The sequence below is a fragment of the Diadema antillarum genome, unplaced genomic scaffold, assembly GCF_040938485.1.
Source record: "Diadema antillarum isolate AM-2024a unplaced genomic scaffold, OU_Dant_1.0 seq00001459_RagTag, whole genome shotgun sequence".
NCBI classification, from domain to species: Eukaryota; Metazoa; Echinodermata; class Echinoidea; order Diadematoida; family Diadematidae; genus Diadema; species Diadema antillarum.
In genome coordinates this window covers 817371-889459 of record NW_027272204.1, presented here as the reverse complement: position 1 = coordinate 889459, position 72089 = coordinate 817371, and the positions used below count along the sequence as shown (strand labels likewise).

Sequence of the window (72089 nt, the reverse complement as noted above, 5' to 3'; positions counted from 1 at the left end):
GTACACCTGAAAAAATTGTCAATTTTCGCTCCAAAATGTACACGTATGCCCAAGAAATGTGTGGAATAACGCTGTAATAACAAGATATTCGTTGGGTAACAACGCAAATGCGAAATATTAACCAAAAATCTTCGCATCTCAGAACTTTCCCGATCGGGGTCAGGCTAACTCGGACACAACTCGGCCTCACTTAGAATATGACGATCATGAACTGCGTATAAATTGTCTGAAATAGGGCCGAGTTGTCCATGAGAGCGAGTAAACCTGGATCCTTCTGGAATAAATACCGACTTTTACTTTTGATCTCAAAATACTCCGAAACAACGCATCATCCCGGCAAATCGCGCCAGCCAGGTAAGTTTCTTGGTAGACTCTTTCAATATATTGCAAGCAAATATGAAATGGTGCAAGACGGGTTCTCAAACCCTTACCAGAACTATGTTTTCACTTGAACTCTTTTTTGTATGTGCTTAGAATGCCAATTAGCAAAGAAAACCCCGGGGTCATCCCACGAGACCGACACCCACGAGTCATACAGCCTACGAGTTACTCAGTCCATGAGTTCGACACTAAAACAAAAACCCCATGAGTCTGACACTAGGCAAACAAAACCCACGAGTTCGACACTAAGCTAAAAATAGATAAAAAAAATAATAACAGATACATACATAAATAAATGAATAAATAAAAATTAAAAATTGAGTTCAACACAACATAATGGAAAAAGTGGATCACGAGTTCGACGTTCCATCACGGGGCTTAATGTATCGGTCTCGTGGCAGGGCCTTGCTCGTTTAGTGTCGAACTCATGGGCCTCCTTTGCTTAGTGTCGGACTCATGGACCATCTTTTTTCTAGTGTCGAACTCAATGGTTGCATGACTCCTGTGCTGTGTAACTAATTGTGGACTGTATGACTCGTGGGCTGTGTGACTCGGCTGTATGATTCGTGGGTGTCGAACTCGTGACGTGCACCTGAAACCCCCATAGCGTTGTACACACTTTGCATGGAATAATGTCTCTGAAACACAAAGGGTTGATTTCTTACTTGCCACTCCTTCGACTTGACCGTTATCCTCTGGTATCTGAAATGGAATATATGAATTTGTTGTGGTAACTACAGGTATATTTACTTCTCTTGATTTAGAAAAGAATGAGTAAAATATGCACTTCCTCTATAGTATCCGGGAGAATATATTTGATTGAACGGACTTTTTTATGCTATGCCTTCTTTTAGATAAAATCCCATGAATGGATCTATGTTAAGATTTGTAGGTGCTCACTGGTCTGGAAGGTGCAAAGCTGCACCCGAAAAGGTGCTACAGTTCCATGTGTCACGGGCAAAAGGTGCGAAGTTGAACCCATTTTTCTTACGAGTGTTAAATTGCATATGGGTTCAGTACGTGTAAAAGTCATCTCCTCGTACCTGATAGACGACGGTCTCCTGGAAGGTAACGCCGACATCCTGGCCACCACGATGTCCGTGGTGGCGGTGGTGGTGGGGATGGTGGTTGTCCTCGGAGTTACGAGGAGTGGTGATAAAGCCGCTCGAGCCGAAGACGAGCCCGACCAGCAGCAGTGTCCAGTTCAGCATGATCTGGAAATGCAAAGAGATCGAACAGCGAGAGCGATAACGTCACGGTTCGTACATCCAAGGTGTGTGTGGTAACTCCTTGGTACATCCCCGATAGAACATGACCTAAACACAGAACCACCCCCGTCCCACCAGAAAGGAAATACTAGTACATATCACAACAGCTATTCTTATGCTATTACATTGTTACCAACTGTGTGTTAATTATGACTATAACGATTATACTAATACCATTACTAGTATAATTATTATTGTTATTATCATTATTATTATTATTATCATTATTATTACTATTATCATTATTATTATTATCATCATTATTATTATTGTTACTACTACTGCTACTACTACTATTGCAGCTGATTAACAAATTGCCCTACATCGACGTAAATAAGCACTGAATTGATTAGCATTTTAGTAGTAGCCATGATAAAAAAAATCAAGGGCGTACACACTCGAGCAGGATTCGAAACTTCAACCTCTTGATCTCCGGACAGGCGTCGTCTCCACTGGACCACCGAGCTTCCGCCCGACAGCAAATGTTGGTTCTAATCCTTATACAGGTATGTTATAGCATGCAGCGGGTACTGCGTAATTATTCAAATTCATGACATTCTTTCGTCGAGATGTTTTCATTGCAACTGATTGACAAATAGCCCTACATCGACGTAAATAAGCACTGAATTGATCAGTGTTTTGGTAGTAGCCATGATTTAAAAAAAAAATCATGGGCGTACACACTCGAGCAGGATTCGAACGTATAGGTATAGACTATTGCAATTTTACCGTTCACAAACCTACCACAGCCATGTGTTGCATGTTTCACACACCGGTATCTTTCATCGACATTGAAATGTTTTTAAAAAAAAAAAGGTTCACGGGTGAAAATGTCAGTGTACGAAGAAATTTGTTGCAATGCAAAACAGTCGGAGGTCACGACATCAAAAATATTGTAACGTAGCAAACAGTCGGAAGTGTGGTGTAGGATAAAACCATCATAATGATTATTCCCTCTTCGCTATATCACTAACTATGCGTCAAATCTTAACTCTTTTATCCGTAAGTCTGATCGACTTTGAATATCTGTAGACGGGTCTAGGGCAACTACCCCCTGGGCAATAACCCCATACCCTTCCCCTGACCCTAACCTTAATCCTAAACCTAATCCTAACCCTAAACCTAATCCCAACCCTAATCTTTACTCTAACCTTATCACCAACAAGTGTTTAGCCGGGGGTAATTGCCCTGATACACTCTAAATAGACTGACGCTCTATGTATAATTTTTTAAAGGTTTTTTCCTTTTTTCACGGCCCTTTATCATAGATCTAATGCCGCCATAAATGGACATCAAGTGTCAACTACCAGTTCTTAAAAGCAGCCACCTCTCAACGAACTTGTATATACTGTTCTACACAATCCCATGCACGCTATGACTTCGAATGAAGGGGGAGGGCGGGGGGTGCTCACATTTAACCCTTCCTGTGCCAGGGACTTTGGACAGTGTGTACAATGCTATGGGGTTTTCTGTGCCAATCAGCACTCAGAGCACTCAAAGGGTTAAAAAGTTTGATCGCATGCAAAACGGGTTCAACGCCATTTTGAAAATTTTAAAGTAAGGCCACCATCAGACAGAACAAAATAACTACAGTATCCGATGATACCTCACTTGTTGCAGAACAAAAACATTCTTGAAATTATACATGTATATGAACAAAGATGTCACATATTCTCTTCTTATTTTTTTTTTTGTTCTTAGCAGTTTTAATCGCAAATATCTCAAATTGACAAGAATAGGGTTAACTCGCTTGTGACGAAACATTTCGTTTTTACATGTTCATTCTCACTGGTTCGAATATTGTCTACTCCCTGATAATAGGGGAGAATATCCGCAAAAAAAAAAGAATATAAAATCAGAAGGATCAAGACTATAAATCTGCAAAAGTTTCCTATGTCAAGAACCAGCAATTAGAAAGTAATTTTAAAAACAAAAGAAAAGAGAGAGAGAGTGTGTCTGCCATCAGGAAGTGGACGAAAGGAGGAATTGCCGAGGTATAAGAGCAAAGGCATACAACAGAATTTCTACGGTTCTATCATATGAGGACTATAATGGCAATACAGCAGCAGCAGCGGCCTGCGCGAGTCGTCTAAATTGGTGACAAATGGGAAAACTCGAATAAAAAAGAGGATTGGATCCCAGCTTTAAATTATTATTTTCCCTTTGAAATATATCGACAAACGGGGAATTTTCTCATGAAAGTATATTATGAACCCAGTTGAAGTAAGAACAGCTTATATACCGGAACATTGACTGCATCAAAGGATCAAGAATTGAGGAACTTACGGAAGTTGGGGAGTTCGAGAGTGGATGAGGTAAGATGTCGGGAAAAAGGCAACTATATCAGGTTTTGAATGTTCATTCTCCTGGCTGTGTAATGTTTATTTTTACCGATAAAAAAGAAAACTTCCCATTTGAAGAAAAAAATGATTTGAAAATAAGCAGTAAGATCAATATAAGCGATCGATTATTGAAACTTTGTCAAGTATCATAAGAATTTGAGTGCGTGCCAGTCTATATACCTCTATAAACTACAATGCTTTATAGATATGTCACGAATGAATCGAATCTCGCTTGCGTAAAATTCGTCGGGTAAAAACACCCAGTAGCACGAATACAGGAGGTGTTGTATGATTCATTATAAAATTGTGTTGGGTGATGTTTGCATCGGCGATAGCCTTGACACAGGTTTAGAGTAATTGATACAATAATTTTCGCAGAAAACGTGACTTAAGCACCACTATCATGGCGAAATAGATGAGACGTAAGCTACTCAAGACTTGTTATAACTCCAGCAGTGCGTTTTGTTCTGATCACAACATGAGCACTATACCGTTTACTTAAATCTTCCCATGGTATATAAGTCTGCGCAGTCTCCACATAGACTGATCTTTTGTTACGTCCTCTCTTACTGCGAGATGCGCTTAGCAAGTGTCAAAGAAAAGGAGTGATTAACTACGCAAGTACAGACTGAAATTGTAAGGTTAGGGTCAAAAGACAAGCTTTTGTTGACCTCACATAGACCACATTCTCCTTGAACTTAGAACAGGCACGGAGCAGGGAGGTGGGAAGAGACCCCCTCCCTGCACGGAGCTAGCCTTGAGGCTGTACTAATAGCTCCCTGTTAGAACCAGAGTTACAACTTCATGACAAGCATTACAAGTACATGTATATGTGTGTTGTGTAAGAGGAAGTCAGGGAAAAGAAGAGCACATAGCTATCCCAGGTCCCTGCTGGTCTAGTTCTGGTAGTCGGAATCATTATTAATTATGCAGTTTCAATGGTTGCAATACTGTGGAGCTACAAAACAACCCCAACATATAATTGACGATGTCCCACAAAACAATCAGACAGATAAAAACAACATTATCAACTCGAAGTCAAACAAATAAAACATCACAACATCACAGCATTCATAGCCATTGCAGATTGAAACTATCAAACATACATGTGTATATCCCTTTGCGATCTCTCAATAATGAACAAAAAGTGCAGCAACGTACAGCAGTAAAAAAAGTAATGATCGAGAGCCATAAAGTGATATATGCTAGCTTATTTACTCGTTATGGGAGCAGGCAAAATAGTACTATTGTTCGATGATCAGAATGTCGTCGAACGTTTGTTCATATAGGAACAATACCTTAGCATAAGCCGAAGTCAACTTCGGCAGAGTTCAAAGGAACTCGGTGCAATCAAATACGCTCACGTCTTTATGTTGCTTACTGTTAACTACGTTATATGATCGCATAACCTTGGCCTTTTCTCCCAGTTTACATTGAAGGATGGCAGAAAAAATTGTCCCTTTGAAGCGCTGATTTCTTATCGACATCCTCTTGAGCAGTTATCTGCGATTTACAGTTTAAAGATTGATAAACAATCACATATACCCGGGAAGCTGATTATTCGGTTGCCCTTTGTACCTCGTCATACAATCAAATCAGATGTTAGGACGAGATTTATTGATGTAATAAAGATTCTCCTTCACTGGGCATTTGGAGGTCAGTTGACATGCTTTTCGAACAAATATAAATTGCGCAACGTTTTGTCGAGTGACTATACCAACTTTGACCGACGTATTTTCTAGTCAATTAAAGAAGTGGGATACTTCATTAGCCCCGTAATAAAAGATAATTTGGCACACTATTACGAGAATATATAGCTTAGGATACTACCATGCGACATCATGATGATATAGGCATCATGCGTTGGCAAATGAAAGGCAGGGTTCGGGAAATCTAGACAACTAAAAAAGAACAAAAACATACAGAAAACGGCGGTGTAAGGCAGGAATATATCCCATCATTATGCAAAGATGTTGCACGTAGTATTAACATAGGTCTTTTGAGTATAGAACGTGTGAACAACTGACTATCCATACGAAGATAATAAGATCAAGTATGATCGCTTATCCAAGCCAACCGTTGGTGTTGTAGTATTGTTATATCAAAAATAATCGTAACACTGAGAAGGGAGATGTTCAAAAGGTATAAAGTAAGGAGAAAAACTTACCCGATTCATCTGGATTGATTTCAGAATTGGAGCTTTCTACAAACGCGCTCTGTACTTCACAGGTAAAAAGCTGAAACACTGTCAAAGCTCCACCGGTAGAGTGTGGACCAGCTGCGATACCGATGGTTGCAAATACAATGGGCCTAATTTGCACTTGGGACAGGAACTAAATGAGCATTGTATGTTAATCGGGCGTCTGTGTTATCGTTCATCGGTATTTGTACTTCAACTCTCGACACATAGCACGATTGAACGGATGCCAAACAGTGCTTCTCGCGATCACGACCCGGGGCAAAGCTTGTCTCGTATGACAAAGGCCGCGGGGGGTATTGTCCGGGGGTATTAGAACCAATGGGGGGGGGGGGGGGGGGGGAGGGGGGCGTGACTTTGGACTTGGCCTGTATTAACATTGCTGCATTTACGATCAACCTTCTAAGAAAACAGGCACCTCAGAGTAGCACTGACGGACTGTGCAAAATAATCGATCGCCAATGGATATGGGAGACACAAGGGATGTGGATCATGCAGTCCAATGGTTTGCTGATGATGAAGAATTATGTTACGAAAATTGATTAGGCTATAGGCACCTGTTACGTTGAAATATACAAAGGGAAAGTGACATGGGGGGGGGACGGTGAAGGAGGGTGAAAGTGCATTCATGGAAGGAATGTTGCAAATGAGAGAATCAAATAGTGAAAGTACATAATGAGGGAAGCAGGGGAAGGGACTTGGGGGAGTACGTTCCCTCTCCATCTCCCTGCGGTGAATTGCGGTGACTTAGTAGTATGTTTTTGTTTTGTTTTGTTTCTTTTGCTTATACCCTTAAGGACAAGAATTGTACACAATGTAATCTCAAGGTTATCTTCAAAGTAACATGCATAATCATGATGTCAATGAAAATGTACTGTCAGACTTACATTGAATTGATAACTTAATTTTCATCTCTAAAACGAAGCACAATCATCAAAATCGATCGGAAGTTTACAGCGATTGGGCAGAAACGCGAGGTGATATCTCTTGATATCGGCTATATCAATATGCGATAGGGAGAATGGAGCAATGACATGTCTGCTTATCTCATCATTGCCATCACCGAGTAATCCACAGAAACGATTGTGTCATGACTTTGTGACTGTTTGTCACGTGACTGGGGAGGTGAGATAAAGGTCTACCTAATATTTCTTTGAATTTTTTTTTTTTACTTTAAAGGTATAAAGCCCTTTTGCAAACATCATGACATTTTGCATGATTAAAGGAATAATGTCTCTGGACATCATGTATGTAATCCTGTGGTAATACACGATAGAGTTAAAAGCAGAAAGAAATGAAAATCTAACCTAATGTCACTCGAGATTATACCCTCCCTTTTTGTACTGAACATAACGATTGGATGTTTTCGGGTCCGAATAAATTTATCGGAAGTCTAAAGTATAGTACACTGTATTTATTCCCCCTATACCAGAAAGAAGTTTCCAATTTTATTGTTCTGAGGAAAGGTCTGAATTACTTCTCTCTATAATAAAGGTCCTATAGGCAGCTTATGAAACGAATCTCATTTTCAGGGTTACAAAAGGGACATACAAATTGGATTAGACAGCGTGAAATGTGTCAATGGTATACGTTAGCAGGTCTGCATGTTAGTATACTTCAATAAGCTCATGTAGGAGGAGTTACTTCCATCAAGAATATTAAATGCAGATGAAGCATATAACGTTTGCTGAATATGATACTGAGTGTTCAGACTGAGAAACTCCACGGATGATCCTAGACGCACACAGACGTCTAAATGTTGTTATGTCAAGATACCACCATTTTAAGACCTCAAGTTAGACTTCATTACACTGACAATCACATTTTAGTGATGCTTGGTAAATATTCTAACATGTCTAATGCGAGTTTCGCCTGAGCTGTCGGTTTGTCCTTACTGATTTCATACTACTTTTCTGTTGGGATGTTCCCTGTTTTTGACGATAAAGTATATAGGGCCTACATATTCTTAACCTGAAAAAATTAACATTTCAAAGCTGAAAGTCCTTCTCATTCGACCCCCCACACCGGCACACACACATGAAAAGGAAGTAAGACATTCCACTCCAATCCAAATTTCCGTAAGTCAATAAAGATTGACTGGTCTGTCATTTCTATCTTATTGGTTATACTTTACGGTGGGAATTCCCTTTCCACGGACAGACAGTATATGAGCATGTCAAACCGGAGAGGATAAACATCTTAACGATCAAACAAGTTTCACTTAGTTTCTCTTGGCATCGTGCTTGGGACGCCAAGCTCTTCGACAACACATCGTCTTCACTTTCCTGATACCTGGCACTTCATGCATTCCCATCACTTCACTGCCATTCTGTCTGACGGTTTGACCTTTACCGATTTCGCACGACTTTTCGTTTGGCATGTTTGGGGGATTCCCTTCTGTCTTCAGTAAACTTCAAACCTGAAAAACAAAACAAAAGAAAAAAAAAACAGACTGTCCCCTAAGCTGGATGTAGACTGGACTGTCTGGCTGTTTGCTGGCTCCCCCCCCCCCCTTTTCATTGTCTTCTTTATTTTTTCTTGTTGTTATTTTTTTTCCGGTCGTAGTAGCGCAACATGCAAGTACTGTAGGCAAGGATAGGTACAGTCGTCAAACCAGACAAGACTGCTATGTTGATAAGACGTGAACCCTTTTTGTTACTATACATGTCTTAAACCACCGACATAATGAGTTTACGTAACTCATAGGTGAGTACCAGTAATATTAGGAGAGCACATTAATCAGTTGTCAGTGAACGTTTGAGGAAAATCCGGGGTAGTCCACGAGCATTAGTTTTAACCTGGACATTTTTGGTAACAAGCTGATTTTTTCAGGATAGGTCCAGAAAAATGTCTGAAATAACATACTAAAAGTCCTCATAGATCTTCTTTGAGCGTTTTCCGCAACCCAAGATGGCGTCCAAAATGGCCGCCATATCCAAAAATTTTTATAATTTTTCAACCAGAGAACCAAAATACAAAATTTAAATGTCTAAATATATGTTTTTAAGCATGAAGAACTCATGCACGAAAGTACCGTAACCCAAGATGGCGTCCAAAATGGCCGCCATTTTCTGAAATTCTTATAACTTTTCAGCCAGGTAACCAAATACAAAATGTAAATGTCTAAATGTATGTTTTGAAGGATGAAGAACTCAATAAAATACATAGGCCTATTGAGAATTGTTGAAGCACGCAAGTACCGTAATCCAAGATGGCGTCCAAAATGGCCGCCATTTCCTGATTTTTTTTTCTCATAATTTTGCGAGTAGATTTCAACTGTACACACCTGTAATGTCGAAATATACGTTTTGAGTCACAGTGAACCAATTATAATACTTATTCGGAGATTTTGAAACACAAATAAAGCATTTAAGCACTTTCAAAAATCCAAAATGGTGTCCAAAATGGCTGCCATTTCCTGTTTTTCTCATAACCCTGCAACTACGTAACCGCGATGCGCACTTAAATGTATAAGGAACCCAACAAAATACTTATTCAGTTATCATGAAGCACGTAACTACAAATAAAACCACGTGAGTTCTTCGCGAAAACCAAATGTTGCGCAAAATGGCTGCCGTTTGTTTATCAAAAGACAAAGATATTCAACATAATGTTCGAGATTCAACAACTCAGATGGTCCAGTGGAATATTTCTCTTAAATGTGCACTACATGGGTATAGGTTCGCTTGGATGCACCCCCCCCCCCCCCTTGGGAAAAGGGGTGGCCTGTACAATCATTACTTTCCAAATATTCATCCTAAAGTATATGCACAAAAATGCAAAACGTCCCTCGCTCGATCCCTTTCCACAGACTTTGTACACATTTGAGATTAACAAATTTCCGAATATGTCATCAAAAAGTGTGCACTAGATCTTTCACTTTCCATGAAAACATAACTTTTTGTTCCTTTTTTATCAAAACAAAAATTTAATATTTCACCAATAGGGTGCGTCAGATGTCTGAATATCAAGTCTGAAAATGCAAAATCTCCCTCATGTTGAGGGGAGGGGATCCCCCTTCCACCCCCTACCATATATTGCCCATTTCCCTGAATACTACTTTTATATTTCGTACTCTTTGATGGAAACAATTCAATATCTTACCAAACGTTTGCTCTGGATGTTTCACTTTCGAGTGAAAAAAAAGACCCCTCGTGTGGGAGAGGAGTATTTCTCCTCTACGTACCAATGACTATGAGTGCCACATTCTCTGACTTCTATCTATAATGTAATTTTACCTAATCTACACGAAATGAATAAGATGATTTAGACACTTTGTTTTAAGGCGAAGCAATATACTGCAGCAAAGAGATTCACTGTCATGTGATGAATTACACATTATTTTGTCGCACATGGAGACACTAATTGTCAACATTTATGTAGCACAGACATGAGAAAGAATTGTTGTTACTTCTTGAGTGATAATTGACAGTTTCAAATGGAACTCTTCTCATGCACTGTCATGGTAGACACCAAATGCGTTGGTAATAAAAAAGGGCTAGTACTAAATTTTCATTTCAAGTGATTGAGGTGAAGAAAATAGACCATGTGGTAAAAAGATCTAGTATTCTCTCTGTTTAGCAACAAATCTGATGGTGAAATGTTTTTCTCGTAACAATGACCCACTCCTTGAGTTGAACATCCAAAATGTTTTATTTGTATACAGTCCTTTACTCATAAGAACTATTTTTGAATAAAAGGTTTCTTATAAACTACAGTATACTGACATTTATTTACATAATTTACATATTATCTTGATATGTATTTCATTGAGTTCTTTCTGTTTCGAAACATAGACACTTAAAGTTTGTATTGGGTTGCCTATTTGAAAAAGAAATGGTGGCCATTTTGGATGCCATCTTGGATTACGGTACTTGTGTCCGTCAACATCTCTTAATATGTATTTATTGAGTACTTCATCCTTCAAAACATACATTTAGAAATTTAGATTTTGTATTTGGGTTACTTGGCTGGAAAGTTATAAGAATTTCAAAATATGGCGGCCATTTTGGACGCCATCTTGGATTACCGTACTTGCGTGCGTTAAAATCTCTTGATATGCATTTAATTGAATTCTTCATACTTTAAAACGTAATGTTTAGACATTTAAATTTTGTACTTTGGTTCTGTGGTTGAAAAGTTATAAGAATTTCTGGAAATGGCGGCCATTTTGGACTCCATCTTGGATTGCGGAAAACGCTCAAAGAGGATTTATGAGGACTTTTAGTATGTTATTCTAGACATTTTTCTGAACCTATCCTGAGAAAATCAGCTTGTTACCAAAAATATCCAGGTTTAAGCCTTTTTTGACCTAATGCTCTTGGACTCGGGGAAAATCTGACAATCTGTACAAAAGTTATGAATCTTTAAAGTTTCGGTGCACGCATGGCTGAATAAGAAGACTACTACAGTTTGTGACGTCACGTATGAGGGACGGTTTGAATTTAGATAAATTCAGATGCATTTATTCCAGTAAGATCGCAAATACAGGGATGCATTGAGGCCTACATGGAACGTGACAGCTATGCAGTGATCTGATAAGGAGGACATGTCCCGAGAAGTTAACACAAACAGGAAATTTGTTACCATGGGATGCCCTGCTAACAGTGTGAATAAAATTGATACAAGAATTACTAACACACACACCCACACACACACAAAAGATGAATATTATTGAAAAAGAAGAAAAAATTAACAATAACAAGGTACTTGTTCGAAAACTTCCCCAAAAGATTAAACAAAAAAAGTGTGCATGTATGTTTGTTTATCTTTCCCGGATCAACAATTCTTGAAGATCTTACTTTTAACAGTACATTGATAACAGGTATTTCTTAAATCTACTTTTAAATACATTCATAGATGAGACACTGGTAACATGCAGTGGTAGTGAGTTCTACAGTTTTTTGGTCCAGTGAAACGAACATCATAATGGGGAGTGGTATGACATTGTTCTATGACTTGCAGAATGTAGACAAGCCGACGTTTGCAAATATCAAATTGCAGTAAAAGAAACAAGGGAGGATGAGTGTACAATACAACATTTGCAAGACATTATTTTCATACAAAATGTGCCGGATTCTAAAATTAATACCATGTAATGCTTTTTGATACCTTTTCTCAACTTCTCTCTCTTATGTAATACTTCCAACTTAAATTTGAGTCTACATAAATCCCAAGGAACTTAGTGTACTCAACTATAGGCATTCTTACACAATTCAAATTAATTTCAAGTTGCTACTTTAAAAATCGTGGAATCTACCTGCGATTAGTATCGTCTCCATAGAGAAAAAAAGAAAGCATATAGAGGATTTTATTCTCAATGTCGTTGTATAAAATGAAGCAAGGAGCCCCGAAGAGAACCACGGGATTAAACTTGAAACAGATAATTTTAATTTAGTACATGGAAAGCGATTTGAAAGATAACTAATGAACCATGGAATCAAAAGCAATTCCACGAATACAAAAGTGTCTAAATATTGATAAATAATACTGTGATTAGTATCAAAACCCTTATTTGATAAATATATGAAAATGAAATCATAAAGGAGTTCTCTTTAAATGTATCTGCAATCTTATTTCACAGAGGCCATCGAGGTTGAGTACTTATTATAAAATCCAAACTGATTCCTATCAAAAATACCATTCTTATCTAGAAATGAAGAGTTTGTTAGTAAAAACTGATAAGTTCATATTTGCCAAATGGAGATATAATTTGCGATTAAAGATCAAGGGAAGTAAAAAGAATAATAAGAAAATTTAACAAGAAAATGTTTGCTTCTTTTGACCATAACTTCAAAAATGTACCTCTATATGTAGTGACCAATATATCATTTAAAAGGTATTATTTTGTACTTCATGACAGAGAGCGTATACTTCAAAATCTTCAAAAATGGACTTTGCGAACAAACTCTTCAAATGTTATCACCTTTTTATGAATAGGCCGCGTAATCCTTTCAAGTATCTTATATAGACAAAAATGAAGGAACCGAAATGGGGCGGTAATTACTTTCTTCGCTTTCGTCACCCTTTTTAAAGATCGGGGTGACTCTGGCAATTTTTAGTTTCTCGGGAAAAAACACCATTATTCACGGACAAATTAAGAATTACAAAGTGGTTCACTGATTTCATCAATGATACAATTAATGACATTAGGGCTAAAGTCTTCTAAACCTGGTGCTTTATTACTATTGAATAGTTTTTACTATACGTTGCATATTTCTTGATATAAAGAAAATTTAACGAAAATTTAACAAAACTTTTTATGAAAAGTAGGGCCTACACATTCCCTCAACTTGTTACATATTACAGTGGCCTCCCGTTATAACGAAGTCCTTGGGACCGGTTGTTTTCATTCGTTATATCGAAATTTCGTTATAATCGAACGAATAAATAATAAAAAACAAAGAGCGGATAATGCTTCGGTCTGAATTTTAACTTCATTGTGACCGGAATTTCGTTATAACCGTGTTCGCTGTAACGGGAGTGCACTGTATGTTAAGCGTGATATCATTCCCCCAGATTCCTGAAAGAGGTATTGTCAAGCGCTCTTTCATTGTGCTATAGGGCTTTAAAATGAGAATGATTGCTCTCTGGCTTTATTGAATTTTCTTTATGGTCAGTCTTTGCATCGTTCTTCATACATGACGTCACAAGCTGCAGTAATCTTCTCATCCAGCTATGGCTGAACAAATGTAGAAATCCCCAATTTTTGAAAGGATTGTCCGATTAATTTAAACTTTCACTGATGCGGTCTACAATATTCCTGCATTCTCTCAATCCACACGTAGGCCTACATTTGGATTTCATACCCTAAAGCCTAAGGGTGGTATTCTGAAATCCTTCCTTTATAGGAAGAAATTTCTTCCCAAGTCAGGATTTTTTCCTTTGTATTCTGGAAATCTTCCTAATTTTCTTCCTAAGTCTGTTCCTTTAGAAGTTTTTTCCTAGACTTAGGAAGAAACTTAGGAAAGGGGCGGGGAGTATGCAAATGAGGGTGATAACTATGCAAATTTCTGACTTAGGAAGAATTTGGTACTCTAGAATGCATTTAGGAAAGAATTTTAGGAAAATATTTAGGAAAGCTTCGCCCATGTAAGTACTTAGGGCCCATAGGATTACACGCAGACTGGTCATGCAGGCAATGCATCACGGCCGCTCGTTCTTCTTGCACACCCTTTTGCAGGGAAAAGAAACATTCAATGATTGTGAGAGACTTAGAATAACTTCTCTATCACCTGAAGAGTTCAAGAAGAACTGTCGTCTTCACTATACATGCATTCACGGTCGTCAGTACAGAGGCTCTAGGTAACATCCTAAAAGATGACGAAGGAATAGTTCGGCATAATCAGGATGCCAGAACAATTCCTGTAGATCTGCAGAAGGGCATTTATAGGCCTACGCAGAGAAACTAATATTGTTTTCTACACTTGCGTGCATCTTTGTACCTCAGGTAAAACAATTAACTTTGCACATTGTCTATAGGAAAGGACAGTCTAGATCACTGCCGTCATTAATGGACATTACGATGGATGCCTTGGTGGACATGCGTGTGCGGAGAGAGCTGACTCGCGCTCGACTCTGGCAGGTGAAGTGTACGACCCTCATTGAGCCGAAGAGGTTTTGCACCCGGCCGGCCCGGCGCGGCGGCGGGGCGCTGCGAGGCGCGGCGGCGCGATCGAACCGCTGTAACATTAGTGCCGCCGACTGAAGGATGGCGAATCAAGCGATGTACACTGAAGGTGCCTATGATGAATTGGAAGCGATATTTCACGGAATTCAGCTTTTAACATCCCCATGTTCGACTTTTCCAGGTATGTTTCCGTCTAAGATACTGTGAAAAAAAATCCATCTTTCACGTACGGTCAGGAGAGGCTAGATATATACTGCCCGGTCTGTAAACACCACCGACAGTTGAACAGTCCCACGTATTCAAAATGATGGTTGTACTTCTATTCATTTTTAGATTATCTGACATATTAGTGCCTACAATTAGCCTTCTAAGGAAACTGATTGATAAACAGTCACAGTGTGATAATAAGGCAAGAAAAGAAAAATCAAAGATATAAATTACTGAACAAATGAGTCATCTGAATCAACGGCATGGCACAGACTGATGAAAATGGTCTAGACCAGTCCGGGAAACCCGCTCATGAGGACCGCCCCCGCGTACGAGGATGGTCCCTCCTCATGAGGACCTCCCCCCGCCTCATGAGGCCCCCCGGGGAACGCCTCATGAGGCCCCCCATTCACTTCTTATTCATCTCACATCTGACGTATAAATTGTCGCAACTTTGCACGGTGATTTTTTGTTACACACACATGTCCACTATCCATGATGAAAAGAAGAAAAAATCCTGTCTGTTTTTTTTTTCAAAAATCGAGTTTTAATCAACCGATGCAGAGCGCCCATCAAAACACGGGCGCCAGCGCGTTCGCACAATGCAAGACTGCCGCACCTAGCGGCCTCATCCGACTAAATATTTTCGATGCTTTTTTCTGCGGCTCTCACCTCTCCGCGCACGAATCAGCCTCGTGAAGCTGAAGTCTGACATCTTTTTACACAAATTCGTAACGAGAAAAATTAAATCAGTACTAACCTGATCTTGTCCATATATTCCAAATTACTATTCCACACTGATAGAGTAGGTGGGTAGATGACATACTCCAGTTTGTTAGCAAAATAATCACTTTGTAGGTATGACGAGTTCATTTTCTTCGTCAATTCCGCCCACGATTCCGCCGCCCGCTTACCGTTTGGGCGCTTTCTCTGGAATCATCCCGCGACGCGACGTACGTCGCATCACATCACGCATCCAGCACATACCAGACTGGTATGTGCTGGATGCGTGATGTGATGCGACGTACGTCGCATCGCGGGATGATTCCAGAAAAAGCGCCCACACGGCGGAATCGTGGGCGGAATTGACGAAGAAAGTGAACTCGCGGAGAGGTGAGAGCCGCAGAAAAAAGCATCGAAAATATTTAGTCGGATGAGGCCGCTAGGTGCGGCAGTCTTGCATTGTGCGAACGCGCTGGCGCCCGTGTTTTGATGGGCGCTCTGCATCGGTTGATTAAAACTCGATTTTTGAAAAAAAAAAACAGACAGATTTTTTCTTCTTTTCATCATGGATAGTGGACATGTGTGTGTAACAAAAAATCACCGTGCAAAGTTGCGACAATTTATACGTCAGATGTGAGATGAATAAGAAGTGAATGGGGGGCCTCATGAGGCGTTCCCCGGGGGGCCTCATGAGGCGGGGGGAGGTCCTCATGAGGAGGGACCATCCTCGTACGCGGGGGCGGTCCTCATGAGCGGGTTTCCCGGACTGAGACCACATGGGTGTAGATCTATGAAAGGGGGGGGGGGGGTGGTGGGGGGGGGGGGGGGTCGTGAGGGTCGTAAATTTCAAAGACAAAAGGTTCACCTTTTGTAAAAGACATTATTGTTTTTCGAGCGGGCTTTTTACCCTACTTACAACAGGAAAAAAAAAATGACCAGGTGATGTTCCAGCAAATTGTATTCTAGGAAGGTTGTACCGACTCAACAACTTTTTTTTAAATACAGTTTTCCACTTACCGATTCATGAACTTGTAAGTGACCAACAAGGTTTTACCACAAATTTTAACATAAATGGGTTTTTCTAAGTATGCCAAAAAAGTCACTTTTGCATGCACCAAATGGCCCAATTTTAAGATATAAACTTCAAAAACTCCCTACTGTGGAGGGGGGAACCCTCCCCCCCCCCCAGCTCGGTCGCTCCATTCCCTCGCAAAGGTAAAGGTCCAAAAATTGTGATTACGACCCCCCCCCCCTCCCCCCCCCCCCCCCCCCCCCCCCCTTGAAAAAATCCTGGATTCACCCCTGGACCAAGACTAGAGTAGAGACTAAAGAATAAAGACTAAAGACTTCGACAAAAAGTGTTATTGATAAGTGTATGGCATGGGCGTGTTATGGTCATCAGAGAATGAGCAGACTATTCTCGTGTATTCAGTACCGGTTGTGAGTGATGTTCTAACATGATATCTAATTTACTGGTCATAGTGTAAGCTGTCTCCTCCATGAAGTCCTTGAGTGTGTTTTTTTACTGAGTACTAAACTTTTTGTTAATATGCCCAGGCACTTACAAAGAAAGTAACTGTATCATACATTCACATGCCACCCTTTCTCATCAGCATCCACTCAGTTGAATCCTCTGAATTTGATCAGCTTGTAAAGTTACCCAGCCTATTCAGACATTTTCATGTAACTCTTTTCCAACAAGTATCCATTGTTGACACAATTATGGTAATTTCAATTCATTGGCAAAGAAAGTAAAAAACCCCAACCAAGGTTCAACCTCCCACGCCAAAATTTGACCGCGCGCAAAAGCATAGGTTTCAACATGTAGCCCGCGTTCAAATTTTGGATGGTGTTGGCACAATTCAAGTTCAATGATTTTGCATATATGTGTCTTGTAAAGACAAATGAAAAAATGAGATAGGTCTAGACATTTTGTAATGAAAGACAGAGGTCCCATTTTCCACATTCCACTTGATTACAGGTCTTTTCTTAGGTGCCCACATGGACATGAAAGTGAATGATTGATGAAATTCTGTGGATATTGCCCAGTGCACGTTGTGTGTTTTGCTGTCACCTGTCTGGCATTAGTGAACCGTAAAGACATTCTCTACCATTATGCTGGTGTACGGTAGTCAACAACACTGGCTTCAAGATTTGATACACTCACAGATTTGTTTTTTTAATAAGGTGTCCATATACTAAACATTTTCTTCTGTTATAATGAATTACAGTTGTTCCTTTTTTTTCAGGTTCAAAGGATGGCAACAATGTTGACTGGTTTGAGAAATCTCTTCTTGCCTCAATGGAGGCACTACACCAAGCTCTGAAGGATGATGGAGTCTTCAGACAGCCAACATTTTTTTTTGGAAAAGAGCAGTCCAGCCTGGAATCTTCCCTTTCCGCTAGTGCTGACCAGAAATGGACTTACGTTGAGCATTGCCTAACACTGCTGGAAAGTCTATCTCGCTGTCTGCATCACAGAGTGACCCTGCACGAGGGGGAGGTTAGGGATAGGACAAGTGACAAGGCGACGATGACCCCAAATAGGGCACCAGCCGCCTCCCCTGATGCCCTCAGCTTCACACAACAGAAACTCCTGTCATCACTCGCTCAGTTCATCATCTCTCTGGGCGTATGCCCGGCTCTTCTCCCGGGGGTGGGGCTCCCACTCAGCGTCAGGTCAGACATGGGGGCTGCCGTGCTGACTTTGGGGAAGCCAATCCCTTTCAAGGAGCGCCAGCGACGCCTGATGCGGGTGTTCAGAACTGTCCTGGTCTGCATCCAGCAGCCAGTGCTTGGTGGCTTTCTCCTGTCCAAACACCTGAACGATGTGCTGGCAATGGTGATGCAACTTGCCTGCTCAGAAGACATCCAGAGGACGATCAAGATAAGGAAGCCAGATGGTACCATAGTCAGTCCCACTATGAATGAAAACAAGGGTAGGTTTCTAAAAAAGAAAAAAAGATTATTTCTTTAACCTTCTGTCATTGACTGTTTTTGCTGCATTCTTAGATTACAAATTAATTTCATTAATGTTATTTCCATGAAATTATTAATCTTGTTCTTGCAGTGCGGTAGAATATATAGACATAGTTTCTGTGCTCGACAGATGACTTTATTATTGTTATGCCACATTTTTCCAGCAATGGTTTGCCTCCTCAAGACAGCCGGAGGTCACCAGTTGGGTAGTAATATGTCAGATGAAGATGATTGCCTGGCAGACTAAACATTGTTACCTCTGAGAATAACACACTGCTTACTGTTCCTGCAAAGTATGTAAATCACTTGAAGGAAAGTGAAATACCTGAAAACTTCTTATCAGTGCCAACTGGTAGTTTAGGTGTGTACTGTAAATACAGCAAATGAATATATGCCTCAAATTTGTTGTATTTTCCTTGTTCTCAGTCTCAAGGGTGATCTGAATTTTACAAAGTTTTCTTCTGCCACTTTTACAAGAATACAATATGGTAAAGTCATCTACCACCATCTAATGTGCATCAGTTTATGTTTAAGATGGAGTTAGTGAATAGTATTACTTAGGATACTGAGTGTTATGATATCCTACAAGAACCAGAGAGGTGGTGATTTTGTTCGAATACTATAAGCCTTTTGCCTTTTGCTGCTCTCACCTTTTAAGGTGTATTTGTTTTTTTTGCGCAGCATTGTCGTCGGATGAGATCGACTTGGCCAGACGAGAGCTGGAGCACCTGGTGCAGCGCCTCTACCAGCCGTCGGTGATGAAGGAGCTGCTGATGCTGCAGGGAGGAGGGAGTGGGAGCAGGACGAGTAGTAGCAGCAGCAATCCACTCCCTAAACCTCCCCAGTGGCTGAGGAAGCTGTGCGGCAGACTTCTCGCTGAGAGGATCATGGCCCCTAAGGGTGTGGCTCACTTCCTCCAGGGGGTCATGGACTTGGGAGGTGGGTGCTGACCCTTAACCCGTTGAGGAGGAGTTGATTTTGCGACAGTATACAATTCCCATAGACACCTACCTGAGTATACTCAGAGCTAGTCTTCAACGGGTTAACCCTGGTATTGGTGTTTAAGAGTTCTCCACAGACATGGAGACCAATGTCTGTGTACACGTGCAATTGACTTTCGAAAAGTTTCTTACACCAAGTCGGGATTATCACAAAGCATGTGGGACATTCAATCCCATTTTCTTTTTGGAAATTAGATACAAAAGGAATGAATCAATATGTCTGCCTAGAGTACATATAGGATTTACATTACTCTGCTTGTTTAAATTTTGAATGGACGAGATGATATACAGTTGAAGATTTTGGATAGATGTCTAAAGGTTGTTGTTCACAGTGGTATTCTTCCAATATTCCTTACAGAAAATTGTTCCCCAGACTGGTCCAGGTGTGATGCCATAGCACACCTACTTGCCAACTGCCCCTCACCCAGTGTACCAAGTGACGTCTATCATCAGAAGCTGTCGTGCCAGGTATGAAGATGACAGTTGGTATGACAAGACAGGATAGTTTTATTGTTTTCCTTTTCAAAGGATTGCAAACTGACAAACTTTGTTTTCATTCCTGTGTCTCTTGATGACACAGTTTCAACACTGACTGCAGTTATCCCACTTCACAAAATGGGATTTAGAATACAGTCAAACCTGCCTTAGCGGCCACCTGTCTATAGCGGCTACCTGTCTATAGCAGCCACTGCAAAACCCCCCCGAGAGAAAAGCCCTGTTAAAGACCCTGTGTATAGCGGCCACCTCTCCAACGTGGCCAGCGGCCACAAATTTTGTTTCCCGCGGTAGATATTAACCTGTCTATAGCGGCCAAAAACCCAATGGAGCCGCAACCAAGCCGATAATTCAGCGTGTTTTTCTGTTTTGTAGCCGTGCAGGCAACGTTCAGTGATTGCCACGGCTGCATTCATCCCTCATTCAGTCATAATAATGTACTGTTGTAAAGCTTTCTTCACGACAATACACATGCTACTGTGCAACAATTTCATATACACCGGCATGGTTAAATGCGTGAAACACACGGTGTGTGCATATGTACACACATACATGTACATGTAAGGATACAACGATGATACATGTACATGTAAGCAATGCACACAAAGTTGGATTACCTGTCTATAGCGGCCACCTGTCTATAGTGGCCACTTTTCCCGTCTCCCTTGGGTGGCCACTATAGACAGGTTTGACTGTATCTGCAATCTGATTGGTCAGTTATCATGCATTGAATTTTACTGATCCACACTGAGCCATGTGTCCAGTAAAATCTGAACGCATGGCTCAAGCCTTGTATAGTAATGTAATTGTACCGGATGTATGATGGGGAAAAAGTTGTATGTTATGAATTTGCAGGTGTATTTTATATAATGAATTGATGATTCACAGTCCTCTTTTGTGGATCAATGAGTAATGAATGCTGTTGTTTTACTTTGGAAACAGTCTAAAACCCACTTGCACTCATGGATTTAAACAATTCCAAAGTTAAACTCACCCATTCAATTCTCACCGATCCACTTTGTCCTGTGTATTATTTGTATATCATCATACCCGGCTTTCTGGATACTGCGGTGATATGACATAGAGATAAACAACACACCAAATTGCCCACAAAGTGCCTTGAACTTTAAAATGATGGCACCATCTACATAGCTGCTTGATTTCTGAGAAAGACTGTAAATGAAGGCTACAAACATTGCACAGTGTTCTTTCTGACTGCTTTTTTGTTGTTTGTTTTCTTTTCATTTCTTAGATCCTGGAAATTCTTCACAAAGGTGATGACCTCTCAATGAAACAGATCGCAAGGGTCATCAGCAGGTGTGTTGTTGCCATGGTGACCATGGAGTCAGCTCTCACCCAAAAGTACCTCCTCAATCCTCTCCTCCAACCATTGCTTGGTGCAACCAAGGGCTCTGTCCATGAGGGTAAGTTGCTCCATAGCCCAGAAATTACAAAGAGAAAATACAATATCATATTTTCTTTTTAAATATGTTATAAGAAGCCACCACCATATCATAATTACATCATGAACATTCCTCACTTTTAATCTGCTTGGTGAGTGGTGACTGGACTATTTTTAATTGTATCATATAATGTGTATATTTGAGGCCATTAACTTTGTTAAACATCTGCTCGTGAAAATGGTCTCTTGCATTTCTATTCCACTTAGATTTGTTTAATTTGTCATGTGAACAAAGGTACATGAAATTTTATTTTCATATAATGCATAAAAGACACCCACTCATAATCATTCTGTATTAGAAAAAGAGTGTTTTACACTTAAGCTAACCATCAAGCTGTTTCCATGTATTTTCGCTGTTTAGATATTACTCGATAACTTTGCTCAATTAGCTTCCTGCTATTTTCTTGTGTGAAAAAAAGATGCAGAAAATAAATGATCAAATATAGTAAACCTTTCTATCATGCTGAAATGAGTGCTTATGTGCAACTTTTGCCTCATTGAGAGCAGTAAGAAGAGACACAGATTGTAACCTTTAACAGGCAGGATTAAGCCAAGTGAAGGATTTTAGCTGTGAAAGAGACAAAACATGAAGGGACTTATATTGAAGAAGGAGTTTGAATCACTTTTTGCATTTAATTCTCCCCAATGGACCACTATGTACGAGGAAAATATGAGTTTTGAAAATGTTCAGTATGACAGATGCGTATCATAGAAATGTAGCAACTTCTGGATATGGGAAAGGATTTTACGTATAGTGTGTTAATTTCTTCATATCTTCTCTATCTATCTGTTTATTCCCTTCTATTGCCACTCTACTCTGTCATGCTGTTGTGTGTATATTAACTGAAAGTGAACATAATCACAAATATGCAACAATTAATTTTTCTATTCTTTTGAGGATGGGGGTATTGTTGTTCTGCTGATCTAGTGTGTAAGCAAGAAACGGGTGTAACAGATGAATTTCTGAAATGTGTATGTGGGCTTTGCCATATCATGCTCACACTTGTGCAACCTCCTCAGGTGGAAATCCTCTCCTGATTTTAGATCAACTTGATATGTTTATCTCTCTCACAGGCAGTAGCAATTACACTGTAACCAGTGAGCTCGAGTTGGCCATGTGTATCCAAGCCATCCATCGGGTGTTTGTCGCCGGCCTTGGTGAGCCCAGCCCCAGGCTGATGCAGTGCTTAGCCCCTGTCGTGGAGCCACTGTTTGCTCTCTACTGCTTCAGTAAGGGAGGGGTCTGCAACCTCAGGTGAGACATAGAGAGAGCATGACAGAAGCTTATAAAGTAGTTTGTATCGTCTTACAAACCAGGACATTTGAAACATTTTTTATGGTGTTTAACAAATGTATGAAGGAAGACGTCATATGAAATATTGGGGGGGGGGGGGGGGTTGGAGGGACCACATGCATGCTCCCTAGATCTTCATTAAAGTGATACTTTTTGCACAATCAATGAAATCCAGCTCAAAAATTTTAAGAAAGGGAATGTATATGACTTTTCACGTAGAGGTTTCTCAAAATAAGGGGGCAGGGTTGTTGTTATTGTTGTTCACTCTTTCTCTGTGGACTTGGAAGAAATTAATGTTACGAGATTTATTTTTTTGTTCAGTTTCTTGTGGGTTTTGATATATGTTATTTTGAAGACAAGAAGAAATATGTCCTGTGAGGTACTGTGATGACAGCTTACCTAAGGGTGTGGGGGGGGGGGGGGGTGTCAGCCTTGAGAATTTGGCAGTCTGCAGATCTAGGAGGGTGCTTCAAAAGGGAGGGAACAAGCGTGTGCATACCCTGAATAAAGATATAAATACTATAAAGCATAAATGATAATATCTACGTCATTCAATGTGTCTTTTCCCCCATTTGTATGACTATGTGATAGGATTCCTGTGGAGGACATCTTGCGCAGTTTCCTCATCACATCAGACCATCGCATCTCTCTTGAATCCCTGCAGCACATCTCTGGCGTGAAGGAGAACCCTGCATTCCATACCACCCATGACAGGGTCACCTTCACTCCTGGTTCCAGTGGTGGTGCAACCATCGTTTACCAAGGGGATGCTAGGTGAGGATTGGCACCATACCATCGCCTATCCAGTAGATTGGTGTTTTTCCAGACAAACTTGATGTGTACACTTGCTGGTCCTAATATGTACAGTTGTCCATCCTTACCCTACCTGGATAGTTTGCGAGGATATGTACGGAAATGTCTGTTTGTATCAAGACAGACAGATGGTTCTCTTCTTTTTTAGTTTACTGAAATCTTACAAAAACTGTTGAAATTTTTGCCCAAAACACACCACAAAATTAATCCCTTTCCTAAAATTGATAATCATTATGGAGGAGAGTATCCCAACATAATTGCAGAGGTTTCATCTTGTTTACTTGAGGAATTAATACAGAAATTAGCATTGAGTTAAACCTTTATTTCATCACCTACCGCCCTCATGTGACCTCTGAGAGAAAACACCCTACAGAGAGATGCAGGACCATTAGAGACCGGTGGAATGTATCCCTGTACATTATGTATCCTGTGAGGGCGCTAGTCTAAAGCAACGACCTGAAATCTGAACTCCGTTGATAGTTTGTTGTTGTTGTTGTTGTTTTCTTTTCTTTTCAAACATACTTCCTTAAATGTCACTGCTGCCTCCTAACCTGATGATTGATGCTGCTGACGAAAAGAGAATCACTTTACTTTGATGCTTATTTCTACTTCTCTCGTTCCAGCCTGGAGGACTTGTTCACCCAGAGACTGATGGGCCATGAGCACGTGGCCAGCTGCTGCACAGACCTGCTCCTCATAGTAGGCCAGGAGCAACTCTCCGCTGACTTCTTCATCGCAGTACTCAATGTGAGATAACTGAGGCAAATAATTAGATGATCTAGGAACAACATTATGTGAGATAAATTCAAACAAAAAGAAATTAGATTATACCCCTGTTATCCCCTTAGGATTTTTTGTTTTCGTTTTGTTTTGTGTTTTTTTTTTTTGCAAGGCATATGATTCATTCATAGTCATTGAATACAAATATGATACTGAATTGTAGTTTACTAAGGGAAGTAAAGTAGTTTGCAGTGCCTTTAATTTTGGAAGTATATTTATTTAAACATGGGAATGGTCATAATGGACATGCAAAGGAAAACAGATTTTACTATTATAAATGAAGAGGATGGTTTTATGTAGTGGTATGAGATTACATATTATTTGTGTCCAGAGCTTTCTGGAAGATATTTCTTGTCATATTGGAATTTTACCAAGGATCAGCAGCAGTTACTTTTGCTGACGCCTTCACAACAAAGCAAATTGTCGGGTACAATGACTTCTCATTATTTACTGCAGGAAATGACATCAGTGACATCATCATTGGATGTGGAGACAGAGCCAGATGAGAAGAGCCAAACTGGTTCCTATGGCAACGGGAGGAGCTCTGCCCTGCTCGGTCTGGAGCCATCTTCCCACACAGCTGGAATCCTGAGAGTACAGCATGCACTCAGGGTAAGTCATGGTTACACTCCACTGTACTGTTTAAGCCGTTATTTTTGTTAGGGTTTAATTTTCACGAATTCTGCCAACCACTGTTAGACAGCGAATGTAACAACACATGAAAATGTCGCCAAGTTTATAGTATGCTTGTGATAGCCTTGGTGTCCATTCACAAAACGATATTTTACAAAAATGATCTCATTGCGAAAATGTCTGTGCACAAAAATAAAGCTTATACATTATAAGCCATATGTTTCGAAAAGTTTTTATTTCATGTGAATTCTTTGAATCAGATAGTATTTGTGAATTTAAAACATGCAAAAATATTTATTCAGGTCTTTGTATGAATTTGCTGGTGCACAGTACACAGTACAAGAACGGATTTTATAGTGATATTAGAACAGTAATTTTCATTGTGCTTATTGAAGATAAGGTAAATAAACCTTGAGAGTTTCAACAGATGACTGCAGAAGGGAAGTGGTCAAGCATGTGTGTTGTAAATAAAAAATAGAGCAAAATTGAGATGCAAATTAATGTAGATGAAAATGAATATAAAAATCTGCTGCCATTGCCGAATTGGCTAGCAGTGACCAATGTACACACTGATATTCCATGCTATTTGGTCTTGTTGCTTAACCCTTTAGCAACTGAAGATTCTGTTTGTAATGGCCTATTGCATGGCTCGACACTAACTTTTTTGTTTGGTGGCCCGATGGGGCCACCAAAATCCTAAATTTCAAATTTTTGGTGGCCCGAGAGAAAAATTTGGTGTCCCCCCCAAAAAAAAAAAATTAAAAAAATTAAAAAAAACATTAAAAGTCCTTTTTTTTATGAGTCAAATATTTAACTTTATGATTGTAAGAATTAGAAGTTGGACATATCTACTCATAAATAAACTTCAACAAACTTGCAACACTCACTCTCAGGCACTCATTCAGTCCTTTTCATCCATCCTTTAAACAAATTTAACTACTAATTTCCGGCGCAAAAAGTTACGAATTTATTGACGTACTTTTCAAAAAATTTTGGTGGCCCGAGGCGGGCCACCAAATTTGCCCTTTTTTGAAATTTAGTGGCCCGACTTTCATTTTTGGTGGCCCTGGGCCACCGGGCCACCGTTAGTGTCGAGCCCTGCCTATTGTTCCCTGGAAGGTACAGCAATATGACTCTCATTTTGAAAATTTTCTAAATTATGTAAAATAGCTCACTGCATGTTTTTTTTGTCTGTTATGAGTTATGTTTACTTGAAAGCCTGTTAAGACTTTACCAAAAGAATAGTGTGTCACAGAAGTAATTCTGACATTCTTTTGTTGAACTGTAACCTCTTTCAAATTACGAGATTATATATTCTATATGAAAACAATAAAAATGATAAAGCATAAAACTACAAAGAAGCAGACTAGCGGTTTCAGGTGTTTTAGGGAGTAATAAGACGGATGGTTTCAGGCAGTTCAGTTACTAATAGGTTAATAGGATACAAACTCTGCCATTACTCTACAGGTGCTGGCAGTGCTGGGACAGCTGTGTGAGTGCTTCGGTCCAGACCTCCTCAAGCAGACCCGCTACATGCTGGAGTTCTGCAGGGCGGCTGTCCAGAGGTGCGTGGACCGGCTAGGGAAGAGGAGGGGTGCGGAGCCGCACCTCCCAGGGGTGCTGGAGACAGAGACCCTCACCCTGGCCATCTCCCTGCTCTCAGCTCTGGTGTCGGGACAACCCAAGGTGGGTACAAAGTGGGGCTTCGCTTGCGCCTCATTTATGTTTTGCTGTCTCTCTGTATCCTTTGTTTCTGTATTTGGCTGGTATGCACCCATGCAGGTGAGCCCTTCTTTATGGGAGATACCATCTCCTCAACCAATATATGCATTTTGTCAAAGGGAGTATCTGCAACTATTACATGTGCGTAGTCTTTAGTTTTTACTTCTCCCTATTGGGCTACTTTATTGATTTCAATTTCATTAAAGAAATCTTCCATCCACCTGTAATCATTAGTCAGCAAGTACTTCCAGTTGTCATTTGCACTAATATGAGCATGAATACTAATGAGATAAGGAAACCTATATCTGAAATTCAAAATTTGTTGCTCAATTTATCAGCATTGTATGTTACATTAGGAATATGGGGTGGTGATCATATCAGTCTTTCTTGGGTAATTCACTCCATCTCAGAACAAGCTGGATGAAGCAGAGCAGCAGATTCTGCAGAACCTCATCCCTCTCCTAAAGACCATACAGAAGCTTCACTCTGTGGAGCCCATTCGGAAGCTGGCGGAAGATCTTGCCATCGCCATAGCAACCCGCGGTGCAGTATCATCCACGTCGGTGCATCAAGCAGCAAGGGGCATGACAGAGGCCGTATCACAAACTAAGGTGTCACAGACCTCGGGCGGTGCGGACAGAATGCCCAGTTCAGATGCTACAGGAACGGGGACTGCCAAAGGTCTTGAGACAGCATCCCAGATTGTAGTTACCAAGGGAACAGTAGAAGGTGTCAAAGCAGATAAAAGAAACAATCAGGTGAAGACGGAGGCTACAGCAAGGGAATCATCCAAACTCAGCAGGACCTCATGTTCTCATCAGTCTATTGCTAGTGAGAGGAGTGAAACAGTCGCTCATGATGGGGAGAAACATCAAGAGAGGGAGATCACAGATGATGGAGAACAAGCTCCCTCATCACAAGTTGACGTAAACCCTCAGGATGTGGGACAGAGTGAATGGACAACCGTCAGTAAAAGTGAAGACCAAATCAGAACAGAAAGGAAAACAGTGATAGTAAATGATAGGACTGCTGCAAAAAGCACTAGCACAGATAATTCTGAACCCGAAGGGACTCCAGTTTATAAAACCAAGATAGGTGCTTCTGAAATGGTAGAAAGTGGAGACAAGGTGGGAGAAACCTCCCGTGAGGCATTTGAGGATGCCTTCAGGGACCTCTTTGACCCTCTCTTGCCTGTACGAGGCCACGCCCTGATAGCCTTTGGTAGACTAGTGCAAGACAGAGATCCGCAGGCCATGGAGAAGAGCGAAACTCTGCTGAAAGTCTTCGAAGAAAATCTTGCCGATGATGACACCTACATCTACCTCCCCTCCATCAACGGTCTAGTGGCGCTGGCCGGCACTCACCCCGATCGAGTCGTGGCTCACCTCTGTGAGACCTTCATGGCAAGTTACGCGGACGGGGGAACTGGAAAGTCGGAAGCAGTCCGTGAGAGATGTGTGGAGAAGACACTGAAGCTTGGTGAAGCTTTGGTGAAGGCTACGAGACAACTTGGTAAGCACAATACATTATAAATGTACAGTGCAGAATATTTGTGACGTTGCCAACCAATTTAGGACAGGTTTTAAAAAAAAAGTGTGCCACAAAAATTGTTCAAGCACTGCTTACACTAAGTAGGGTATTTAGGAAAACATCCCAAACCCCAAATCAACCTTGTTAGCCCTATATGCTCTTTTTAAACCTAATGTAAAACCAACCAAACTCTGCAACAACTTTTTTTTTTTGAGATGCAGAGTCACCCTTAGTGGATTTTGAGATGGACAGTCACTTTTAGTGGATAAATGTTATTGTGTCAATTATTATTTTTTTGTCGGATATTTCATTAAGAAATGATGATACCAGACAATAGTCCATAGCCATGAATATAACATAACAAAAGATACTACTCATACAAGTTTTCTGTTGAATGCTTATAAGTGCCTTACAAAACTTACATTGTTGAGATCAACAGGCAGTGAAATGCAGTAAAGAACTGTAGTTAAAAGAATGAGGTTGCTTATGCTCATGGGCCATGACATCATCACGTAATTTGATTTGCACACGTTGTTGCTAGTAATATCACTGTTTCATGAACATACCTGAAATTGTAGTATTCAATTACTTTAGTGTGTTAGGTCAGGTTTTGATGAAACCTTTGCTATTTGTCTGTTTGATTTACTCTGTACGCTTCAGCCAACTTGAACTTCACTGATGTAGAATGGCACCTAACGTCTCCTGTGCCAGGGACTGTATCTGGACAGTTTGTAGAAGGCCGTGGTGTTTTCTGTGCCACGTAGCACTCAAAGCACACACGAAGGGATAACCCTTTGTTCAGAGTGTCTCGAGTGCATGTAAACATAAAGGCCAGAATGCACAAAGGTGGTTTAAATCAAACTGATAGCATATATGCATGGACTATAGCAGGCACAAAATGGGCTTACCCTTCACAAGCACATGTCACTGCATGATCATTATTGGATGACTGTTAGCATATAATGTAAATGTCATGCAAATTTTATGCAGCTGAAATTTGCACAATCCATGGACTGAATTCAAACTGCTTTTTTATGACTTCTGGCCATAGTGTGCATCTCTGTAGGAAACTGACATCCCACGTTGTTTTAAAGTGATTGAGCCAGGGAATCAAGGATGACCAAAGGAAATGTAGAAGAAATGGATGGGTGGGGGGGGGGGGGGGGAGCCTAGGAATAATGGCTTTAAAAAAGGAGGATGCCCGAAATCAGACGAGGTGATGAGAAGGTGCGAGAGCGGTTGCTGTTAGAGTGCGGTAAATTTGGCTGTCCCCATTATCGGGGACAAACCCGGATCAAAACTGGATGATGATTTATATACATGGTTGTTGTCCAATGACAGGTGAGCTGGCGCCACACTACCGAGACCTCCTGCTGAACACCTTCCTGGGTGGAGCCAGGCACGGGGACGGTGTCGTCAGGGCCAGCTCCGTGGCACAGCTGGGGGAGCTGTGCCAGCTGTTGAGGTTCTCTCTTGGTGCTGTCATGCACGAGGTGAGCAGGCAAAGAATTTGCAGGCAAGGGGCAGGGTTCCAGGGGAGGAAATATGTTTTGCATGATGGGGAATGCATAAAAACATATCCTGTTATTATGCATTACGTAAATACAATGGGGCACATCTGTGTTACTGGTACTGGCCATGCATGATAAGAAGCTTGTGGATGTGGATACTGTTCTTATTTTCTAGTGGTGCCCGAGGGTTGTTATCTGATTATCTCACTGTTCACTGTGATGTTCTGAACCCATTTCAATTCTCAGCTGATGGTTTCAACATCACTATATCCTGGTTCTGCCCCAATAAAGCATTGATTCTTACGCTCAATTAACATCATCCCTCTTGGAACAAAAATGAATGTGAAATTTCCCATGGACACATTCTGGATTTTTGGACTGAGCATGCATGGAAGTTGGGAGCATGACAGTTGTTTAAAAGATGTCTACAAATCACAGTCCACTATTAGAACATGTACCTCAAAAAGTCTGCATCATAAAGGTCTGAACAACACATTTGGGGAATTGACAGTGAAATTTGATTTTACTATGGTGATTAGAAGATGATCAGGAAGTTTCAGCTCTTATGCCTATTTTGGCAAAAATATAAAATTCAGAAGACAAAGGTGATAAGTAGTTATATGTCACAGGAAGTCAGTTATTTCAAATTGGAAAGATCTTTGATGCATGTTACATCTTGCTGTAACTGAAAAATGTTATGAACCATTTTCTAAGCATATTCCAAATTCATAGAGTTGAGTGCACATGCAGCGTCAGGTAACAAGTAGTTATTGTATCCCCAAACAGAGTTCAGAGGATTCTATGGAGTTGGCCTCATTGCGCCACGTTCGCGTCCGCCGCAGAGATTTACTTGTTTTTCAGTCAGGGTTCTGTGATGCTCCCCAAAGTTTTGACAAATCTCTACCAATTCATTTTGTAGCTGTCAGAAATTGGTTTAAAAAAAATTAAACTGTCACACTGATTTCACACCCTCGTTTATCAGTGCTGCTACTATTTAACGTTTTTGTTACAAATGTGGCTTTCAAACTCTTCTCTATCTTCAATGAGCAGATCATGGACTGTGTGACCTCATTGATCAAGACTGACCCTGAGCTGGAGGTCAAAAGGTCAGCTGTTCAAGTGTTGACTCTACTCCTGAGGGGCCTTGGAAAAGATGCCATTCAGGTAAGCCATCACCATTTTTATCAAAAGTTGTTGGAGACGGAATTCAGTATCAAATTAGCATATTTCATATTTTAACACATACTGCTTTTGTTTTATAAGGTTAGGAACAAACTCTTTTAGCATGTATGTCGTGCTTCACCTGAGCCATGGGTGCATGTGAGCTATTGTAGTAGTCTTATCAATGACTACTACAGGCAAAGTACTGTATACGTCATATTTCGCAATTCTAAATTTTTGCGGATCGGGAACTCCCGATGATTTTGCGAGTGGATAAATTCGCAACTGTGGAGTCCTGTACTGAACGGAGAAATGTACATGCTTATGTCACATCCACATCGGGATCAGAGTCAATATTTTCATGTGTCTTTAATTTTGCGAATAGCACCTGACTTGTGAAAATAAAAAATTTCAGTGGATACAGTATATGCTAACAACTGAAAAGGTTTACTTGAAAAGTGTTTCAAGTGATTCTACTAAACTAAACTAACCGTCAATGACATGTATTTATAATGTAGTATGATGTACTGTGGGCCCACTCATTCTGAACCATGACGTTAATTGTTCCCATTGAGTGAGTTACAGATTTTGCTGATCCCAGCCACTTCTTTCTTGTATGTCAGGTCCTTGACGCGGTGCTGCGTGATGTCTACCGATGCCTGAAGCAAGCAAGAGGGACGACGACCGACGAGGTTCTCCTCCTTCACACGCAGCTGGCTCTGGAGGAACTGGACCTCATCATGAGGAACTATTTGTTTCCCAAGCAGACTCTGGAGAAGAAGATCACCATCCTGCATCCATGAAGACATCTCAAAGAGCCCAAGATGTGTTGCCATGGTGATGATGCCCCACCCTTGATAACAACAGACAACAAGGTTTTCCTTCTCCACACTTAGCTGGCTCTGGAGGAACTGGACCTCATCATGAGGGACTATTTGTTTCCCAAGCAGACTCTGGAGAAGAAGATCACCATCCTGCATCCATGAAGACATCTCAAAGAGCCCAAGCTGTGTTGCCATGGTGATGATGCCCCACCCTTGAAAATTCCAAATGTGACTCACAATGGACATGCATCTACTGTGGGTTGCTCAAATATGATTATAATCTTGAGATGTGTTTTGATTTGTTTGCTTCCCACTTTTATCAAATATGAAATGCGTCAAATCTTATGAATGATTTTGCCGATTACACATTTTTAAAAAGCAATATGCATGTTACAGTTGCTGTAACAAGTTTGTGCTTTACTTAAAAGATCATGTCTACAATGGAATCAAATTCTTCTTTCTCTGATGACTTGAGAGATGGTTAAAGCCTTGATTTACACAAAGAAGTAGAGTTGAGAAGACAAAATTTACTGTAAAACATGATATATTCGCGGCATGAATTTTTCGCGAATTGGAGCCGACAGCCTTTTTTCGTGGCATGAAATTTTCGCGAAGTGCCACTGGCGTTCAATGCATATAGTGTAAACAAGGACTTTTGCGTGCATTTTAATTTCGCGAATCTTGGTGCTCGCGAAATTAAAGTGCACGCAAAAAATTCCTCGTTTTACAGTAATTGTCAAAACTTCTTCATTTTTTAATATATATAATTTTTTTTTAAACAAAAAAAAAACAGATAACCTTAAATTAAATATGAGTAGACTGGCATTTTTGAAGGTAATACAGATACTACAGAACCAGAAATTATTGTGTGCATGAATTTTTTTTTTTGTGCAAATTTTGCGAGGAGCCAAGATTTGCAAAGTTAAAATGCATGTGAAAGTTCTAGTCTACACTATAATGCATTGAATGGTGGTGGCAATTCATGAAAATTTCATGCCGCGAATATATAGCCCTGGTTTTACAGTAATCTGCATTGACATCAATGTTCTAAAATGAGATATTTTTTTCACCCTCTCTGTCAAAGGCAAATTTTACCCCAAAACTTTGAGAGTTTTTCCATTTCATTAACTTTACAAAGAGACCAGTCTTTTTTTTTTCTTTCCTTCAAGGGTAGGATTCCTACATTTAAAAAAGTGAAGATATAGAAAACCGTGAACAGAGCATGTTGATTTCGATGGAGGAATATGAAGGGATTTTTTTTCATTGTGAATCAATCATACCAAACAAATACAACTTTTCCTGTGATTTCCAGGATAAAACTTTAATCATCATGATGATGTAAGATGTGGATAGCTTCTTTCTCGAGGTAAGACTTTTACATGCCAATTGTTGTAGAAGCTTGTTCAGCTTTTCATTAAATACAGGAGAACCTGTAAAATTTTGTGTCCCGTGTGAAAATTGTAAGGGCTCAGGTGCCTTTCAAAGACTTGTGGAAATATACTTATGTATTGTTTTCCAAAATTTGAATTTGATGTGTTAAAACTTTTTTTGTGTTTGTTTAGTGAAAGGGTGTAATGGAGCTGCCATGTGGCTGAGTGTGAATTGTGATAATAGTGACTAGACATATAGGACATTCTAGAGGATGTGATACACAGGCAAAAAACAACAACACAAATGTACATTTCATATATACAGTATATAGATAGATACATATACAGTGCATATAAAAAAAAAAAAAAAGTAATCCAACTTTGGAGAGCTACTATTTCATAATTGTCAGCAATGGAGAGCGCAATGTTGGTTATGAGAAAAGGGCAACTCTTCCTCTTTCCATTGATACCTAATTATGTTGACAAATGTCATGCATGACTGAGCACATGAACTTTAATGACAGCAATGACAAATTGAACTTTTTCAGAGTTTGAGTGTTATCGTGAAGGAATGATGAATGTCTCACTGAATGGATGAGATCTGTCAGTGAAAGTCGTCAGATTAACAGGTAAGCCTGCACATCAGCAGGTTTGTGTTTTTAGGGTTTCTTCTAACCTTTATGGTCCATAACCTTCAACATGGCCACACTGTCGATAACTTTGGTCACTACCACAAAGGCTAACCCATTATCCATTTCTCTCTTCATATTCAAAACATGATTTGTCGCTGCGAGCTATGTGTTGAATATACAGGGGTATATAGTAACATTATAACGAAACCATTCAAACCATTATTTCTCTTGTATACAGAGAAAAATGGACTGTGTGGGTTGGCCTCTGTGGGAGCGACCAAGTAGTTGTTGGAGAAGTGGCCATATTAAAGGTTATGGATCATAAAATGTCAGATGAAATCTGAAACACAAACCCTAAACACAAACCTGCAGTCATGCAAGCTGGCCTATTTATTTGGCCACTTTCACTGACAGATCCCATCCCTTCAGTGAGACATTCATTGTTCCTCTATGTGACACTCCAAATTAAAAAAAAAAAGTGCAATTTGTCATTGTCTTTAAAGTTCATGTGCTCAGTCATGCATGACATTTTTCAACATAATTAGGTTTCAATGGAAAGAGGAAGAGTTCTTTCCTCAAAACTAACATTGCGCTCTCCATAGCTGACAATTATGAAATACTAGCTCCCTCCAAAGTCAGATTACGTTCTTCCTCTTTTTTTTTTTCATATGCACTGTATATACATATCTTGTTTACATAATATGATATATATTTTATGTGTAATTATATATCTATACATAAAGAAGCGTGAGGTGTTTCATCAGTTTTTTAAAGATATACACTTGTATACATATATATATATATATATAGATATAGATATAGATATATTTATGTGTTTTTGTATACATTGTGTCTGTCAAAGTATTCACACGCACATGCACACTTAACAAGAGGCATATCACAAAGATTTTTTTTTGACAGAGATTGTATCAACAAGAAGTTTATTTCATACTTTTGAGAAAAAAGACACACATTGTAAAAATGTTAAACAAGTGAATGCCATAGTTACAAAACATCTATAGGTATTACCCTGAATTCCATAATGTTACATAATACATTGCCACAAGATGTAATGATTACAAGACTATGATTGATTAAGGTGTATGGAATCGCAGTAAAAAAAAATACCTGGAAAAAAAAACAAGAACAAAAATTAACACACCTGGTACATGGCTGATATCAGCGTACAGTATATGAAATAGACTTTCATAGTAAGGTATTGCAAGTACAATAAGGGTAACTAATTTGTGTAAGTAATTTAAGATCTGAATCCCCCATCTCAACCAAAACTATACCATCCCTTTAATCTTATTACTTCAGGCAACGATTCTCATAGTTTAGACAAGTTTGAAAGGTATTTTAAAATATTATCCACTGTAGTAAATTAAATGAAATCAATGTAGCACTTGAAGTTGAGGAATTTTACCTGGCAAAAAAAAATAATTATGAAATATATGATGTTTCAAAAACATAAGTGAAAAGACGGTCGTCTGAGAAACGGATGCTGTCCGGTTGATATTTAGCAAGTCTTCTCCTCTTGACAAATGACCAAAAATAGCTTCTGCAGAAATATGGTCACGCTTTCTGAAACGGAAAAAAGAAGACAACGCATACACAAAACATGGAAATGTAATATATTTAAAAGCACTGATGCGTACTTACGGCAACATGGTGCTCTTCTGTGCTATATTGTGTAGCGGAAATATCAATAGATATTTAACCAATTCATAGACAACATTGGGATACGATTATACATTTATATATAAATACAGCTAGCCATTCATCGGGATGTAGAATAGAAAACAGTTCATGAACTATTAAAACCTTATCCCTTGAGGAATGACTTCGGAAATTTCTAAAAATCTTCTGTTGCATTCATGGAACCCGCTTTAGCGTTGCAGTGATGAACAAAGCGTTGGGAAGGTAAGTCAAACAAAGGGTCAACTTGCACCAAATGAATGGGGGAAAAAAATCCTTTCTCTTTCCAGCAGGGTTGTCATATTTCCTCGATTACATGGACGTGGAAACGGTCTTGATGACTCTGCAAAAATAACGCTGTACTTTTGAATGGTTTCGTTATATATTTGAATAAGACAAAAAGATGTTTAAGAAGATTTTATTTTTACCTGACATTCCGACAAGCCAAACTGGCTTGGTTTGCCACTTCACGCCTACCAGGTAGACGGGGATACCAGCGGCTGTTATAGCCAGACCTATCCCACACTCCACGGGTGCCGAGTACAGCGACATGATCACAACGAACAAGGCGAAGCACGAAAATACGATTGGGATAACTACGGGAATCTGTAGTATAAAATAGACCGAAATATTTGGCAAATTAATAAAGAATACAAAGGAAAGCAGAACAGAAACATCACTTAAAACATTAATAAAAGGCGGTAGCAGGTTTGAAAGGTGGCAAAATGCACGTGACTCGAGGTATGTCTGTCCTTAGACCAAATCTTCTGACGATAGATAATCAGCATCTTGGACACACCGATGGGTGTTATCTAATCAAGGACTGAAAAGAAGGGTAACATCTTAATTACCATCTGCTCTCAAGTGGAAAAACAAACAAACAACTATTATGGAGAATTTCCCTTCCAGAGTTTTGTGCAATCAAGTTTTGAGACTTGCTGGAGGTTTACCTACCATAATCAAGATTGAGTGATATTCGTTATTCCGAACATTTTGTGGCGTTAATATGCCAAGGTTCGTTATACCAAAGACGAAATAAGGTTCGTTATTCCGAAGGTTCGTTAATCCGAAAATGAAATAAGGGTTGTTATTCCGAAGGTTTGTTATTCCGAAGGTTCCTAAATCCGAAAATGAAATCAGGTTCGTTATTCCGAACAGTTGTGGCGTTATTCAGTGCTTCGTTATTCCGAAGGTTTGTAATTCTGAAGTTGAAATACAGTACGTCATTCCGAAGTTTCGTTAATCCGAAATGATATAACGTTCGTTAATTTGAAAATAAAGAAGAAAAAAAAAGTTCGTCATTCCGAAGGTGCATTAATAATCCGAAAATGAAATAAGGTTCGTCAATCCGAAAATGCAAAGAAAGTGCGTACTAACAAACCTGAATTACGAACCTTATTTCGTTTTCGGAATTACCAACCTTCAGAATTACAAACCTCAATATTTCATGGTCGGATTAATGAATATTTGGAATAACGAACCTTATTTCATTTTTGGAAGTACGAACATTCGGGATAACGAATCTTCGGAATAACGAACTGTAACGATCAGATTACTTGCTGCAATTTAAGTTATATTGTATTCCTTCCCTCGACACGTTAACCAACTGCTTGGTGGACTTCGATGTGTCACGGACATAATAAGTAGCATATGTCACACATGAAAGGCGGCAGATCCCGACGAGATTCTGAAATTCCCCAATACGTAACTTTCGATCATGAGATCCTCGAGTTACATTATACAGGCGTGTGTACCTTAAACGGGCGTGGTGCGTCCGGGTGCTTCCAACGATGATAGGGAATAGTAGCTACGGCCAGAGCGATGAAGGCCCACCGAGAAAAGCTGACGAAGTTTAGGAGCTTGTACACATTGTCACTCGTCAGCATCAACAAGCAAATTGGCAACTACGTACAAATTAGAAGGAAATTAAATGTATATAATTATGCAATATGGTGAGGGGTGCATGTGTAGCGGCATTATCACAAACCTTGATTCTAAAACACATTGATCCTAGTACATTCAGATCACTTTCTATAAGGGACTGCGGCACAATCGCCAGTTTTTGATTGATTGATTAATTGATTGATTGATCGATTGATTGATCTGAATTTATTTCCACTTTGTGTTCACAAAAAACAAAAAATAATTCAAATCCGTATACCTTTGCACGTATATATACATTATACAGAGTATGTATACCAAAATGACATTAAAAAAAACCGAACTAAGACTGAAGCTCAAGACGCATTATGAGAAAGGGATGGGAAGAGAGGATAAGAAATAGAGGGAACAGACGAGACAAGTTGAGATAAGAGCGGATAAGAGGGGTCCATAGCACATGCAAAGCAATTGCCGAACACTATGTAATACGCTGTCACGGGCACACCAATTATTTGAAGTTGTGCATATATTTAGGTAGAAACATTATAACCACAGCATATAACCATAGCATAATAACCATAGCTGGATGTAGAAACACAATCATGACGGCATGGTTTCTTTCCATAAAAACATTTAATCCCAAAGAGCTGCTTATGATTGGTAGAAACAGTTTGTTTTGTTTGTCTTGTCGGTTTTTTTGTTACAGTAGACTTGAGCATCTTACAATACCATACAATGCAATAACTGCATTTCAATAGCGCTCTTATTCCTAGTGGTCATTTGAAAATGTTTCTGTTACCATGGCAGCGGCGGCAGGCAGGGGGGAGTAACGTCGGATGTGGATCATGGAGGCAATCTTAGGCAGGTGTTCTTCGCGGGATGCCACAAACAGCATCCTTCGCCAACAAGAGGGGGCGGGATAGGTGTTTGAACGGACACAACGAGAAAACACGAAAATCGACGGTATACGCCTATGGCATTGTTACAGTATTATTGAACACAGTATATTTGGATATATATATATATATATATATATATATATATATATATAGACCCTATTTATATTTGTATTTATTAATCCCTTTTACTGACGTTTTCAACCGTACTATTTCGTGCTTTATTACTAGCAATCTTTTTCGTATCACAAAAGTAATGACATAAAACGACTTTGATTAAAAAAACAGTGAAAGTGATGGTGGTAATGATAATTTATGGTGATGACGAGAATTGATAATGTTGTTGATGATATTTGATTTAGTAGAAAGTTATTATTTCGATAACAATAATAAAAGTTATTATTTTGATAACAACAATAATTGTTATTTTATCATTGTCATTGTAATGAAGATTATAAAAACAACAAAATAATTATGACAACTATGAAAATATTATGCCCTATATAAAGTCGGGCGTTGGCCCTATACACAATTAATTCTGTATTTTCAGCTATTCTGTTCCGTATCAATGCCCTTGGAAACGCAATATGGATGCTATTCATAATCATCAATATTATCAACATCTATTTTTATAACTATTGTTCTGATAATGATAATAATAATGGCATTAATAATAATAATAATAACGACGATGATGATGATTATTATCATTATAGTAAAGAGCGCTTGTCATTATCTGACGATTATCTCAGCATTGAGTCACGTCCTCTCTTTCAACCCAGAGTCTACGACTCTAGCGGACAGTGGTGAGTAAAACATCTTGTCCATATAGACGAATGCGACTTTAAAACTTCACCACAATATGGGACTACGACTTTAGTGAAAGTCAGGAATAAAAGGACGATAACCAGCAAAAAACAAACAAACAAACTCTTACCGAGATGTCGAAAAAAGGCCGCCATTTAGGGATCCAATGCAAGATATCGAGACGCCAATGGGCAGGATCCACCAGAATGACCCCAGAACTCGTCGCCCGTAGTCCTGCAATACAACGTACATCCCAAATGTCAAATCGGGTTAATATATGCGATATATCGCCACATCAGGCTAATGTATGCGATACATCGCGATCAGAATCCAATGCGATTCATATCATTTCCAGACAAGTTGTACATTCTTCCGCTTGTCGTTCCAGCATCTAGCCTCTTCGGTAGGAATAGAAATTACTTTGACTTTGATCTTTGAACTTTGACACGCAGAGCGTTCGCCTTCTCTTTCCTTCTGTGTCGATTTCTTCCTTTTCTCGATGATTGCACGCCGTCAGCGTCTGCTTGAACGTCGACTAACTTACTTTACTAGCTGGAGGAACCAATTCTAACTGCTGAATCAGTATTAATGTAGGAGCTATTAGATGTTATCATTGCAATGTAAACAAAAATACCTTTATCCATTTATTTTAATAATTCACACCAAAAAAAAAAATCCAAAAAACTATCAAATTTGATGTGATTTCATATGTCAGTTTCCTTCTTGAGTTCACGCACAAAACGAAACACTAAGATGCATCAATGAGAACGATATTATCCCATCACTGAAAATATTGTGAGGGTGACAATAACGCAGCAAGATCTGCAACTTGACGCATAATCATGTTTTGATAGAGGGAAGACGGGACCAAAAAGTTAACCTAATAAGAAAGATCAAAGTTTTATAGGCACAACAGTGAATATTTCTTTTTAATCAAAATTTGATAAAGATTAAGGAAGGTATGAAATTGTGAATTTCCCTTGATTTTGCATAACACTTCTATAGTATGAACATGAAAATGAGTGATTCAATGACGCCATAGCCTACAACTTGCCATATCATTTGGCCACATGAAATCTTAATTTTCCCGGTCTTTATTCAAACAAAATCATGTTCTAATCTCAGATTCCTAAATATTTGACTGACAATTATTTTGGAGATACTCAGCCTGGGATATTGCATCATGTTTTACACTTTCATAGCAGAAAATGGAATTTTCGTCACTTCATTGACCCCTTGTTGCTCAATGGACAATAATTATTGTGAGGTGATGACATCATTAGCTCGGTTATTTACAAGTTCAAATAAATTGTTCGAGAACAATTTTCGTTTTACAAAGATTAGCAAAACTTTTGTAATTTCATAACCTATAGGTAATCTTTGTCCGATTTTGTTAAGATTACTTCACTGTTGTGCTTATACGACTGTGCTTTTTCTTAGATCAGACTGACTTTTAACTGGTAAGGGTGGCAATAATGGAGCAAAATGCAATTAAAGCTCATGTTTTATTATCGAGTATCAGTTTAATTATTATTTCAATTGAATTAAATTCAAAGTACAAAGCATAAATTACACAAATCATGTTGTTTTATCAATATGTAAAAAAAAGATACATAATGTAGTGGGGATCATAAAGTTATAATAGCATAATATGTGCTATCTACACTCTGTGCAAATATATACGTGCAATACATGAGCAATATTGGATGTGCAATAATTATTGTAATGTGCAAAATAATGACAGCGGGGCATTGGTCCATTCTTACGACTGCAACGGCGTTGGACGAGAGGATCTCAATCGGAGAGAGAACAGCAAAGTAAGCCACGTTGGTCAGCGTGAAGAGACAAGACACAAGGAGGATTGATATGATCAGACCGTATGGAAGGGTCCTGTAGAGATGCAATCATTTACATCAGTGATGTAAATATGATTCATTATTATACAGACATAGGGAACTCGAACATACACATGAGGACACACGTAAAAGAAGCAAACGTGTAAAACTTATATGTGCGAATTTTCTACAACCCATGCAGGGACGTCCACTATAAGATAAGTCGATTACACTAATGATGATGATGACGATGATGATGACAATGATACTAATGATGACGATGGTAATGATATTGATAATTATAATAACAGTAATAAACATAACAATAATAAGTAATTCATAATGTGGTATTACTGATGACAATAATGATCATAATCATTATAATCATAATTAGTATAGTAGTATATCAGTGGTAATTACTGCAATAAAGATATTGCACACACACACACACACAATAATTTGCAAAGACATGAGCACTCCTCACATTTATCAATGCTATATAGTGTTCTCCTTCTATTAATTTCGGGGCGTCGCACGTGCTGCCATTGTTTTTCTTTCTTCTTTTCGCCTCACTGCAAATGGCTGGTTAATCACTTCTGAATTGTTGGTACATTTTGGTCATTTTCCATGGCCTCCCCTTACATTTTCGAAGGGGCTGTATAATGTCGCAATCTATGTCAGTACCGCCATCACAGCAACCGCAATTTATGTGTGCAGCATGTGGTCTCTCTGTTCTTCTTTGAATGTACACAGTACATGTATTTGGGAAGAATCTTCTATACCCCCACGTATTCATTTCCTTTTTTTTTCCACCTGAGTTTGGTGCTAAGTTGTACCCATGCTCTCTTGTTCTTAACACTACATTTCTGTTGAGAGCTACGATAATATGGTATTTCTCTATATACCATGGCATTTTGCATAGCTCAAAACTTTGATACATCGACCGCCATATTATTTTCCTAGTATTTTCTTGTATATCCAAGCTGGATGTTATATGTCATCATGTTTTGTTATATTTCATGCTCTTTTTTATTGAGAAATACGAAATAAATTGAAATTGGTATTAAAATTGAAACAAAATTTAAATTCTCAACCATGAGAACAGAGAGTCACTTACCTGTTGATATTCACGATTTCCTCCGTGATCTGGGGTAAATATTGCCTGAATGGTGAGATGAAAATGAACAATGATTACTACCCGTATATATATTATGTCCAATGATAATAATCAGGCAACTTACACAGTTTCCATTGGGTACCCAAGATTAAAAAATAGTAATAATACAGTGACTTTGAACAGAATACAACAATATATCAAATTCATAGGTTGTTATAACACAATAGCAACATAAATCAGTGAATATTTACATACAGACATGGGAGTACTAAGAAGACGATGATTAAATTATTTGAAATACGACTTTACATAGTGAACTTATTTTAAGGATATTAAAACCCAAAGAGCAGTGTGGGTTGAGTGAAAGCAGCAACGTTATAATAGTATAACACAGCAGTGAAAGTTTGAAGAAAATCGGACAATCTATGCAAAAATTATGAAATTTTGACATTTGATTGTTGTAATGAGTGGATAAGGAGACTACTAGAGTTGATGATGTCATGTGTGGACAACTTATATTAAATAAAAGAAGAATTCCATAAAAATTGATTATCAATGAAAATTATACATTCCATCAACTTGTTACTGACATAATATGTTATTAGGGGAATATTATTCCCCTGCTTCCTAAAAGAGATTAGTCAAGTGCTCTTTCATTGAGCTAGAAAAGTGAAGGTATGATGACTTTTCTTTACGTTGTCCACACATGATGTCATAAACCGAAATAGTCTCCTTATCCAGTCATTACGACACCAAAACTTTAAAAATTCTTAACTTTTGATCCGATTGTCCAATTTTCCTCAAAATTTCACTGATGTGTTCTAATAATGTTTTTGCTTTCACTCAATCGACACTGCTCTTTGGGTTTTGGTTTCCTTTAAACTAAATTGCAAATTAGCATTTCGGGGTCTACGACAAGTGGGATGACTTATCAATCATAATACATAATGTATACCTTGGAAAAGACGAGATAACCATGACCGACTATCCACCCCCAATATATTCACAAAATTAACTTGCACAAAATTTAAGCCAACAAAATGATGTCCCTTAATCTGGTCACACAAGAAGCGCAAGTCTTATCTCATGGTCTAAATTTGATGACACTAGGGCAATGGCGTAAAAAAGCGATTGACTTACACAAAATGCGCAGTGTACTAGTATATGAATTGATATAACTATAAGTCGCAGCCTGGTCAAAATATGAAGAAGTCAAGAAGAATATTTTTTCTTGACCTCTCCATACTTTGACTAATTATTAGTCGAGAAGTCAAGAAGACAAGATCTCACAACTCGCCTTCTCCCTTTCTCGAACCCGAAAGGTCGAGGGTGGTCTGGTCTTTCTGGCCTTCTACAAAGGGCTATTGACAAGATTGAGAGAAAATGATCAAGAAGCTCGAAGTTTTCTCCTTCTTTGTGCTGCTAATATAGTATGTTGTTTATCTTCACTTTTCGTAAGGTGTTTTACAAGTTCTCCATAATGTGACACCTGTCCGTTAAATCACTTACCATCCGGAATAAGCGAAGAGTGCATAGTAGACAGCGAGGGGAAGCTGAGAATATTCGAAGTTTGGCGAAGAGTCGAAGCTGTGCTCGAAGTTGGTCGTGCCAGCTGCAGTTTGTAGAATGTTCAATCAATGATTTGCATACTCATACACGCTATCATAGCCAATCAGGAGCACTGGAATGAGTCACGTGTGTGCTATTTTCTTAATCACATGCACCGATGTGCAAAAATGTGCACGCAGTGAAAAAGTATGATAGCATAACACAATGGTGTGTTATATCCTATAGAACAGCAGGTGGGTGTTTCATCAACGTTTGTCAGCGCTGACAATTTCAGCAAAATCCTTGGTTTTGATTGGCTGATATGCTCTGGTCACTAACTGTTACTATGGTGATTCAAGTTGTCAGCGCTGACAACCGTTGATGAAACACCCCCAGATTACCGATTGCTAGCGGTGTGCCATATCTGTGTAGTGTATTACGATAATGCTGTGTATAGAGAGCTACACGTTATGTGCGCGCAGCACACACGGTCGTACTCTAGATACTCAGTAGTTCATAGCCACCAATTAATGCGGCGTTCCCACGATTGGCTCCACAATTCAATTCGAGGTCTTAATCGTGAAGCAATTGTGATAATCTTAATCAGATCGTATCAACTGCGCATGTTGCACAAGATTGTAAATACCCTCGAGTGTATGCTCTGAAATACTAGTATACAAATGATGCACAGGATAGAGTGCGTTAGTGTATTCGCCTCGTGCATGTTTCACAATTGTAAATACCCTCGAGTGCACTGTACGCCTCTACTAACGCCACGAAATAATCCTGTGCATCATTTGTTTTATAAAATGGGTCGAAAATTCGAAAACTATCAGCATTTTTCAGCGTTTTTCACGTACCTTTGTGGGTCAAGACGTCCGAAGATGTTCGTCCCAAACATTTACGCACGTCGCACTCGGAAATCCCGCACATTATGATGGGGGGTTGGGTTTCCGGACACTTAAGTTCCCGCATGAAAACTTACTTATTTTACATAGAATATGCACCCTTTACCTTAAAGACTTGATATAGACTCCTAGGCCTACGAGACAACATACTCTGAAACGGCGTGAGAATTAACCTGCTAAATCGTTGGATTTGCCCTTCAAAGTGACTCCATGTACGCGTCCGGTCCCACAACGCTTGGTCTACTGTACTGTACAAAGTGTACGTAATGTGGGGATATGCTAATTATGAATGAGACATCAGCAACGGAGGGGCGCCCCCATGTGGCAGGCACCTCTCTGCTTGCTGTTCACAGGTGAGTTGATGGAAATGAGAACGTCGCAAATTACACAAGAATTTCAGTGCTTAGATGTTATGGTGCTGTATTATCACTATTGGACTCCTGTCGAGTGTTTGTCTTTATTGACTGCACGACCTCCCACCCGAACCCACGTGCCGTATAACCATGTCTCCTTCATAGACACACATACCCACACACACCGTCTTCACATCAATCCTGCCTTCTCCATCTCTCTCTCGCATCCCCCACATTTCGGCCCACCCCCTACAACTGGCGACGAGGATGGGATGGGAGGATACAGCATAGTCAGATGTCACTAGTGAGAGGACTTGGGCTGAGTTAATGCAGCCTGGATGCTCCTAGACGACTTAGTGAAAGATGCAGCGGGAAGTATGGGACTTAAAGGGGGAGTTCCAGTGGGGTCCTTTCTGAAGATTTGGTGGTGATGTGCTCCAGGGCGTCTAGGACGTATAGACAGGAAGAACTGGTGGTGAAGGGGATCTAGAGATGGACAGAAGATGGTTCCAGATAGGTGCAGGACTGCTTGCGGATGACGAGGTGGTGATGTAGAGGGCTCGAAGTTCAGCTGCAGTGGATGAAGTAGCGGCAGACAGGCGATTTCGAGTAGACTGATGTGAACTTGAACTGGTGCAGCCTGACATTATTAGATACTAGAAGGGATGATGTAATAGATATTATCCCTGTTTGAACTGGTAGATAGCCTGTTTAGGTAGTTTTCACCACCTTTCATGGAGAAAGGACATGATGCGATTTGAGGTTGTTGTAACCTGCTGAGGTAGTAGACGTTTTTGTGTGATTTACATACAGTTTTGTCCAATCATGTGTGGAGAGAGTTATTACTGGATTTAAGGGCAAGGGGAAATAGGTAATTGGTTGATGGACTCAGTTTTGAAGTGTCAGTCCTGAGATTTAAACTATTTGGGACGGTATTGATACGGAGTATACAGAGTTTTGCAGACACTACAAGTATACACAGGGGATTTTTTATGAATGTGGGACTGACTGTAGTGATTATACTGTGAAGGGCTATTGAAGTTAGGCCTGTCATGTTTTGGGCAGGTTTGCTATTTTTTGATACATTGTGTATTACTGCAGTAGGTCATGAGGTAGTGTTGTACTGCTTTGATGTGGGTATTTGTGCCTGTATTTAAATGCAACCAGCGATACAAGTGTATTGGAACATCTTTTTCAAGGTGTATTATTAGTGTCCTTTCCATTCAGTGGAGTGTTAATGTTGGACACCACTCATTAGATTTGGTTATAGAGCTGGTTTCCCTTATTACTGATCCTTCTCAGAAAGGACTGTATAATCTTTTGGGAACTTTAATTGTATTTCAGAGATATTTGGAATTTACTTGTATATGCTGACTTCAATAGTGTTTTTGAGGTGTGTTCCTACATACACACTGATGCCTTAGTAGTTTTTTCCCTGCAATGTGAGTGGATATTGAGACATTGCTTGCATTGTTTTAGCTTGTGAGCACATGGTTTAAGCGAAAGCTGTCTGGCTTGGGATATTTGTGACACATTGATATATATTCAGGATATGGCAAAGATGTTATTTTTGCAGATTGAAGACAGCCCAGGGGATGTCACAGAATATCCTTTGGAGAAGGAAGGTCATCTCTTGCTGGAAGTGTTACAAGCGGTACATCCTCGTGCAAATGACCTGGTCTACATGGCAGAGGATGGAAGGAAGAGAAGGACAGTTGCCATACAGGGACATATCCGGCCGCCACCTGATGGCTGGGATGACAGTGTGGTGTACTCGCCCTCCACTCCAGCGGCAGATCAAAATGGCGTAGACCAGGAGCTGTCGGACCTGAAGACGCAGATCAGGGAACTGACGATGAGGCCCCCAAACTGGTGATGGCGCCCGAGAGGAAAATACCGGTGTTCGACGGGAAGGCAGGAGATGCGGAGGAGTTTATTTCCGGCATGAAGTCAGCCTTTTCCCGCTATGGGGTACTGGAAGAGGAAAGGGCTTCTTACTTGCTAGACTACATTCGAGGAGTGCCAAAGATGGAGGTGAGAGCCCTGATCAAAGAGGGGAAGCAAGCGGAGGAGATATTGCAATTTCTGAGAGATTCGTACGCTGGTGTGCAAAATCTTGGTGAGCTGCAGCGGCTTTTCCTGGAGCGAAAGCAGAGGAGAGGGGAACCACTTCGTGATTTTGCGGTAGATCTAGAACGAAGATTCAACAATCTGAGCGGTCGTGAGGCCAAACTATATGCTGACCCAAACGGGATTTTAGTTGAACAGTTCATCGAAGGACTAGAGGACCCTGTCCTGCGAAGTGCTTGCAGGGATCGGTATGAGCGGGATGGTAACACAAACTTCAGGGTCTTACGTGAGTTTGCCATCCGTAGGTCAGGGCAAGAGGAGTGTCGCACGCAAGGCCATGAGGGTGCACGCCAGGCTGCTGTGCGGGCTCGACAGGGGGAACACCCAGTTCAACCATCAGACGTCCTCTTGACAATTCAGGAGATGGGTGACAAGATAGTACAAGCCGTCAGAGATGCGATGCCTACTGCCCCCTCTGCACCACCGGCTGCGCGAACATGGAACTCTCAGGTCAGACAGCAGAGAGGTGCCTGCTTTTCATGTGGGAGTTTAGGACACTTTGCCAGAGACTGTCCCACTAGAGACTACGGTAGAACACAGTTTCAGGCTGCTGATCAAAGTTGGCAGCATGGATTTCCACAGCCTGGTGTGCCTCATTTCAACGAGTTGTACAGGAACAGGAATTACTCTCCCAATCCACATTGGACCAATGGCAGAGATAGTAGAGGCCAGGATTTTCCACCGAGAGCAGGAATGACCTACCTTCAGGGAGGACCAGCTGGGTATCGGGGTCATCCTGATTTTGCAGAGCAGAGGGAAAGTTCACAAAGGCAAGACATGCCTAGACATCAACCCGATTCCAGTAGACAGGAAGCCCCCCAGGTATCCCATACCCCAAATACCCAGAATGTGAGTCCACCAGATCATGCAGGTGGTGGAACTACCAGGCAAGGGGGTCCCTCCGCAGGACCACATGGATCAGGTGCCCCAGTTGGACGTATGTCAGAGGTGGAGGTGGTCCCCAACGGTACTAGAGGAGATGACGGGTTCGTGTCCAGGGCCATTGGAGAGTGTTATTCTGTTGACGTTGAGTTTGGGGGTATCACCGTGCCCTGTCTCCTGGATCCCGGCTCCCAAGTAACTACCATAGGAGAGACGTACTTTAAAGAAAAGTTAGAACCGGCGGGTATCCAGATGAAGGACGTTCCAGTGTCCTTCTCCTTGGTCTCCGCAAGTGGGGATGATATCCCATATGTGGGGTGTTTTGAGGTCGATGTTAGTGTCTTGGGACATCTGATCGCAGCCAGGATTGTCTTGGTCTTGAAAGACGACATGGCCATGAGGCGTGGTCAGAGTTCCGTGCAAGGGATACTAGGAATGAATGTACTGCAGGAGGTTTGGAGTCAGATAGTAGGTGTCGGGCAGGAACACATGAACAAGATACTCTGGCCCACCCCAGAGCCAGTATGGCAAGAGGCACTACAAGCTATTCATACCCGGCAGAGGGAGGAGCAGTGTGGCAAGCTACAAGGCCTTCTTGAAAAGCATCATGATGCCTTTTCTCATGGTGACATGGACTTTGGTTACACTGACCGTATCACTCATGGCATAGAGACTGGTGGTGCACCACCGATCAGGCAGAGACACAGGCCCGGTAAGCAGAACCAAGCTCCCGACGCCCTCTCCCGTCTGGATCCTCTTGAGGGAAAAGGACAGATGATTGTGAGTAGTGACACAATCCGTGCCCAGTTTGACTTAGTTTCTCAAGGAACAGATATACCAGTTGTTTTGAGTACCTGCATTGAGGAGAGACGTCTAGGTGGAGAAGCGTGCATGCCTGGGTTCTCAGCTGAGTATCTGCAGGAGGCTCAAGAGAGGGATGAACTTGTCAATCATGTGCGTTCCTTTGTGTCAAGGGGTACACCACCCTCGCGTGAGGAGAAGGGCAGCTGTTTACCGGGAAGTCTGGCTCTCCTGCGAGACTGGAAGAGGCTCGTCATCCGAGATGGTGTTCTTTTGCGGAGGAGGCGCCGCCCGAACGATGGTACAGAGCACCTGCAGGTCATTGCCCCGCAGAGCATTCAAGAGGAGGCTATCACCCGGTTTCATGACGAGGCAGGGCATTTCGGGTTCAGACGTACCTACCGGCTGGTAGGAAACAGGTTCTTCTGGCATGGGATGGAGGAGTCGGTGAAACAATGGTGCGCCAAGTGTAAGCGCTGTACTGTTAGCAAACCTCCTGTTCGGAAGGAATGGACGCTTCCCACGTGATCTGAGCTTAAGCGGGGAAGTGAAGCAGGGAGCTCACCGTGGTGCGCAGTCGTATATTTGACAGCATCAGTCCCGGATGCGAACAGCTTCAAGGGTCGCTCAAAGATGGCAGACTTTGGGGAGGAGTTGATCTCCCTAAGAAGTTTTATTCGTTTTTGAAGTTTATCCAGTTTGGATAACAGTTAACGCGTAGTTATTGCATTTGTTATGAATTTTGTTGTGGCTGCTGAAGTCCAGAGTGTGGTTAGGACTTATGAATGCAAATTTGTGCGCGTTCAAATTATAGGATCACAGTGGTATACATAAAGTGGGACTCCATGAAACCAGATGGATGTAGTTATTGTGAAAGCTCAAGGTTAAAGCATTTAGCTTATGTTCAGTTGGTTTAACAATGTTCCTTTATTGTAGGATCGAACCAGCATTGTTTTCTTGAAGTGTTGAATATATGAGCTACTTACAAGTGGAGTAACTTCGCATCCATAGTTATCCCATAAAGTACATGTATGTGTACGTACATATATACTTACATAATATGGTCATCAGGGACGATGACCTTTAAGCGGGGAAGAGTTGTGGGGATATGCTAATTATGAATGAGACATCAGCAACGGAGGGGCGCCCCCATGTGGCAGGCACCTCTCTGCTTGCTGTTCACAGGTGAGTTGATGGAAATGAGAACGTCGCAAATTACACAAGAATTTCAGTGCTTAGATGTTATGGTGCTGTATTATCACTATTGGACTCCTGTCGAGTGTTTGTCTTTATTGACTGCACGACCTCCCACCCGAACCCACGTGCCGTATAACCATGTCTCCTTCATAGACACACATACCCACACACACCGTCTTCACATCAATCCTGCCTTCTCCATCTCTCTCTCGCATCCCCCACATTTCGGCCCACCCCCTACAGTAAGTAGAGCTGTGATACGTACGCCACACATGTTATGCACAAGAAGGGAAGAAAGGCCGGCCAACCGGCCGGCAGCCCGAACTAGAAGTTGTTTACAGGATTGACAGCGCGTATGCATGCAATTCAAAGGAGCCGCCGCGCGCACAGACGATCGGCAATAGGATTTAACACGCAGTGCAATGGGACTAGAATAAAGGAAGCACACGTGATTCATTTCAGCGCTTCCTAATGGCTACATTCTTGAACCCATTTTATAATCTCCACTAACGCACTCTCACCTGTTCTTTTGCATAGCAATGCATTGTCAACATTTTGTGATTATTATTCTGTAATTTTACAACTCCAGCATTCCCCTTCCTAGCTGCAATCAGGGCCGTAACTATAAGCAGGGGCGGATCCAGGGGCCTGTCTTATAAAGACTTGCGATAGAAATCAATCACAAGTTTTGTGTGTGCTGCAATGCAAGTTGCGATTGATTTGGGGACTTGTAATTGATTTGAAGGCTTTATAAGACGGGGCCCAGGAATTCTGTAAAGGGGGGGGGGGGGGCCTGACTAATATTTCTGATGCCACTTCCGGGTTTTATTTCATTGTTTATCTTTTTATTTCTTTTGTTTTTTACGAAAAATAAAGGTTGCGGCCCCCCCCCCCCCCCCCCCTCTGGATCCACCACTGTATAAGGGTTCGGGTTATTGCTCGGTATGTGTAAAATAACGGAACTGGACATAACGGAACATAAACTTGAACTAAAAAGGTCAACTTTTTCTTATTCTGAACCCATCCTCTCATAAAAATCCTAGTTACGGGCCTGGAAATTCACCCTTTTGTTTTCCTATTTCCACTTCGACTTTATTTTTGCGTCTTTGAATATGTCTTGCCTCCTTAATTCTACTAGGGTAAAGTGGGGCAGTGGAACACTTAAGCCTTTATTATTTCGTAAATCACACACACAAAAAATAAAAATAAAACGCGCCAAGAAATATTCAAGCATCACAGTTTGACCATTAACACAATACAAATATGTGATATTGTCTTAGGTAAATATTATTCATAATTAAGTTCAAGATTACACTTTAGTCATAACTACTCCATTGTCCCACTTGCCCCGACGTTATGGAGTAAGCGGAGCAGCATTGTACGCATAGGATTGTCTACACAAAATGAGAAAGGTGAAAGTACGCAGAACTGACAAAGTCACCAAGCCGTCCATTCATTAATACATGGGTTCCACTAACCCCAACCCCATGGGGTTAGTGGAACAGGAAATGCTTTAATGCTGCAATTGATGGAATGTAACAGTTTTCTCCCCTAATTTTGACAGGTAATTGAATAGATAGCTCCCTGCAAGAAGTCTTGGTGAAAAAAGTAGCACCATAAACACGATAAATAATTTTTAAAACCAATTTTCAGTAGCGTGTGCATCTTTTCGATTTTCAAATTTACCGAACTGACGTCATGGTGTTATAGGGCACAAGATGCAATTTCTATGAGTAATTTAGTCAACAAAATTATCATTTTTTACTTAAGAAATAATCTTCTAAAGACTAAAACGATTCTTTTCAGGAGTTGTCGGACTTGAAAACTTGTCACTGAAATATTTTGAAGAAAAATAACTATTAAAATGAGTCTGAATAAAACAAAGCACTGACAGGAAGCTCTATCATCTCGATGATGACGTTGCTCTCAACACGCCGTCGATCAATATTTCATCTCAGGAGAAAATGCCCGACATTTAACTAAAAGATAAAGAAAGAAAAAAATCTACTTACGTTTTGTTGAATGTCTAGTTACCTGTTGTACAATCTTTCAATTACGACACAAAAATACGCTTTTTTAATCAAAATAGGACACCAAACACTACCACGTCTTGGACCCCGTTTATGGTGCGAGGCTCGGCCGCGGCCGAGCCCACCTTCATTTCAGTGTAAACGCGCAAAAGGCCAATGCGAGGCCAAAATTGGCCTCGCATTTGCTCTGGAGGTGGTCTCGGCCGCGGCCGAGCCGCGGCCGAGCCCGGCCTTTTCTTGGTGTATAAAACGCAAACTGGGCCAAATGCGCGGCCAATTGCGCGGCCAATTTTAGTCTGGCTTCCAAACCCTCTGCCTGTATCTTTCGCTTTTTAGGATATTAACCCCCTCAACGTCGAAAACTAGTATAGTTTAAGGTGGTTTTGTCCTGTAAAGGATTCTTTCCTTCGGCAGAGGCCTTTGCCCGAACGGCGACTTCGTCGCCACGGAATTCATTTGGCAAAGGGTCTGAAAACCAGACAATACTAAATTGCATTTGTTTACAAGCAGAGCGCCATTTTGGCCTCGCTCTGGAGGTGGTCTCGGCCTTTTCTTGGTGTAAACGCAAACTGAGACTCCGTTTACAGTGCGGGGCTGGGCCGAGCCCAGCCTCAATTGCGAGGCCGGGCCCCGCAATTTTTTCCGTTTACACTGACCCCGTTTACAGTGCGAGGCTCGGCCGCGGCCTTGCCCAGCCCCGCTTCAGTGTAAACGCGCAAAAGGCCAAATGCGATGCCAAAATTGGTTTCGCATTTGGCCTCGCTTTGGAGGTGGTCTCGGCCAATCAAAATATTGAAAGGTTTGAATCAAAAGCGCGGCCGAGCCTGGCAGTGTAAACGGACAAAATTGCGGGGCCCGGCCTTGCAATTGAGGCTGGGCTCGGCCGCGGCTCGGCCCAGCCCCGCACCTGTAAACGGGGTCACTGCTGGGCTCGGCCGCGCTTTTGATTCAAACCTTTCAATATTTTGTCGTAGTGGCGCTCTGCTTGTAAACAAATGCAATTTAGTATTGTCTGGTTTTCAGACCCTTTGCCAAATGAATTCCGTGGCGACGAAGTCGCCGTTCGGGCAAAGGCCTCTGCCGAAGGAAAGAATCCTTTACAGGACAAAACCACCTTAAACTATACTAGTTTTCGACGTTGAGGGGGTTAATATCCTAAAAAGCGAAAGATACAGGCAGAGGGTTTGGAAGCCAGACTAAAATTGGCCGCGCAATTGGCCGCGCATTTGGCCCACTTTGCGTTTTATACACCAAGAAAAGGCCGGGCTCGGCCGCGGCCGAGACCACCTCCAGAGCAAATGCGAGGCCAATAATATTTTGGCCTCGCATTGGCCTTTTGCGCGTTTACACTGAAGCGGGGCTGGGCACGGCCGTGGCCGAGCCTCGCACTGTAAACGGGATCTTATCCACTGTTGTTCATAAAATAGACCCCGTTTACAGTGCGAGGCCAGGCTCAGCCGCTGCTCGGCCGCGGCCGAGCCCGGCCTCAATTGCGCGGCCGAGCCCCGCAATTTTGTCCGTTTACACTGCTGGGCTCGGCCGCGCTTTTAATTAAAACCTTTCAATATGTTGTCGTAGTGGCGCTCTACTTGTAAACAAACGCAATTTGGTATTGTCTGGTTTTCAGACCCTTTGCCAACTGAATAACGTGGCGACGAAGTCGCCGTTCGGGCAAAGGCCTTTGTCGAAGGAAAAAATCCTTTGCAGGACAAAACCGCCTTACACTATGCTAGTTTTCGACGTTGAGTGGGTTAATATCCTGATTAGCGAAATAGTACAGGTAGAGGGTTTGGAAGCCAGACTACAATTGGCCGCGCATTTGGCCCAGTTAGCGTTTACACTGAGAAAAGGTCGGGCTCGGCCGCGGCCGAGCCGCGGCCGAGACCACCTCCAGAGCGAGGCCAAATGCGAGGCCAATATTGGGCCTCGCATTTGGCCTTTGCGAGTTTACACTGAAGCAGGGCTGGGCCGGGCCGCGGCTCGGCCGCGGCCGAACCTCGCACTGTAAACGGGGTCTTAGTTACAACGTAAAATCTTGCAGTGAGGCTGTATTTTTGACGAGTTTAGCTCTGATAATTCCTAATTTTTGTCACAATGAAGGCATCCATTTTGTTTCTACGTAATTGTTTGTTCGTAAAAAAACTTTCACTCCACTAATGCCTTCTCCTAAACAATGTACGCACCCATAATCCTTCAAGTGTTCCACTTACCCCATTGTTCCAGGGGCCTGTCTTATAAAGACTTGTGATAGAAATCAATCACAAGTTTTGTGTGTGCTGCAATGCAAGTTGCGATTGATTTGGGGACTTGTGATCGATTTGAAGGCTTTATAAGACGGGGCCCAGGTATCCCACTTTACCCCTAGGTGTTACAAAAACATTTCCCACATTTGATCCCTAATAGTTCGAAAACTATACATCAGATAACACTGTCATTGATATAGTAATAGTGAAAAATGAGGTGATTTGAATATGAGAGCATGAATCAGTTTCATTAAATCCATGATGAATTTCAAAGTTAGGCTTAAGTTCCAGATTTGGGTCTCATTTGAACCCTCTGTACAAAATTGAACTTTACACAGGAAGCAGTGAAGTGTATGTGAGTGTGTGTTTATAATGACCCTGAACAATAGACATGAATACCACGAATAACACCTTTTCAGAGCTCTGCTGACTAGGTTTCTGGTCTCTCGCTCCAAGGCACATGAATGCTTTATTAATAATTCATGATTTATTAATAATTCATGATTAATTGCCCTGGGCACTGCTAGTCTGAATTCATGGTAAATGGTAAAGTGCATACACATGAAAAAGTATGCACATGTTTTCATATGCTTGCAGCCTTGCAAACACTACTTTAGGATAAAAAAAGACTACGCTGTGATAGTGGAATTTCTCATGAATATTTAATAGAACATTCAAACCCTGGCCATTGTTCAGGACCATTCAAATTAAAGTTTTGTACAGAAGGTTGAAATTAGAGCAAAATCTGAAACCTAACTTAAAAATAAATCTTGAATTTAACGAAACTAATTTATGCTTTCATTTTTAAATTACCTCCTAAAAAATTGTACACTATTCGACTATTGCTCATTTCAATGTCAGTGTTATCTGATAAATGGTTATTTCTTATCTATTAATGATCCCAAGTGGGATTTTTTTTTAAAATAATACCTAATACCTCCCTCCTCTCGTGTTTATCTTCATTATCTGCGGTATTTGTTCCAGTACACACAAAAAATAATGAATAAAATAATGTGAATTAACAAATAAACAAATCAATAAGCCAGTTCGGGGTTCCAGTTTGAGCATGAGCAGAAAAAGGTCCTTTGTACCAAGAGACAGGTTGGTTTTTAATTTCACTGAGATAAGCATCTGTAATGCTATGATTATTCATGATGGAATCCTTATAAATGGTGTCTGCCAGTACATCCACCTGACAGCAAGCCTGGTATTTGGCAATGTTAACAGAAAAAGTTTGTTAATGTTTCAAAACAGCACAATGAAATAGATGCTTCCCAAAGTGTTTATTGACGAACCATTCTGGTTATTTCATCTACATAGGTTCATTCTTCGTTAGAATGCGAGTTCCATGAATTGCTATGTTGGGCAAGCTGCTGCATTATGTCGCTTTGAATTGAGTGAAGTGCCTAACCAACTGAGAAAAATGAAAGGTCATTTGTACCCATGTGCACTTTAGTTATCTCCGAACTTCCTTATTGATAAGTAAAAACATATCACTCACCTTGACCTAAGACTACCAACCCCGAGATGACAATGACAAGAATAGCCAGGAACTTTGTAGCACTGAAAACGACTTGTACACGCCTACTCAACGTGACACTGGCGCAATTTACGAAAAACGTCAGACCTAAATGGGTACCATAAATGCATGCAAAGATAAATCGTCATGATATTTTCGTCCGGCAAATCGTCGAGCATCTCAAATATAGGTTCTGGTTTGTGTCAATGTCTAAACGCTAAAGACAATATATTTTCACTGTTTTGTTTTCGTGTTTAGGATGTAAAGAAGGTTGACGATTTTCATTAGTAATGCATTTATTTATTTATTTTTATTTATTCAGTTTTCTTTACCCAGGGTAGCCCCATCAGTGGTTTAAACACTGTTATCCTAGGGGGCCCTGCAACAGAATGACAAAATATAACAGTTCAACAAACACAAAATAATAAATCAAGGACATTCCTTTTTACATCATAACATCAGCACAATATCAATATTCTATATAAATGAAAAAATGCAAAGTTAATCGTTGACGATAATAATATACAAACTCATATTATTTGAAAAAATACCTTAACATTAAACAGGAATATCAAAAATACCCGAATTCTACCCCAAGTGAGATATGTATGCTCTTACGAACGCTTGAAGAGAGGTGGCGTTTCGGACTTCAGCGGGGAGCTGATTCCAAATACAAGATGCATAGTGTGAAAACGATTTTTTTCCGGCTTGAGTTTTAACTTGTGGAATTATGAGACCATAATAACTTGTGTTTCTCGTACGATATGAATGTATGCTACCAAGAGGCGTGATGAGTTCTTGCACATATTCGGGCATGTTGCCATGAAGTGTCTTAAAGACTGCTTTACAAGTGTTCAAACGCCACCTCTCTTCAAGCGTCATCCAACGTAACCTTCCAAGCACCTGGTTGGTTGGCACTGTGTGATCCACTCTCCTTACCACTCTGGCCATTTTCTTGTGTTGTTTGATAAGCACATCTTTAAGGGTTTGTGAGCAGTTTGACCATGCACAAGAACAATAATCAAAATACGGTAGGATTAATGAGTTTGCCAGGATTTTAGCGCTACTTTCGGTTAGGTACTTCCGCAGGCGTCTCAGCAATGCTAGTCGTGTGGCAATTTTTTTACAACATTCTTCAACTTGCTTTTGCCATCTCATTGATTCATCCATCCTAACTCCCAGGTACTTATATTCCCTCACTCTATCCAATTCATTACCATCGATTTCAAGTTTCAGTCGATCAGCAGATAGCAGTTTTCTTGATGTTCCTATCACCATGAACTGAGTTTTCTTAACATTCAACGTCAAACAATTTTGTCTCAACCACCGGTTTACATTGTACAATTCAGTATTCAGCACGGTTTCAATCTCCTGGGCATCATTTCCACTGTAAAACAGAACTGTGTCATCTGCATATAACATTACTTCACACTTAGTTACTGAATTGGGGAGATCATTTAACATAATGGGTCATAGACAGCAGAGTGTAGGAGGAGCATAGGGTATTTATTGCCCTGAACTCTACATGACTGTGCCAAATTTCCAACAGAATTCGATGTTTGCATTTTCAAAATCATTCAGAAATATTATCTGGTACAATATTGTTCTGTATCTTTTTTGAATCAGTTTTTTGAAACGGATTAAATTGGAGTATGATTCAGCAAATATCAATACATTAAAATATTTGATTGCCTATAGTATCCAAAAATACTGTGATGAATTATAGCTACTTGTAAAAGCGACTACTAAGTCAATTTAGGGCACGGCACTGATGTTAAGAGCGATCTCGAATACGAAATCCGTTTGATAAAGTCTTGCAGTCGTTGCTTTCATCAAGTCTATGATTTCCTCCGATGTTAAATTTTAGATGCTCCGATGAGATGGCTCTAGTTATTGCTGTTTTCCCGAATCAAATTTATCTAAATGAGTCAACAGGGATTGTTCCTCAAGAGTCCCATATTTGCTACAATTCAACTTTGCAAAGTTTAAAAAATTGCCAAGAATAGCTTTTAAACGCTGTTCCGACGCAAAGAGAGTTCATGAATCAGTCACGCTTCTTGTTTGTTCATTCTGTTTGGAGCTCGGGGAATGCGACTGTGGTGCACCCTTTCGTTCAATAATATTGTCTGCTCTCCTGTCCCAAATCTGACGCTTATTCTTTCGCGAAAATTATTAATAGCAGTGTTCCTAGTCACTAATTTTCTTTCTATTCGTCATTATGAACCGAAGTGTTCATCTAAGAGACCGCTGTTAGCATAATTTCAATGTAATCATTTCGTCCTTGCCAACCATCCAAAACGATTCTTCATTATCATTTTAGCTGAACAGCGAACAAATTACCAAACAAAGCACCAACGCTCCAGTGGATACGAGACAAATCATACACCAAATACGACCGAGCTAAATGCCTCAAAACGGGCAAACTACCCATACCAAAATACACATAACGTACTCGAAAAGATCGACTTCATTTCGAAATTTAGAGGAAAAGGATAAATCCAGCCAAAAAACTGAAATAATTGTACAAAAAGATGCATAGGAAAGAACATTCAAGTATCACTACGAAGACATTATCAGTTAGTTTCGTGTATTATTCGCCCGAACTCTTATGTATCAGAAGACCTTTTACCCGCATGCCACCAAAATGTCGAAGACGTTCCCTGCTGATGGTTCAGTGGGGTGCACGTCACGAGCTCGACGCCCACGAACCATACAGCCCACGAGTTAAACAGCCCTTGAGTCATACAGCCCTTAATAGGCAAACAAGGCCCACGAGTTCGACATACACTGCGCAAACAAGGCCCATGAGACAGACACAAAAGCCCCGACCGTGATGTTATGTCGGTCTCGAAAGCCCTTTTTGCCTAGTGTCAAACTCGTGGGCCTTTTTGCTCAGTGTCCAACTCATATAGGCCTTGTTTGCTTATAGTGTCGAACTTGTAGGCCTTGTTTGCCTATTAAGTGTTGGACTCAATTGGGCTGTATGACTCGTTAACAGTATGACTCATAGAACTTTTTTTCAATGTCAGACTTGTGGGCCGTATGACTCGTGGGTTTCGGTCTCGTGGGATGACTCCGTTCATGTACCTCTGCCGAACATTTCAATCAATCCTAAATCATGGCTTGCCACCGGGTCGGTGATTACATTAAAACCTACACAGGGCACAAGCAGCAAGAAGCCGTTCAGCGAGGAAAGGCGCATCGTCGCAGCCGTAGAAGAAAGGAGCTAAGGCGTACTTTGCGAAGGTGATCGAGAGCACGGTCCAACCCCCCGTCCTTATAGACACTATCGACGTCCACAGGCGGAGGAAAGCAAGGAGAGGAGACAACCCATCCAGGAGGAAGACGAAGTCGCCGCCCGACTTGGCGAACGTCGTGCCGAGCTCGGCGTAGCTCAGCGCACCCATGATGGATAAGAAGCAGCTTGCAATCCACACGATCAGCGACATCCCGAGGCTCCCTGTGTTCGCCAGCACTCCTTTCGGGGAGATAAAGATTCCAGACCCGATGATGGTGCCGGCACACAGAGCGACACAGTCGAGGAGGGACACCTGCTTACGAAGGACCACTTTCTGCGACGCCGAGGTGGTCGGCGTCGGCGGTTTATCGCTGACACTAACATCGTCACTACTAGCAGCCATAATTATCTCTTTCTCACCTCGGAATCCTCACAGGTTCGTCCGAGAATTAAACATGTATCTCGAGTATTACGACGAACTTGCAAGGCAGTTAGTCAAAAAACTGTTACTCTCGGTTCACTGAACCGAAAAAGAAAACTTTTAGAGGGCAAACTCACGCTCACTAAAAAGAGAACACACAGTCAATAACATGTGCCATTTCATTCGAAGGATGCGTCACCACTTGGTATAAATTGTTTGTTAAAACGTCATTATAGAATTAGTTAGGGAATTTTCACAGTCTAACTGGTCAACTGTCATATAACAATTTTTCACTCACTGCATGCTTATTTTCCTTTTATTCATGCCAATTTCCATAACCGTGCGCCCGATAATTAGCCTACAGGACGCATGATTTACCGGGCATTTCGGTAATTAACGGACTTATGATATTTCCATGCATCCGATAAACTGCGGTCAGCACAAAGTTTAGACAATATGTTAAGGAATTTTCGACCAACTTCATAAAAACAGATGACTCACGGGGTCATCGGAATATCTGTGTAAGGTATAGATCTCTGCACTGAGGTGAGCTTGTCAGTTGTCACACGAACAAAGATATGATTTTTTTTTTCCACACGAAAACATCATGGCACATAAAGAGTTCAATTCTCTGCCTTATCCAGCAAGTGCTCCTTAAAACTCAACATGGAAGTTGGCGTTGTATGCTCACAAGGACTTAAGTGATAGAGTGAAGTCAAACAGATAAAAATGGCAGAGACCTCGTGACATTTTTAACGCAAAGTGATTAAGTTTTGAATTCTATCATACAGACATACTTTATACACAGATACCGCTCTATACCATCACTCCATAAGTGACGCAACCCGTCCCTGGGGTTAAAAAAAAATAAATAATAAGGGCACCCCTGGATCTCCTATGAACAAACTTGAAACTACAGTCATTACTGTACTCACTCATAGTATTATCTCAGCTCTATAACTTCTGATTCTAGAGAAGATTTTTAAAGATTCCTTCATTTGGGGGGTTTGGGCCCCCTGGGGGCCCCCTGGGCGGGGCATGGTGCCCATTTTAACAAATTGAGATCCTAACCCCCTAGGGATGCTACCTGCCAAGTTTGGTGAAAATGGGTCATGGGGTTCTCAAGAAGAAGATAAAAATGTACAATTTAGGCCCCATTAGGACCCCTCCTCACCCCCACCCCCCCCCCCCCCCCCCGGGTCCAAAGGGGGGCACCACTGATTCTGCCATGAACAAACTTGAAACTACAGTCATCAATGTGCTAACTCATAGTATTAACCTAGCTCTATCACTTCTGGTTCTACAGAAGAAGATTTTTGCGGATTCCTTAATTTTGGGGGGTTTGGGCCCCCTGGGGGCCCCCTGGGTGGGTCATGGTGCCCATTTTAACAAATGGAGTTCCTAACCCCCTAGGGATGCTACCTGCCAAGTTTGGTGAAAATGGGTCATGGAGTTCTCAAGAAGAAGATGAAAATGTACAATTTAGGCCCCATTAGAACCCTTCCCCACCCCCCTCCCCTGGGTCCCAAGGGGGGCACCCCTGATTCTGCCATGAACAAACTTGAAACTACAGTCATCAATGTACTAACTCATATTATTAACTTAGCTCTATCACTTCTGGTTCTAGAGAAGAAGATTTTTACAGATTCCTTAATTTTGGGGGGTTTGGGCCCCCCTGGGGGCCCCCTGGGTGGGGCATGGTGCCCATTTTAACAAATTGAGTTCCTAACCCCCTAGGGATGCTACCTGCCAAGTTTGATGAAAATCGGTCTTGGGGTTTTCAAGAAGAAGATGAAAATGTAAAAAGTTTACGCACGACGCACGACGGACGACGGACGACGGACGACGGACGACGGACGACGGACGACGGACGACGGAAAATGGCGTAGCTCTTGGAATTACCTTTAGAACTGGGTTGATCGGATTCCAGCATAGCATAATCATTGCAGTGTACTGGACTTTCGGTTCCCAACTTTAATCTTTAAATGCATCTTACAGTCAAATTTTCCGAAATCCCATTAGACTATCATGTGCATGTAAAATGGCACACTTTTGCCAGTTAGTGCTTTGTATATCGCGTCCGCAATAAGACAGACAAAGTTACAATGATTAATGTAGCATTTAGAAATTCTGGCTCTGGGCTATAAGGACTTCATTATTTCCAGCTTCACCACGCTGCATAATGCATGTTGCGCGTGACTGGTAATGCCTGACTATTCAAATGATTTACAAAAGCCGAACTACAGTACAGGAAATAGAGATGAACAGACTCCTTGTTGATCAAGCCAAGTACCAAATGAAGTCATTGAATTCAAGCAACCTATAACATGCTCGTAAAGTTCTCACTATAGAAGCAGAATACAGAGACGTACACGTCACACATACACGCACGCACACATTCACACACACACACGCACACACACACACACACACACACACACACACGCCACCACCACCACCACCACCAACGAAAATGTCGTGAGAATCTGGGAATTCACCCTGGAGCGGGGTTCCCACTATCGTGCGATCCATTGCGAACGCCACGATTGGACATTCGTAACTGATCGTGGAAAATTTGTTGAACTCGTTTGAAATTTCACGTTTGGATACGAGGTTATGCGAGTCAATACGTGTTGGTACGCTTGGATGCGATATGGTCACGATTGGTCTATTTCAAGCGATACGATCTGTCACGATCTGGTCTGCCGTTCAAATACGATCCGACAGGATTGTCCTGATTGAGTTCACGATTGGTACCGATCTAACATGACCATTACGATCAGGATCCTCGATCTGGTACGTGCAGCAACGTACTGATACGTTCCAATACGAATACCGCGAACCAATACGGGCTGCTGAGATAAGATACGATATCTTTTACGATCGGGATCAGAAGCGACCCCCATTTAAGACGCGATTGGACCCGAATGGGAATATTATAGTCCAGCTGACGATAGATTTCATTGTTTCCCTTTAATTATGCAGAGTGATTAGGCCTATTAATTTCATCCACAACCATTGATGATGGCAAGGCTTGACAGGTTGACGATGATGACAACGTAACCTTTGCAGTATTGCTAATAACGATTATGTTATCAGAGAGAAAACAGCACCCAGGCCAGCCATAACCTCAGATATTCCGTCGTCTAATATTAAGCGTAAAGAAATTAATAGATTATTAAATCGACATGCTCACCCTCCCCCCTCACAAAAAAAGAATGAAATAACGAACCCAAATACATAAGATCAGATGATTGCCCCTCTTCCCCAGAAAAAAACAACAACAAACAAACAGCAAGACAAAATGACCTTTCTCCAATACATGAAGAAAATAATTACATGATGAAATGGAAGCTAAGAAAGATGGGAACATTTTGAATGTTATGTAACATAGTATTGTGTGTTATATACGCTCGATATAAGAAAGTTGGCCGAATGGATAGTATTGCTTATGTGTTCAATTTCATATTCGCAAAGTATATGTATCATATGCCTTTTTATTTCAAAATGTCGTTATCTCATGGGTTATTAAAAGTTTGGTTTATTCGGCTTGATTTAGTGTTTTACTTAACAATGTTTAACATAACTGATACACACACATAACAGAAAAGTGATTCCCTAATCAAAATAATGTCACTTTTTAACAAAAAAGGAGGTTTTACACAAGATTATTTCGCAGGGGTATATTGCTACACTTATTGAATAACTAACTGTGAAAAATAATAAGAGTGATCTTCATTGTCATAATCATACGAGTGATCTCACATCCACGACAATGGTCACTTTTACATTTGCAGTAATAATGAGAGTTGAAAATAACCATTTCCTCTAAAATTATGTGCTACCAAATATACAAAAAAGACATTGAAAAGTGTCAAAATAGATGTAAAGGGGTCAAACGATGGCTGATGAAACAAGAACTCTTAATTACTATGCACAATACACAAACAGCAGGATACTGCACCCCCCCAAAAAATACTCTGTAATATACTTTAAAAAATTAACCATTTGCCTTTGATAGGTACCCATTCAAGTACGATTCATTAAACTATTCTCATCTTTGTACTGACTTTAGTCAATACGTGCAGACATACAATTGCCATTTTATTTTTGCTCATTTTTTGTTTTGGTTACAAAAGTTATCCCATATCCCGTTTTGTGTGTCTGTATAATGGTAATAGCAACTCATTAATGAAAACATCATTAACATAATGTATGAAAACATCTAAAAATCTGTAATACAACTTTCATTTTATGAAATCATTAAAAAAATTATTTTGATAATGTACCTTAAAAATTACGATAATTAAACCCCACACCGTCATAGAATTTACCGTTTGGAAAAAATAATCTAAAGATGCAGGCGACCACCTATCAGAATACAAAATAAATCAATTTATGAGTAACATAAGGGCAAATGGGCAAAAAATAATAATAATGATAAGCGGAAGTAAAGTGAAAAAGTCGTTCCCAATCAACACGATTAAGAAGCACGATTAGAAGAGATTTGCTGCGTTTGGATACGATCCTAGACGATCTGATGAGATGATCACGATCAAAAACTAATCGTGATAATCGTAGAATATTTTTGAACCGTCCAAAATTTTCCTACGATTAACGCGATTGCCACGATTGACCTTAAGATCTGATACAATCTGATAAGACCATCACGCTTGCTGCACGATTAAGACCACGATTTCAATCGTGGCGCCAATCGTGATAGTGGGAACCCCGCTGACACTTGCACGATTCTGCGGCACGCATTTTGGCACGACTCGAATCGTGCCAGTGCGCAAACTAGTCGTAAACTGGCGTGAAGTGTGCGTAGACCCGTCGTGACCTGCGTGCCATGTCGGGACGAGAATTCTGAAATGTTCAAAATTTTGGTCACGACTTGCCACGACAAAATCGTGGCCAAAAGTCGTGCAAGTGTCAGCCTGGCTTTACTCCCTTGTGCAAACAGCTGTTACTATAATATTATAGTCCAACCGGTGAGGTTGCGTCGTCTTAAAAACGTTCACGTCTCAGATCTCAAGGTGGGTGTTATCTGCTCAGGACAAGGCATGTTGTCGCCACTATTGAAATGAAATAAAAATCAGGTGTCGTCTTATTATGTGATGCTTTGCTTACTACATGATTTACAATGTAGGCCTACCATTGATATCTCACTCCTTCGACTCCATGATGTGCATAGAAACAAACTAAGATGTATTATTATTTTCTCTCTTTGTTATTTTAATAATTTCAATTTTCAACATTTTTCTTTTTTGTCATTATTTTACTTCTTTGCATGCTATTTCGTTGTATATGTTATATACTCATCAAATTTCATCTCGTGAAATGATACTCGCTTACAGTTGCTAGGACAAATATGAAATAATATAAACACAATAAAGGTCACTATTTAAACACGTTGAGCAACTCCCGCACAACAGATAGTCCATAAATTGAGCAGACTTCATCATGGACGCATCTGTACTGAGTGAGCTTTGTTCTTTTCTTTCACTCCTTTGTTCTATTTTGCAAAAGAAGTGGACTGGAAACCTGTTCAATGACCCAGAAACAATCTGTAAACTAGGAGCCAAAAAAAAAAAAAAAAAACAAAAAAAAAACGACTGATAAATTAGCTCAAATCCAGAGGACGCCAGAAGGTTCTTAACACATAATGTGGAGGTTTGTATGGAAAAAAAAAAATGGGGAGGGGGGAGGGTATACGCCCGTCGCATCGCGTTGCTAAAACCTTGTGTCGGTTTTTTCCCCGTCATATCAATTTGTATTCGTGTTTTGTCGATCAAGATGTTAAAATTAAACATTTGAAATTCGTCGATTCTCATCTCTGCCACTGAGCGAGTTACCAATGCTAGGATCAGATACGTCATTTTTATTGAAACAAAAATCACTATTTTCTCGATCAAAATCTTTGGTTGGTGCAGGGAGGTTTTGTCTCACCTCCCTGGTTGGTGTTGTCATGTTATGGGCCTTTATATGGAAGGTAAACCAAATCATTGACTCATTCCTATACTTATGTCTAATCACACCTCATCATATTTTGAAGGGTAATCTGAAAATTTTGTGCTTGGAAAGGTTACCCGTTTGTTCCTTTAAACAATTTTGTTTGTTTTGACATAAAACCGGTATAGCATGAATTTGGGCTGCTTCCGTCACATTGTACAGGGTCTGAGTCAAGGTCTTTGGGAGAAGGGTGCTATGCCTTCTGCCTCATTACTACCTTTAATCCAACTTGGCCATGCCTCGACATTTGTGATCCGTAATCTGTAATACACGGATCGGGATGGAAGCATTCATAGTGCATTTCCCCTCATCGCCACGGCGATGAATAACGCCCTTGTCACATTAAGCCGAATGGACGCATTTTATTGTGCGGAACAATCTGATCTAGAGCAGTTGTCAGAGTCAATTTGCACCGACAAGGGGCCCCCCCAATTTGAACAGTTTCTTTCACTGTAGCTGACTGCACAAAGAATGTGTGTTGCTCAGTATTAGAAACCAATTACGATATATTTCATTTATAGGAACCGAAACCATTATAATACTGCATGCCCTTTACAGTATGGAAGTCATGTGATTAATACCAGCCTGATAAAATTAGCATCTTTTTTTTTCAACATTATTACACTTGGTTCTGGACTGCAATGGAATGTATGGTCTGTGATAAGCTGAAAATTTGGTACTACCCTAACAGGTGTGACACTTAACTGGAATCAAATCATTTCAGTGCTGAAAAGTGACTAATGCCTTTTTTTCCTAATCAGTCACTTGTCGGCAGCAAATTTTTCTCTTTTTTTTTTGATCCCCCTAACCTCTGTCTTTGTCATTATATGTCCTACCTGTTTAACTGAAGAAAAATTTTACACCTGAGTGGGTTTAAAGGCATACTTTAACATAATTGCAGATGAAACAAAAAATCCAGCATTAGTGTTTTAAAATAGTTGAAGAGTTTGTTCACAAAAACCGATAAGTCCATATTTTGCCAAATGGAGATATTTGCGATTAAAGGTCAAGAAAAATAAAGAGAATAATAAGAAAATTTTTGCTTCTTTTGACCATAACTTCAAAAACGTACCTTATGTAGTGACCAATATATCATTTAAAAGGAATTATTTTGTACTTTATGACAGAGACCGTACTTCAAAATCTTCAAAAATTGACTTATCGGTTTTTGTGAACAAACTCTTCAGTTCTTAAATGTGAGTTAGGGATGGAAACAGCCACTGTACGAATTTGAATCCATATAACTGATGTTAAGTATATAGTTAAATACACAAAATGTGAACAATACTTATAATAAAAACATTCCCAGACTTTTAAAGTCGTCTGCAGTTATGGTTTATTGAGAAAAATACTGATATCTTCTTATACTTTAGGCTTTATTGCAAAAATGTTATATGGTAGGATGTTTTGTGATACAACAAACCTACACAATAAATGCAACAAATGTAATATTTTGATATGTTTTTTTTTTTAAATAATCAAGGCACTCCCAAAGGTAAACGGGACCTTTAAAACTTTACAAGTGGGTCAAGTTGGCTGAATAATGAATGCTTATAAAATGAAACAAAACAAAAAAGTTTGGCAAGTAAGGCCATCCCAGTGCATGGGTACTGTATATTATTGTACACAAAGAGTTAAAGCTTTAAAGAACAGACAAGATGATTTTGTAGTGTGTTGAGTCTATGGCATCCCAGCAGGAAGTAAAGTGGTAGTTTTGATGGGATCTTGAAACCTGTACAATTTCTGCATCATTCATTTTTCTTCGTGATGTGGAATGCAGTCACTGCACTACACAATGCATACATAATGTACATCAATGTGAGAATCCTCTGTATGAAAGGAGCATGACGGGCTTAAGAAGCTCTGCTGCTGTCAACACTGTCCCACTCATAAGTTTTGAAGAGATAAAGAAGTTTGACAACCATTCTTAGAGAGTGCAACATTTGTTTTATAATTCACGTTATGTGGCTAGCTGCTACAGAATTAAAGAATGCCTGTCAGAAAGCATGTATGGGACCTATGGCTGTAAATTCCCTCTGAATGACTACAAACATTAAATACAATGCTCATTTGGTGTCAGCAAGTAAAAAGTGATGATCCCATTCTACACTTTCAAAACAATCATTCTAAGTGGTCAAATGATCACTTTAAGTAACAAAACAGTCACTTAAAGTTGCAAAAAAAGAAGAAGAGAAAGTACTACCTAAAACAACATCTGAAACATTGTATTTACACATTGTGTAACTGATAAAAGGTAGCTGAGGAAAATGTTCATAGTCAGTACTTGAATAGTTGAAATTTTAATTGTGAATACACAGGCAAAATCAGATCTATTTAAATCTGAAATTGTGAATAGATAAAAATTGAGATACACATAAGACCAAATTTGATTTAAATCTCAAGAGCAAGACAATGTACATTGTATGTTTACTTTTGCATAGATACACCTCTCCTACTATTAAAGCCAAGCACTAATAACTGATGCACCCTATCTCATCTCAAAGTTTATTCATATCAATAAATTTGTAAAGATCAGAGTTTGCATGGCCTTGAATTTTTTCTGATTTTTTTTTTCTCTTGTTCAATAGGTCAATCTGATCGTGGATGATTTGTGATTTCTGCATCACTGTTATCATCACATACAATGTACAGCATGATTACGGTAGAACGGTTATGAAACTATTCAACTCTCTAAAATTGATTTTTTTTTTTTTTTTGCCGTCACATTACATTGTGGCTGCAGAGCAACATATTGTTGAGATTTGATGGGTTAAATTGACCTACCTCTCACAGACACGGAAATGGAGACTCGAAACTCCAGTTTGACCTCTGGTCCCGTTCCTCCCTTCACGCTTACCCCCTTCGCTGCAATCCCAGATCTTTCTCCAGTGATGGCTGCATGAAAATTTCACCAGACCTGAATAAAACCAGGGGGTGAGAGGGAAGAGAACAGATTTTAAGGACAAGCTCACCTTCATAGACATGTGGGTTGAATGAATGCAGCAATATTTAATTTAATAGAACACATCAGTGAGAGTTTGAGGAAAATTGGACAATCCGTTCAAAAGTTATGAACTTTTGAAGTTTCTGCTCAGTCAAGGCTGGATGAGAAGACTACTTTAGCTTGTGATATCAAATGTGTACGATATAAAGAAAGAATAAAGAAAATTCAACATATTTTCACTTTTCTCACATAACAAAAGAACACTTCACTTCTCTCTTTTAGAAGGCAAGGGGAATAATATTACCCTTATCATCTGTCAGTAACAATTCAAAGAAATGTGCACTTTATAAAAAAAAAAAAAAAAGTTTTGTGAAATTCTGGCTTCTTATTTTCTTGATGTTGTTGTACGCGTAACAATTATGACCTCATACACCGTAGTAGTCTTCTCATCCAGCAGTGACTGCACTTAGATACTTTAAAAATCCATAACTTTTGAATGGACAGTTCAATTTTCCCAAAACTTTCACTGATGTTCTCCTAATATTGTTGCATTCACTCAATCCATACGTATATGAAGGTGAACTTATCCTTTTAAAATGCATAACTTTTGAATGGACAGTCCAATTTTCCCCAAACTTTCACTGATGTGTTCTACTAATATTGTTGCATTCACTCAATCCGCGTGACTATGAAGGTGGACTTGTCCTTTAAAGCTAGGCAACTGCATGGCCTGTGGGAGTTTGGGGATGAAAGCTGTAACCGGGCGTCGCCCTTCGTTTCTTGGCCAAGGCCGGAGTAGGTGGTACCCTGGCAAAACATTGGACTTTCACCAATCTGAAAGACACATACAAGTGAGAGCCCATCTGCAGAGAAGGGTGGAGGAAGAGATTTATTGATAACTAGACATTAATTTCATTGCTAGGTTACAGATGGGGGGGGGGGTGGTACCTGTAACCTTCATTTAACAGTTAGGTACAGTTGTATCTTTAACAAAACATTTTAAACTGGAGGAAACCCATTTAACACTCAATAACAGGAAGTTTCTATACTCACAAACTTTTTTCGTTAAATACACAAAAGACGCACTTGAATGGGGTCAGCGAAACAACAAAAAAAAAATATCCAATTAGCTCAACCTTGATCACTACATACATCTTCCTACAAGTTTTTACATCAAAACAACATTGGAACTAGTTGGGAAAAAAAAGGCATAATATTCAATACACACACTTTTCATAGACAAAGGAAAAGAAAGAATTATATTGAGAAAAGAAACCGAAATCTTTCTTTCTCGGCCATTTTTCTGGGCTGCTTGACACAAACTAGCATGAATTTAGGCCACAAATGCAGGTACTCCTGTCTACATTTCGGGAACCTCGGACGAGATGATGTATGATGTGTTCTACTATTGGTTGCTTTCACTAAATCCACACGTATGAAGGTGAGAGTTTTTTCCCATCACGATGCACAACGCATGAAAAAAAAAAAGCAGTCAGATCATTCTGAGTAGCTTGATACGAAGTGTGTGACGAGCTGTGAATTACAGCAATAAGTGCCCCCCCTACTTCAGAGGCAAATTATTGCCCTTTTCAAACTGAGTGAAAGAGATACAGGGCACAGCACTCAGATCCACTTTACAGGGCAGGGTTCGAGTTAGTCATTTTGTCAGAGCTATTCAGAGCCAGAAAGTGAATTAACCCTTTGCCTGCCTTGAGTGACAATTGGCACTGAAAACCCATTAGGGATTGTACATCCTGTCCAAAGTCCCTGGCACAGAAAGGGTTAAGCTAACTCTTGCATTTATCCTCCACTATTTGAGAGTGAACAGATGATGATTTATCATTACCACAAGGACCCTATGGTATATAATGATAGTGACATACATAAGTTGGACAAGTACCCATAGCAAACTAGCCTTCATCTTACCATTGACTGCTAGTCCTGCTAAAGTTTTGTGCACACATACAATACAAACTCTTTTTTCAGAGTTGGCAATCAGTATTGATGATAGGTATATCATGGATATAATGCTTTATCATGTGTGAGTACTCTTCAGAGGATCCATAAACCTAGATCATTGTTCCTTCTTTTTCTCTCCTGCTTCTATACTTAATAAACTTTCTTTTGAACTTTTTCTTTCACAAACTCCCTCCTCATCCTTGCTCTAAATTTATATCCTCATGTTCTTTTCCTTTTCTTCCTTCTTTCCCTTCTTTCTCTCTCTCTTTCTCCATTTTTTCTTCCTTTCTTCTCTATCTTTCTATTCTTTCCCTCATTCTTCTCCCTACTTTTATTTTTTTGTCTTCTTCCATGGGTACCAATTTCTCCTCCCTCTCCACCTTCTTCTTGTTTCTACCTCTCCTTTAAATGCATTTCTCTAGATTTATCTTCTCCTGAACTTATTCAGCTTCCTCCTCTTATTCTCTCCTTTCACAAATTTCCTGTCTCTCCTTTTCTGTAAAGGATCCTAATGATTACGAATATTATTTCTCCCCCTCAGACACCCAGACACAGTCTAGTTTTAATTGGGTCGTGGGTGAGCAGGTTCCCTTGGTTGCCATAGCCACCAGATAATTACATATCAGCCAGGTGCTCAGCGCTGTAACAAGGCTGGGTTCTAAATACATGTCACACCCACTAACTGTCAACAGTCTTCATTATATTCCTTGCTTCAACTCTCCTGACTTGCCCTTTAAGATACAAGAAATTTAGTGTCTTCTGTATGAACTCTTTTTTTTCCTTTGAAGTTAGTGTGAAAGAAGAAACAGTAGATGATCAACAACCTTACATATGATTTGAGTTTGTAAATCTTCATGGATTTCAAAAGAATCATTAGATCTGATCACCCTATGGAAGAGCTTCTATGATTGAAAACTTTTAATGAGTTTGAAAAGACTGATGATATCACAAACTCTTGTAGCCTTTTTCTTGAGCAAGGATAGCACATAGCAAAATTATGGCCTTAACAAACTTCAAAACGTCAAGAGTCTAATTTTTGAAGATGGATATTTTTTTTTTCTCAAGCTTCACTGATGTATTTTTCCATTTTATTTTGGAGCTTTCTTTTTTTTTTCTTCAAGAGTGGCCAAGGGGTTAATTTTTATAGAAGAAATAGAAACCGGAATTTCAACCAGTTTAACTTATCTAATGTAATTGAATCTAATATCTACCAAGTGTCAATACTTAAGAAGCATTTTCTTTTATGTTGTAACTTCTGTATTTTATTTTGACAGTGAATTCATGGGCAACTATTATGGTTTAGCAATAGACCCCACTGTTTGCTGACTTGTTTTGTCATGCTTAGCGGTACACAACAAAATCTGTATCTTGCAATGTCTGTTTGAAGGTTCATATAATTCAGCAGACTGGGCTGTTTGGACATGTGGCACTGAATTCAATAAAGCATATTTCCTTGGTGAGTTCATAAACTATTGAACTACACTGTACAAGTATGTACTGACACTCAGAATACATTTTATCCGTAGTGCTTTTAAGCATACTAATAAAGGAGTGAAGAATCTGCAACAAACTGTGAATTTGCAGCATAAAAATGATAAAAAGCAGATAATACTGTATGATTTTGGACTCTAAGCCAACCAGAGTTACTGTACAACTAGGTTGTGAAATATATTCCATGTTGTGTATTGATATCAAGCTTAGAATTTCATTAGATCT

General features: G+C 40.2%; 3 protein-coding genes across 3 annotated transcripts in view; 1 reads left to right on the top strand and 2 right to left on the bottom strand.

Annotated features, from left to right (window-relative positions):
- LOC139709711 (avidin-like) overlaps positions 1-6274 on the bottom strand; it is a 9232-nt gene extending 2958 nt beyond the window's left edge. Inside the window, exons 1-3 of the mRNA XM_071621667.1 lie at positions 6159-6274; positions 1425-1595; positions 1047-1083 (exon numbers count right to left, since the gene is read on the bottom strand). Coding sequence (XP_071477768.1) covers positions 1047-1083; positions 1425-1595; positions 6159-6167 — 217 coding nt within the window. The 5' untranslated portion in view covers positions 6168-6274. The remainder of the gene's footprint in view (positions 1-1046; positions 1084-1424; positions 1596-6158) is intronic.
- An 8438-nt stretch (positions 6275-14712) lies between these two features.
- On the top strand, positions 14713-32163 carry LOC139709696 (transport and Golgi organization protein 6 homolog). Its single transcript, XM_071621651.1, has 14 exons — positions 14713-14872; positions 17997-18686; positions 19408-19665; positions 20086-20195; positions 21475-21646; positions 22759-22939; positions 23570-23752; positions 24415-24538; positions 25028-25183; positions 26672-26890; positions 27337-28438; positions 29798-29949; positions 31018-31131; positions 31752-32163. Exons 1-14 carry the CDS (start codon positions 14713-14715, stop codon positions 31929-31931), a joined length of 3801 nt encoding a protein of 1266 aa, XP_071477752.1. The 3' UTR covers positions 31932-32163.
- Positions 32164-35473: 3310 nt separating this feature from the next.
- On the bottom strand, positions 35474-59440 carry LOC139709695 (cystine/glutamate transporter-like). Its single transcript, XM_071621650.1, has 10 exons — positions 58957-59440; positions 55782-55907; positions 43698-43800; positions 42189-42233; positions 41003-41126; positions 39367-39470; positions 38333-38429; positions 37407-37556; positions 36081-36258; positions 35474-35538 (listed from the first exon to the last, which is right to left on the bottom strand). Exons 1-10 carry the CDS (start codon positions 59438-59440, stop codon positions 35474-35476), a joined length of 1476 nt encoding a protein of 491 aa, XP_071477751.1.
- Positions 59441-72089: the final 12649 nt, after the last annotated feature.

Bases quoted from the DNA above. Each gene is read 5' to 3' on its own strand.
- LOC139709696 (XM_071621651.1), top strand. From the start codon at position 14,713: ATGGATGCCTTGGTGGACATGCGTGTGCGGAGAGAGCTGACTCGCGCT. The intron at 20,196-21,474 runs GTATGAAGATGA...TTCATTTCTTAG, and splicing joins ATCAGAAGCTGTCGTGCCAG to ATCCTGGAAATTCTTCACAA. The intron at 28,439-29,797 runs GTAAGCACAATA...GTCCAATGACAG, and splicing joins GAAGGCTACGAGACAACTTG to GTGAGCTGGCGCCACACTAC.
- LOC139709695 (XM_071621650.1), bottom strand. From the start codon at position 59,440: ATGGCTGCTAGTAGTGACGATGTTAGTGTCAGCGATAAACCGCCGACG. The intron at 55,908-58,956 runs GTAGGTTTTAAT...GTACCCATTTAG, and splicing joins TCTTGCTGCTTGTGCCCTGT to GTCTGACGTTTTTCGTAAAT. The intron at 41,127-42,188 runs GTAAGTGACTCT...GCATCTCTACAG, and splicing joins GAAATCGTGAATATCAACAG to GACCCTTCCATACGGTCTGA.